The 71,273-nt window shown below is 42.4% G+C and overlaps 2 protein-coding genes across 2 annotated transcripts; both read left to right on the top strand.

Annotated features, from left to right (window-relative positions):
- Positions 1 to 26,867: 26,867 nt before the first annotated feature.
- On the top strand, positions 26,868 to 49,747 carry LOC149998008 (U3 small nucleolar RNA-associated protein 6 homolog). Its single transcript, XM_090292227.1, has 19 exons — positions 26,868 to 27,071; positions 28,295 to 28,379; positions 31,487 to 31,528; positions 31,766 to 31,858; positions 32,749 to 32,796; positions 33,240 to 33,303; positions 34,676 to 34,794; positions 37,895 to 37,972; positions 38,719 to 38,800; positions 39,273 to 39,354; positions 40,202 to 40,386; positions 40,932 to 41,007; positions 41,366 to 41,441; positions 43,920 to 44,099; positions 44,922 to 45,002; positions 45,208 to 45,317; positions 46,111 to 46,177; positions 48,173 to 48,245; positions 49,155 to 49,747. The coding sequence occupies exons 1-19, from the start codon at positions 26,980 to 26,982 to the stop codon at positions 49,310 to 49,312; spliced, it is 1,791 nt and encodes a 596-aa protein (XP_090148353.1). The 5' UTR covers positions 26,868 to 26,979; the 3' UTR covers positions 49,313 to 49,747.
- Positions 49,748 to 52,976: 3,229 nt separating this feature from the next.
- On the top strand, positions 52,977 to 58,883 carry LOC149998007 (coordinator of PRMT5 and differentiation stimulator-like). Its single transcript, XM_090291508.1, has 4 exons — positions 52,977 to 53,114; positions 55,133 to 55,203; positions 57,726 to 57,943; positions 58,464 to 58,883. Exons 1-4 carry the CDS (start codon positions 53,016 to 53,018, stop codon positions 58,631 to 58,633), a joined length of 558 nt encoding a protein of 185 aa, XP_090147634.1. The 5' UTR covers positions 52,977 to 53,015; the 3' UTR covers positions 58,634 to 58,883.
- Positions 58,884 to 71,273: the final 12,390 nt, after the last annotated feature.

Genomic DNA, 71,273 nt, shown 5'->3' with positions numbered 1-71,273 from the left:
GCGATACTGGGAGGGAGGCGTTTCCTGGCAGTCTCATCCAGAGCCTCTTGGCCACTTCCTGTTGACCTCCGGATGGTGGGCCTTAAGTGGGGGGTGGGGGGGTCTCTCCTTCCATTTCCCGGTGGAGATCTGGAATGTCCGCTCCACAAATCCGGGCCAGGCTCTGCAAGCCCTGGATCTCACACCAGAAGAGAACAGAGTGGCAAGCCTGAGGGAAGCCAGAACCTCTGGGACAGGCAGCTGATTCTTCCAAAAAGCTTTGCTCTGAGGCCCACTGAGAGGGCCCCAGGATGGGGGATGGCCCCAAGGGGTTGATGCTAGGTGTAGGATGTGGCTGCTTCTGGTCCTGAGGGGTTGGCTTGTCCGGTTGATAAGAAATGCAATATGAGGCTCTGACTGGTGTGGCTCAGTTGATTGGACACTGTCTCACAAAATGACGGGTTGCCCGTTCAGTTCTCTGCCAGAGCACATGCCTGGGTTGCGGGTTCGGTCCACATTCGGGGTGAATACAAGAGGCAACCGATTGATATTTCTCTCTCACATTGATGTTTCTCTCCCCCTCTTTCTCCCTACCTTCCCCTCTCTCTAAAAATAAAATCTTAAAAAAAAAAAAAAAAAATCTGAGGAGCCCAGGTGACCCCTACAATTAGAACAGAGGGGACTGGGACTTTGGTTCCGTCTCCCAAGCATTACTGCAGATGCTGGGGACAAAGGGAATGATATTCCTCCCTGACAAGGAGTTCACAATCCTATTGTGGAAACAGATACAATAATCCTGTGATTTGTGGTTTCTTGGGGAGTGTCAATTCACAGGCACCTAAACAGGAAATGTTTTTATTTTCTCATACTGCTTTCCATTTATGCTAGGTTGAACCCCCTTTTCCTGTCCCTTGACACAATTTGGGCAGATTCCATAGCTTCCTGGTCCCTTTCGGGGGTGGTAGTTTATGGCAGCTGGGCGGGCCTAGCTGCCTCTGCTGGGTGTGGAGGGACCAGGTTCTTAGACCCCTTTGTTCTGAACTTTGGGCCTTAGCTCAGTTCTGGAGTGTGCCCTGTGAAAAGGTGACATACAGGGACCCGCAGGAGCAAAGAGGAGGGAACCCAGCCTGGGCGGTGGGGTCAGGAAAGCCTCCCCCCGACGGCTGCATTCCCTCAGTGCACTGGACTCGGTTTTCGTGATCTTCTCCCCTTGACACGTTTCCTGACAGCTCTGAGTCTGTGTTTTGGAGTCGCTGTGAATTTGAGGACAGGCACGTCAATTGTGGGTAAATGAATGAGCTGATGCCCACTGAGGAATTTTGTTCTCTTGTGCCTTGGTGGATGAGGTGTCTTGGGAGCCTACAGGAGTTTGCATCCTTTGGAAGAAGTTCTAGAAGGTGATATAACTCAGCTGATCCCAGCGCCGGCGGGCTGTGATGTGGGGTCTGCTCGGCCATGCAGAAGGCTCGTCCCTGGCTAGTCCCCGGTGTCATCTTCCTCCTGCTTGGTTGGACCCACTCCTCTAGTGCCTGCTTCGTCTTCCACAGCAGCCCCTCAAGCTCTCCCTCTGCACTTCCCATAGATCCGCGCTCTCAGTCCATGCAGTGCCTTCCACTACCTCCAAGGTTATGCCTATGGGACTGCTCCTTTCCAATGACATTCTGACTGCTGGTCTATTTATAACAATGACTTCACCCACCACCTAACCTTCTGCAGGAAGAGTTTGGCTTAGGAGCCAACTCCCCGGAATGCAAAACCATTTGCGCTTGTAAATGATCGCCATTGCATCTCCCAGGGATTGTGCTCCTTGGTCTCCTCTTGACCCCGTGGCCAGATCACTTAGTGAGCCTTGCCCTGGTGCCACCGTCCCCTCTTGTTTGTCAAGAATCCTGCTGACCCCATGACCTGCACAGCCAGGCAAGTTCCTCTTCACCATTAACCTTGAGACCAGGACTTCCTGGCTCTGCAGATGGGAGGCCTCTGCTGGATGATTTCCCTTTGTTTTCATGTTGTGCGCTTGTGAATGAGCTCAAGTGGGGCCCTGGGCAGGGAGCGGATGATCTGGGAGGGAGCCCTGAGCCCCCCACCCTCAGCCTGAGGCTGCCTTCTCCAGCCTCTCTCTCAGGACCCCAGCCTTCACTGGTTCCCACAGGCCCCCTGTGCTCTGCTATTCGCAGTCTGCGCTGGCTTTCACGTACCTGCCTCTCCTGCTGGGTAGTCATCAGCTGCAGCCGGTCTCCCCCTCTTCTCCCAGAGCAGCCCCGGCAGCCTCTTGCTCTCTCTTCCAGCAGCTGTCTGTCTCAGGTGCTACCTCCTGTGGTGGAGGGACTCCAAGGACACCGGCATGAACAAGGAATCTGCAGTCAGGGCTGGGGAGAGATGACCCCCACCCCCAGTTTGCCAACAGATACCCTTGTTGCCTATTTCATAAAGAAAACAGAACAGAGGCCCTCAGCAGGGTCTCTTGGCTTCCTGCCCATGTGCCTCCCTGTAAGCTTTTCACATTCCCAGCACCCTGGCTTCCAGCCCCTTCTTAGTGGTAGAGGGTTGTTCTGTCTCACGGTCCCTGTTCTGGAATCCTCCCCTGCCCCCATCATGCTTCATTGATGATTGTCGCTCAGTCTGGAATTCAGTCTCTGCGGGCTCTGTCTCAGCCGCCTCGCCACATGCTCAAGCCTTTTTGTCCTAGATTCTGTCCCCTACCCCCACCCCCAGCATCACCTCTGCTAGCCCTTCTCTCCACTCACTGCCTACTCTTGTCACCCTGTTACCTCCTTGTGACCGTGGGCTGATTCTCCCCCACACCCTTCTCTCCTAGCTGATGTGTCCTGGGCATCCCCTTGAGTCCCCAGCTTTGCTGGTTTCTGTAGTTTTGACATCCTCAGGCTCCATCTTCCTGGTTTCATACCCCACCCTCTCTTGGCTCCCAGATGCCCCTAGTCTCTGGTCTCTCATCATCATCCCTTACTTCAGGCCTCCATCACGCCTCCCTTCTATCACTGCCACCACCCCCAGCTGGATGCCCGGCTTGCAGGCTTGCCCCCCTCAGTTCTCTGTCAACCAGGCGATGCCTCATGTGGTGCCACACTCCTCAGATCCCCACTTTGCACAGCATTCTGGGCCCCCGTGATCAGTCCTTGCCTGCCGTGGACTTACCTGCCACCCATCTTCATACCACCACATGAACCCTATTTTCCAGCCATCCTAAGCTAGTCAGCGCTCCCAGGTTTCCTTCCTCACATCTCTCTGCCTGGCACACGAAGGTCCTACGGCCCAGAAGTCTCTCACTGGCCTGTTCCTTTGGCTAAATCCTGATACTCATTCAGAGCTCTGCTGACTTATCCCCTCCAGCAGGCAGGTTTCTGGGACCACCCCTCCCCTCCCAGGTGGGTTAGTGTCCTTCCTGTGGGTCACGTGGCCATGGCTCATCCCCTGCACTGAGCCATCTGTCTGCGTGTCTGCCTTGGGCACCAGTCCCAACTTCCACTTTGACTACCAACCCGACACTTTAGTCTGGGTCCAAATTGCTTTATTTTATGTTCCCATGGAGCAATTTCCTTTCTTTTAGCTCACTTAATTTAGTTGGTAGTTATATATATATATATATATATATATATATATATATATATATATATATATATATATCAAGAAAAGGTATTATATTAATGTCTATGTCTTCCACCAGACTGGAAGCTATGCAACAACAGATCAAGGGTATTGTTTTTCTTAACATTTACTATTAAATACAGTAAGTCCTCACTTAATGTTGTTGATAGGTTCTGCGACTTCAAGCAAAATGATATATAATGAAACAGTTTTACCACGGGTTAATTGATATAAGCCAGAGTTAAGCTCCTGTGGTATCTCATCAAAGTTATAACAAAATGACCATCGGACAAAATGACGTTATTTGAAGACCTGCTGTATTTTAAGAGACTGATGAACACCTGTGTACCCAATACCTAGCTTTGTCATGTTTGCTTTAGAAACCTTTGGAAAGATAAGATTATGAATATGACTGAAGGCCTCTAAGTTTCAATGCATGTCTATAAAACCCTGCTTTTATTAAATGTGTACATATTTAGTAGGTATTAATATTTATAAAATATGTGTAAGGCCTAAGGATGAGTGAAACAGTGAACCCATGTGTACCCACCACCCAATTTAGGGAAAAGGAAATAAGTGGCCATTAAAGTCTCTCTGGTGACACCATAAAAGTCCTAGAGGAAAACATAGGCAGGAAAAATTCAGATATCCCATGTAACAATATCTTCACGGATACATCTCTTAAGGCAAGAGAAATAAAGGAAAAAATAAACAAATGGGACTACATCAAACTAAAGAGTTTCTGCTCAGCAAAAGAAAACATCAGCAAGATGAAAAGGAAACCAACCATATGGGAAAACATATTTGCCAATGACATCACAGACAGGGGACTGATCTCCAAAATATATAAAGAGCTGATACGACTCAACATCAAGAAAACAAACAGCCCAATTAAAAAATGGGCAAAGGACCTGAACAAACACTTCTCCGAAGAGGACATACAGAAGGTCCATAGACACATGAAAAAATGCTCAACATCATTGGCCATCAGAGAGATGGAAATAAAAACCACAATGAGATACCACCTCATACCTGTCAGAATGGCCATCATCAACAAATCAACAAACAACAAGCACTGGCGAGGATGTGGAGAAGCAGGAACCCTACTGCACTGTTGGTGGGAATGCAGACTGGTGCAGCCACTATGGAGAACAGTATGGAATTACCTCAAAAAACTAAAAATGGAACTTCCATTTGAACCAGTGATTCCACTGCTAGGATTATACCCGAAAAATCCTAAAACCCTAATTCAAAAAAACTTATGCACCCCTATGTTCATAGCTGTGCTGTCTACAATAGCCAAGTCCTGGAAACAGCCTAAGTGCCCGTCTGTGGATGAGTGGATCAAAAAATTGTGGAACATCTACACAATGGAATACTATGTAGCAGAAAGAAAGAAGGAACTCCTGCCATTTGCGACAACATGGATGGAATTAGAATTATGCTTAGTGAAATAAGCCAGGCAAAGAAAGCAAAATACCATATGATATCACCCAATACATGAAACTAAAGAGCAACACAAACAAACGAACTAAATAGGACAAAGAGTAGAATAGTAGTCAGTAGGGGGGAGCGGGGAGGGAGAGAAGGGGGATAAGTAAGGGAAGGGTCTAGTCAAGGAACGTGTGTAAATGACTCATGGACATGGACAACGGGGAGGGATATGATTGTGGGAGAGGGGGTGGGTTGGGTAGGGGGGAGCAATGGGGGAAAAATGGGACAACTGTAATTGAAAAACCAAAAAATAAAAGGAAAAAAAAAGAAAAGAAAAAAAAAGTCCCTCTGAAGCCCTCCTCCTCCCGTCCCCTGTCCTTCCTTCTCAGGGGTGATCAGTATCCTGAATTGTGTATATGATTTCCTTGCCTTTTTCAATACTTGTACCAAATATATTTGTATCGCTAAACAATAGTTTCATTTTCCTGTTTTTTAAAACTTTATATAAGTGGAAATATACAGTTTGTGTTCCTCTGTAACCTGTTTTTTTTTTTGTTTAATATTTTGTTCAGATATGTATACCATGAAATTCATTTACGCATTTTCTTTTTAAATCCTCACCCGAGGATATATTTGTATTGATTTGAGAGAGAGAGAGAGAGAGAGAAAGAGAGAGAGAGAGAGAGAGACTGAAAGAAAGAGAAACATCATTGTAAAAGAGAAACATCAATTGGTTGCCTCCCATATGCACCCCAACTGGGATCGAACCCACAACTGAGGCATGTGCCCTGACCAGGAATTGGACCGGTGACCCTACAGTGCTTGGAATGGCGCTCCAACCAACTGAGCCACAAGACCAGGGCTAGAATTCGTTTATTTTCACTGATGATTTTCATATGTTGCATGGATATACCATACTTTATCCATTCTCTCGTTGATAGATATGATAGACTTCTAGTTTGCCTTTCCTCCCTCCTCACCCACTTGCCTTTCTTTTTTTTTTTTTTCCCTCTTTTTCTTCTTACAAGCAGTACAGCAGCGAGGATCCATCCCCCTTGTCCACACACGAGAGTGGCAAATGCTGTCCAGTTGAAGACCACCAGAAGCACCCCGGGCATGGAGTGCGGGGCCGTAAGGTACGTACATCTTCACTTTTCCTAGACATTGTCAGTCTGTATTCCCACACCCCGTGCTCGGTGCTCCCACACTTCAAAAGCCTTGAGCGTCCAAAGGGGATGAAGTGCCATCTTATGATTTTCTGGACTGCTGGTGAAGTTGAGCATATTTTCATACGTTTTCTGTGACTTGCCTTTTCATGTCTCTTGCCTATTCTATTTGGTGAATTTTCTCCAGAATTGGTGTGTGGTAGTTCTTTATAGATTTTGCACATAAATCTCTTGGCAGGCAAATATTTTCTCCTAGGCCGTAGTGTGTCTTTTTTTCTTTTTATTTTTTTGCGGGGTGGGAGGATTTGGGAGTTCCTTTCTTAAGGCAGTGAGATACTAAATCTTAATTGCTGCAGTTTGATGGCTTTTGACAAATACATATAGGCACGTAACCCACTCCTCTCTCATGTTACAGAATGTTTCCATCATCCCAGTAAGATCCTTTGGGCTTCCTCCCAGGCAACCACTGTCATGACTTCTTTTACCATTTATTAACTTTGCCGAATTTAAAACTTCATATAAATGAAATCATACAATAAGTGTGTCTGGCTCCTTTTGCTCAGCATAATGTTTTAAGATTCATCTATGTGTTGCATAGATTTCTTTTTTTATTGCCTAGTAGATTTGCACTGTATAAAATATGATAATATGTTTATTGATTCTCCTGTTGATGGTCATTGAGGTGGTTTCAGTTTTGGGTTACTGTGAATAAAATGGCTATAAATATTCTTGTACTTGTGTTTTTGTGGGCATATGTTTTCATTTCTCTTGGGTAAATACCTCAGAGTGGAACTGCTGAAGTGTAGGGAATGGTGTATGTTTAACTTTACAAGAAGCAGTATTTCATCTTTTAACTCCGTTAAGGACTTCGTCTGTTGTCAGATTTAAGAATCTTTTTCTTTATGGTTTATGCTTGCTTTAAGAAATATTTTCCTGAGATCATACGGCTTTTCTTCCGTATTTCCTTCTGAGGGTTTTAAATTTTGCTTTTCACATTTGGGTCTTTAATTCACCTGAAATTGAGTTTTGTCTACTGTGTGAGTTAGGAATCTGTTTTTCCCTCACTTCCCATTTGGGTAACCGATATTCCCAACACTGCCATTGGCTAGAACATCGCCCCTTCCCCCAGCTTTAATGCTCTGTCATATATGAGGTTTCCACATGGACTTAGACTTGTTTGGAGGCCCCATTCAGTGCGTTGATTTATTCTCCTATCCCCATGTCAATTCCACGATGTGCTAATTACTATAATTCATAAAATGTCTGGCTGTCTGGTAGGGTAAGTTATACTAGTACATTGTTCTTCGAAAATCAGCTTGTCCTTATAGGGTCTTTGCTCTTCCACATAAACTTTAGGCTCAGTTTGTCAGGTTACATGCATGTAGGTGTGTGCATGCACACACACACATAGAGCTGAAATCTTGTTTGCATTTGTTCATATTTACTGATTTATCTGGACCCTAAGTCTTCCCATTTACCAACACAGTTTATTTCTCCATTTTTTTGTTTTCCTAAGGTCTTTTATAACGTTATATGCTTTTCTCTGTAAAGACGATTGCCTATTTTTTGTTGGATTTATTTTAAGTATCTTACAATGTGGGATTATTATAAATGTAATTTTCAAAAAATTACATTTTAGCCCTGGCCAGGTAGCACAGTTGTTTAAAGTGTTGTTCCGCTGAATGCATAAAGAGGTGAAACAGCATCAGTGTTTCTCCTTCTCTCCCTCTTTCTCTCCCTCTCTGCCTTCACCATTCCTCTTTCCCTCTAAAGTTAATAAATAAAAATATAATAAAACTTAAAATTAAAGATTACATTTTAAATCATTTGCTGATTGTAGGAGCACAGTTGAATTTTGCATACTGGTAGTTTATCCAGCATTTTTCTGAACACTTTTATTCTCACAGTTTGGTAGTAGCTCCTCTTGGGTTTTCTATGTGGACAATCCTATAGTCTGTAGAGAATGCAGTTTCACTTCTTTCTTTCAACTCTTTGCCTCTTTAATTTTGTCTCTTGCCCTTGTGCACTGGCTAGGGCCTCCAGAATAATGGTGAGTGGAAGAGGAGATAAAGGCCAGACTTGTCTTGCTCCTGCCATTGAAGGGGATGTGCCTAATAATTTCCCAGAAAGTATGATGTTCACGCTAAGGTTTTTGTAGAATATACTTGAAGCTATAAAATTCCCTTCAAATCTTGGTGTTCTAAGAATTTTTAAAATTTACATCATACATGGATGCTGAATTCTTTCAAAAGATTTTTCCATATATCAAATAATTATATAATTTCCCTCTGATCTGTTTCTGTGAATTACATTAATAGATTTCCTAAGGTTAAACCATCCTTTTATTCCCAAAATAAACCAAGTTGGCTTATGTTGGTGGTTATTATTATTGTACATAATACTGTACATAGTTTGTGAACATTTGAAGATTTTTGCTTTTATGTTGAAAAGTGAGATTGTGCTATAATTTTCCTTTCTTGTATTTGCCTTGTTTTCTTTTGGTATCAAGGTTATACTTGCCTCATAAAATATCTTGGGGAATTTTCCTTCTCCTTCCTGTCTGTGGAGTAGTTTGCATGAGGTTGGATTATCTATCTGTCCCGCAAATGTCTGGTAAAACTGACCTGCCAAGTCAACTGGGCCAGTGTTTGTGTATAGGGGGATAGATTTTTAAAACATGGATTCAATTTCTTTAATAATTGTGTGTTGAGATTTTCTTTCTTTCTTTCGTTTTCAATTAGTTTTGATGTTTTTTCTGGACCAATTTCTATTTCATGTAAGTTTTTCAACTTATTGGGATAATTTCATTCATGGCATTCTCTTGTTTTTAAATTCTCTTCTGTATCTAGTTATGTCCTTCTTTTGTCCCTAATATTGTTTTCATATTTTGATCATTCAGGTCAGATTTTTGTCTATTTTATTGGTATTTTAAAAGAACTTACCCTGATTATCTCTCCTATTACCTCTTTGTTTTCCATTTTGTTAATACCTGGTCCTTTTTAAAAAAAAAAATTATTTCCTCCTGTTTGCCTTGCATTTACTCTGTGTTTTATATAACATCTTGAATTTGGTGCTTAATCCACTGATTTTTAATTTTCTTCTTCTAATATATGTTTTTATGGATATATCACTAGGTCCTGTAGCCTTCCATACAGATTTTAGCATCAGCTAACGCAAACATGCTCATGTGGATAGCTCTGTCCTCACACCTCGTATCTTTGCTGCCAGCTTTCCAATGTTATTCTTTCAAAGTCCCTTCCATCCAGCCAGACTCTTAGCCTCTCTCTGTGAATCAATGTGATATCTATACCTCCGGCCCAACGTGGGAAAGGGGAGGCAGGACAGGCTGGGAGAGGTCACTGATGGTGGGACAGACTGAGAAACCACCACGTCTTGCCATGATGACTGTGAAGTAAGAGTTTGTGGAAAGGCTGTGAACCATTTCTGCACAACCTCAAAGTGGTAGCCTGTGAACAAATTTTGAAGCCATATTTAACCACCACAACCTTCTGGAAAAAAAAAAAAAGGCTATCATTTTACCTTATTTGTCTTCCACCTGCCAATCTTGTTCAAGTTTCGCTCATTGACAAACTCTAAGCTGAAGCTATGCTGAGAAAAGTAATTCTCTGACTTCAGAGGTGCGGTGGGTGATTCTAAGTTGACAACAGACCATGCAGTCTAATGGCATATATTTATGTTGTTTGCAGTCACTTCTATATATAGGGAAGGGATGTCTAGACATTCTGGTTTGGGAGTGGCTTCCAGAAATAATACTGCCCGCTGTGCCAGTTCATTGCAAGGGCCAGAGGTTGGACTATGGTAACAGGTCTGATGACATTCAGTGTTGGAAGTATATGGTTAGCGAAGGAGAGATGTACAATGCTAGAGGCTAGTCTGTTAGAAAGTAAGATAGAGGCGTATTTGAAAGTCATGATAAGAAGCCCATCATATCTATATTTAAAACGATCAATTTTTTGTTTATCCTTTGAATAGTCTCAAAATAATATTGCAACTTATAACAATATAATACTATTCAAAAATTATTGCAAAAAGCAGCAATAAGGTAAGTTATTAACAGAGCTACCTTCCAGGGCCCTGACTGGGTAGCTCAATTGGCTAGAGCATTATCCTGATACACCAGGGTGGCGGGTTTGATCTCCGGTCAGGGCACATACAAGAAGCAACCGATGAGTGCATCGATAAGTGCAACAACAAATCGATGTCTCTCTGTCACCCTCTCCCCCTAAAAAAATCAATTAAAAAATTAAAAAAGCTACTTTCCAGTGCACCTATCATCTCAACTGCATTTAATCTGCTGTCAAACTCATCCATTGGGTTTTAAATGTTCCTTTCTAAAACTCCTTTTCTTAGTGTGGTTGATCATTTAGGATGTGCTTATTTTGTAGTTCCTATGGTCGAAGTCTTGGGGGGGAGGAATCAAATCCTACTGCTTATTTTGTCTGATTCTTGCTCACCCCTCTTGTAATTTTGGACCACGAGCTCATTGGCAGCAGCATGCTGTCTGTGGGAATCACATGTAACCTTGCTTGGCAGCGTTGTTCCAGAGCAGTTTGATGTTTGCTGCTGTTAGGAATCCCAGGGTGTCTGTCCTGAGACTGATGCTACCGTGTACTTCACCAGTTCGGGCATTTCTGGATCACAGGATCAGGATTCCTCTACCCCACCATACCGCTACAGTGTTAACTCAAAAAGTTATTCCTTTTGGTCACCTCTCAATTTCCTGAGGATTGATTTCTTTCCTTACTTGAGAATTTAGCTCTGCTTTTATGAAAGATGTCCATTATATTTGATCCAGAATTTCTAAGTATTTATTAGTGGTAGGGTTTTCAGGTTAAGTGAATTATATTTCCAGGACTAAGCTTGACTATCTGTTTTTGTTCATCATTGTGACCCTTTTGCCTATCATAATGCCTGGGGAAAATTGTGTTACTTAAATGTTCTCTTCTTTTACTCTTTGTTATTCCTGGTAACTGAGATCCTTTAGCATCTCAGCCCTCCCTTAGTGCCCACCACAGAGTCTGGCGCATGGCAGGCTCTTAATAAATGTTTGTGGAATGAACTGAAAGAATAAATTTTACAGATGAGGACTCTGAGACCAGAGAGAGGAAGAGACTTAAGTCTCTGGAAGGTTAGTTTGGTAAAGGTGATTTCTGGCTGGCATATTCATTTCCATGTTGTGCTTGCCATGAATTAATCCATTCCTGCAGGCGTGAGAGGTCCTCCAGAGCTGCCCTCTGGATCGCACCTTATTGCAGAATGTGGTTCTGCCCTGTCATTCCCTTCTCTGGGGTTCAGGACCCAATATCTCAGCCTCAGAGGTGCAAGTCTGATAATCCCAGAGGGCTTCTTGGTGGTGGTGGCTGGGGCTGTGGGAGAGGAAGAGAGGACACTGGCCATAAAGGGCAGCAGGCATGGAAAATGACAATGTCAGCGTGCTTCCAAGTCGCCTCACCTGTGGCCTCTGGGCCATTGTTGATTTCCAGTTGCTCCTTATTTTATTTTATTTTCAGTTCAACTTGAACTCTTGGTAAGAGGCTAGTTGCTTTAGCTCCAAATGTTTGCTTGATGTCTTCTTCTTTGTGTCAGAGGATCAGAGCCCTTGCCCTACCTTGAGCCTGCCCTGGCTGTCTGGCGGCTGCCCTGCCCTGGGTAGCGTGGGCGTGGCCATGGAGAGAGCCCTTAGTTCCTGGTCCAGCGTTGCTCCTGTGTGACCTTGGGCCACTCACCTGTCCTCTCGGAACTGAGTTTTATGATCTGAAACTTGAGAGGTTGATCTTCAAAAGGATCTCCAGCTGTGACATGATGCGGTTACAAAATGAAACAAGGTCTGTGCTCTGCTCAGGCCTGATGCAAGGTCTAACTGATAGTATAAATGGGGGGTGGGGGGCTTGACATTATTCCAAGTTTAGAATCGAGGGCCCCATCCCTGCTATGTAGGTGACCTCTTGTGGAAACCAACAGAACTGAGGTTCTGTAGTGAGAAAGAACTGGAGGTGTGGGTTTACAGCAATGTCCCAAAGGAAAGAAACAGTAAACTAAAGTAGGTCTGTCCATCTCACTGATTATTATGTGCCCGTTACAAATGACATTTTCAAAGACTTTTTAATAACATACCAGACTGCTTCCATTATCATGATTGAGAAAAAGCAGGACACACATTTGTAGCTCTAGCATAGATGAAGCTAGGGGAAAACTGGGCATAGCAAGGAAGGCTAGAGGTGAAAGAGTAGGGGATTTCTCTCTCTCTGGGGAGGCAGTTTTACTCTGCTCACTGCATTTTTAATATTTCCTATAGCGAGACTGTGTCATTCTTATAATGGGAGATGAACTGTATTGAAATAGTACTTGAAAGAGTATTTCATTTTGTGCTGCAGGGGGAAGGGAGGCCTGGTTGACCCCATGTCCCCATCTGGGCCCACCAGGGCCACCGATGGGCTGGAAGGCGTCCGGGAAAGGGTCTCGGGGATAATGTGGGAGCTGCACAGCTGACTGCAAGGAGCGGCTGTCAAACCGAGGCCACACAGCTTAGAAAAATAAGGATGGGGTCAGGGTCATGGTCACGCCTTGAAACGGTCCCAGGGAGAGGGAATTAGACACCTTCTGCAGGGATCCAGAGGGCAGAAGCAGAACTACTGGGGGAAACCCCAAGCTTTCAGGGACCCAGCTTTTGGCTGAATAGAAGTAAGAATGGAGGTCCTTGTGAACTGTCCCAGCTTCGTGGTCAGCCCTTCGCCACTGGGCAGGATTGACAGGGCTGCTGACCACCGTCAGGGACACTGCAGTGAGCTTTCCCACAGTGCTGAGAGTGCAGGAGAGCAGCTCAACATTCCGTCCCATTTATTCAAGGAGAAGGAAAAGGTTGGAAGTTGAGAAATCATTGCTGTCGTGGTCAGGGGAGGGGGCCTCTCGAGTCGGAAAGCTGGGTTCACGTCCTGGACCCACTACTGCCTAGCTGGGCAGTCTTGGGTAAGTTACTGAACGTCTTTGTGCCTCAGTGTTCTCATCTGCACAATGGACACAAGAGCAGGGTAGCCGTGATTAACACGGGAGAGGGTGTACAAAGGGCTTGGTGCAGGGCGTCGTGAGCAGGAAGAGCTCCATGCATGAGCTGCCCGGCAGCGGGTTACTTTTCAGGGCACCAAGGGACCCAGGCCTCCTGCAACTTGCTCAGCTCCCAAGTCCCTCACTTCCTCACGTGCCACCCATGCCCTGACTGGACTCAGCATCTGCTGTTCCGAAGTCATAATCTGCATTTGGTTGAACTAATTTTATCCCAGATAACTTCTGTCCGAGTCAACATTCTTCCGTCTCCCGCCTCTGAATCCCCTTGAAGGTACACATTCTCCAGGCAGGCCGCTCTCCTCGCTTGGTTTCCTTTGCCTCCCTGCCCACGACGGTGCCCAGAATGTAATCCCGGAGCCCGTCTCGCAGCCAGGAGCTGGGTGCCCAGGAATCCCGGCCCCACTCGGCCAGGTCTGGTTGCCAGCGCATCTGTTTCTAATCAGCGGCGGTGAGGCGCATTCTTTCTGCCGAGCGTGCAGGCCCGGAGCCTGGGGACTGTGCTAATTGATTGCTAAATGGATCTTGTCATTTCCAAAAGAGGCTTCCAGACCTGCCCTTTGCTCTGCCTCTGCTCCCCACGGGCTGAAGAGCTTAAGAATTAACTCGTCCAGTGCCTTTGGGGAGAGGCGATGCCTGTCTTGAGCTGCAACCGTAGGCATTCACCAGAAGCCTTAGAAAAGCCCCTGCTCTTTGTGAAGAGATTTACAGCTTCAAAAGCACTCCCCGGACACCATCCCATTTCACTGTCCGGCAGCCTGGTGCAGTGGGCCACTGTGCGGGACAGAGGAGGAAATCAAGGTTCAGGGGTGTGAGTTGAGTGGCCCCAGGTCACAGAGAGTTGGTAGCACGGATGAGACTACATGCCAGATCGAGGTTCTTCCTCAAGGCTTGGCTCATGAGCAGTGTCTGGCCAGGGCTTGCCATTGAGGTTGCCAGGGAGGACGGAGAAAGCATAGGGTCTGCTGACCTGGGCTGTCTGGGTCCTCAGGACATCCACAGGTGTCTTGGGTGTTTGGCTGCCCTGTCATGATGCGACCAGGATGGGGAAGATGCTGCTCATGGTCAGGGGTGAACGGTGGCTATTCCAGCCCCAGAAAGAGAGAGAGAGCAGCCGTCCTTCCCCTGAAGTAAGTTCCCCCTCGCCCCAGCGTCCTTGTTCCAAGGGCCCCTGGCTTCCCCAGTACTTGAAGGAGAACAAGTCGCAGTCTGCGTCCTAGTCTGTCTCCCAGCCTGAAGGCGGGGATTGTTGTTTTTTTGTCTCTAAATCTCCGCCTGGAACAGGGTCTGCTCCTAGTAGGTGGGCAATACGTGAATGTAGAATGAATGACTCATCCTGGACTTCTCCCTCTGATCTCATTCTCCTTCGTCTCTTGGCAGAGTTGATCAGTGAGAACAAGATTAAAACCTGCTCTTGGCAGAGCAGTTTAGCACTCTGATTGATGCCTCAGCCCCGGACAAAATCCCCGAGCTTCAGTTTCCATATCTGCCACATGGGGAGGAGTCCGCATGTGTCCACCGGCCTGGATGGAGGGCCAACTGCCATGCTGGGAGTTTGAACGCTGTACTTTTATAAATGGGGTGTGTGTGTGGGTGTGTGGTTCTGATATTTAATGTATTCTGGGCTCCACTCTCTTCCAGAAGCTTCCTCACTGCCCACACTGCCAAAGGGCTTATTGTAGAGTCTGGGTGCAGAGAAGTTTCTTTAGTCTCTAAAACTATGGTAAGCCCTCAAAGTAAGTCTTGGTTCAGACTAAGAGGTTCATGTGGGCAGAACCCTGAAAGGCATGCCCTCAGCCTGGTGGCCTGAATCCCGGGTGCTCCCCCCCATCCCCATCACCTCTTCTCTGTTCTCACCCTCTTTTACGTGGATTAAGACTTTGGTTAAGAAATCAAAGAGAACTGCATTCAACCCCTGGATCGCCTTCCTAGCTGTGTGACTTTGGGGAAATTGTTTAACCTCTCTGATCTTTTCACGTATAAGATGAGGACAACAGCACATCTTACAGGACTGTTGAGAAAAATTACTGAAATAATACACAAAATTACATTTAACAGTGGGTGGCACACATTAACTGCTTCATAAGTGTTAGCTACTCCTGTGGTTGGGGGATGAGCACCCCATTCCGTCTCTCCTTGCTCAGCCACTCCGACCACTGCTTCTTGATTGCCCTGGACACTGCTCTTACAATGGTGGCCTGTGTTTCTTGATTGCAAAATCCAAAGGCCTCTTTGCGCTAACCCTCTAGGGCTTCCCTGCAGCATTTGGCACCATGGCCTACTCCTTCCTGAACACTCTCCTCCCTTCATTTCTGGGCTGCAGTAGCCCCTTGGTGGCCCTCCCACTTCACTGGCCATTTCTGCGCTCTTTTTATGCTACAGCCCTGAAGTCTGTTCACCAGTGGAGTCCTGTGCATGTGCTTCTTAATCTGCGGTCACCCAAGTTCACAGGCACAGAAGCCATGCTCCCTGCCCGCAGGAGCTTCTAGCCTGGCAGCACTCCACCTACCGCCACTGAGGGCTGGTAGGGGTGAAGCGCTGTGCTCAGTGTGCCTGAGTACCATCCTCTTTGATACTTGTAGTTAAAGTCAGATGGACCAGGGCTCCAAGCCCAGCCTCACCATGTCAGACGCTGGCATGGCGGCAGCGCCCTGCTGCCTTTCACCAGGACCAAGGCAGGCTCCCTGTGTCAGGATGAGCCTGCACATCAGGCCATAAAGCCCCAGAGAGAAAGGGCTGGGCATTCAGAGCTGCAAAACTATCATCTGATCTGCTTTGCCACTCATTTGCTGTGTGACCCTGGGGAAATCACTTCACCTCTCTGAGCCTGAGTGCTTAGTAAATAATAGGATGCTCAGCAAATTAGTGTAATTATTAAAGAACTTTCAGACTTATTATTCAGCTGGTCCTGACAGAGAAGTGACTTAGCTGAGGTTCCAGCTGAGTTGGAAATTCCACTGGATCTTCTGACTTCAGTAAGGCCACCTTTCATTCAGTTCCTTGAGGCTGGAGTTGTGCCTGCTCAAGCCAGGCTCCTCACACCTGCTCTTGTGTTTGCTTTTTGCAATAATCCTGGTGATGGTATGGTCATGTCCATTTTATGAATGAGAACTTTGAGGCCCTGAGGTGACATGCCCAGGACCCCCATGAGTAGTGGTGGGGACAAGGTTCTGTCCCAGAGTTGTGCTCCTTCCACCTCAGGGCACTGCTGCTTGGTCCCCACATTCACCAGCCACCCCCGGATCCATGGCTCAGCTTCCTGAATGGCCCCCCCCAGGAGCAGTATTAACTGTCTCGGGACGGGGAGTCATCTTACACAATCAAGAATGGAAACAAATTCCTGTTTCATGGCAACCTGTTTTCCAGAACTTGGTGATCCCTGAGAGAACTGGCGGGGGAAAGTAAGTGAAAGACATTTTGGAATCAGAGACTGGCTTGTGACATGTCCCTGGACCTTGTCAAAGCCCCCAACCCTTGCCTGTGAGACATGTCAGGCACCGTTAATGGAGCCCGTCACCCCCGGTGCTGACTGACTACGTGACTTGTCACATTTGATGCTGACGCCGGCCACATGTGGCAGATGCTGTCTTTACCTTCAAGTTAAAATAAACTGAGGCCTGAAAATACACAATTAGTAAGTGGTAGAGCCAGCATTTGAACCCAGGCAGTTGAGTTTCACAGGGGAGGAGGCTGAGAGGGTCTCAGAGGCACCTCACAACTCTGGTTGGCTGGGCCTTCTCTCTCTCTCTCTCTAACTTCAGCTGGCCTTCTTCCTTCATTCTGGAACCTTCCTTTCTTCCACTTGGCGATGCTGCGGGAGATGCTGGCAGAGCCCAGTTGGCCACATCCGTGCCTGGTCTGTGCCCCGGGTCTCCTTCAGTGCCCCAAGCTCCTCCTTGGCAATCCAGGCAGAGTTGGCTGGGAGTTTATGTTAACATTTCAAAGATGTGTTCTGCTCTCTGAAACGTCTCTTCCTTTGCCTTGCACCGTTTATTGAAGTAGTTCATAGGATAGTGTTAAAGACTAAAACAAAAGTCAACAGAAAAATATTTATGGGCGCTGGTGGGACTGCAGCCACGTCATGTTTGAAAATGGTTCCCGTAGGTTCACGTTGTGCTTCAGAATGCTGCGGTGGGGGCAGCAGGGACACGGTGCTGGGCTAAGGGCTGCAGGTCTATGCTCTGCTTCCAAAGGAGTCAATCTGATTAGTCTTCCCTCTCTGGGAGAGCTGTTAATTTTGTGAGGCCAATCCTCTCCCAGGAGAGGTGGCTTGGGGGCGGGTTCCTGAATTCCTTCTGTATCTGTCATGAAGTCCTGGTCATTTCTGGCATACGCATGATGCTTCTCAGCTTCAAGGTTTTCCTCTACTAGGTATTTCTGTCGTAAGCTGTGAAAAGGAATAAAAATGTGTCTCTAACAGCTGTCTTCCCAAAATGCAAAACTGCTGGCTTCTCAAAGCAACCGTACTTATCATTGTTCTTTTTCTCTAATATGTCCCAGAGAGGCTTATGGGGGCCAGGAGGGGTTGGGCCAGGACAGTGCACAGGTTGGCAGGTCAGGACCAGAACTCAGAGGTTCCAAGTGCTCAGGGGCCAGGGCTGAAGCTGGGGGTCTGAGTGTGGGGCCAGGACAGGAGGAGGCATCTGGGAATGCAGGTAAAAGAGGAGAAAGGAAGACAGCAGAGATGGAGCCAAAGGCCTGCAGGTGGTGTCATGAAGTCCAAACCGGTGAACCCAGATGGGGCACGAGGTCTGTCACAAGGCCTGGCAGAAGTGTGGAGCCCTGTGCCTGGGCTTCTGGCAGCCTTCCTGGTTGGGGAAGAGCTGTTTGCAATGCTGCTCCCCTGGCTTGGCACGCACGGCACGCACGGCACGCATGGCACAGCCAGGGCAGGTGATTTGCAGCCACAGGCCAGGCCAAGGACCTTGCTGAGTTTGCTGACTGGAAACCCAGGTGGAATGAAATATGCACTAATTGCAGAGGCAAAAACAACCCACTGCAGTCTCAGGCTGTGTTAATAGTAGAAGAGCTTCCAGGTCAAAGGAGGGGAGAGAACCGCTCTACTGTGATTTGTTACAATGTTGCATTCAGTTCTGAACAACACATTTTTAATAGTACATTTTAAATTTAATTTTAGAAGTAGGCATTAAATTCACAGGAGTCAAATACAAAAAGAAAGAAGATATCAAGCCATGTAATATGAAAAATTGAGACATTTACTGGAGAAGATACAAGACACAAGAAACATTGTATATAGGACAATGGTGCCTCAGTCCCCTTCAAAGTGGGCACCTTGGGGCCTTACACAGATCTCTCAACATCATCAGCTGCCCCGTCGTATTTTCCTGAATCTCATTGGTAGTCTGAAATCTCTTCCCTTTCAAAGGTGATTTTAGTTTTGAGAAAAGCCAGAAATTGCAGGGTGCCAAATGTGGGCTGTAGGGCAGCTGAGTCATCTGGGTGATTTGATGTTTCGCCAAAAATCTCTGCACGAGACGTGATGCATGAGCGGGCGTGTTGTTGGGATGAGGCTGCCAATAACCATATAACCCATAGCTGCAGCCTTCTGAATCATCCAAATAGTTTCCGTGGAGGAATATTCAAGCTTAATGCAAAATTTGATGCAGATTTGCTGCTCTACTCAGTCAGTCATTTTGAATGCTATGGCCACACAGTACACATGCTCACTTAACAGTGTCTATACCCCCACTAACTAGTACAGTGAAGTCCTCATTATTCATGCACGCACATTCCAGTCCATCCTCCTTGGCTGCCAGGTTACATTGATGTCACTCAAACTGTTCTCATTACATTAACAATGAGTGGACTTTTTCCAGACAGACCTCATATAAACAGATAAATAGTGACACCCACACCACCTCCACTGCCTGATCCCCACTCAGTGCCCTCTGTAAGTAGTGTTATTAGTTTCTTGAATAGTCTCTGGATTTATTTGAAGCTTATACAAGAAACTATAAATATGTTTTTTCTTTTAATAATTCATTTTTATTGTATTTTTCCCATTACTATTTATCCCCCTATACCCTCTTCCACCTCCATAAATACATGTTTTAAAAAATTTCCCCACTTATACATTAAAGGTGGAATACTATATGTGCTATTCTTTTTCTTTTTTTAAGATTTATTGTTTTTACTTTTAGAGAGTGGGGAAGGGAGGGAGAAACAGAGGAGGAGAAACATTGAGCTACATTGATCAGTTGGTTGCCCCTACAAGCCCCCAACTGGGGACCTGGCCTGCAACCCAGGCATGTGTCCTGACTGGGAACTGAACCAGTGACTTTTTGGTTCACAGGCTGGCACTCAACCCACTGAGCCACACCAGCCTGTATGTGCTATTCTGCAAACTGGCTTCTTTATTCCTTTTTTTCACTGAGCCATGCATCTAGCGTCATTCACAGCACCCGCTAATATTTTGCACCTGTGACAAAAACTGTGCTAAGGCCTTTCCTTGCAGTGTTTCAATCCCCATTGAATCCTCACAGCAATCTTACATGGTGTGGATACTATTTTTATCCCTAATTTGTAGCTGAGGAAACTAGAATGAGAAGATAAATGATTTGCCTTAAGTTCCAGAGCAGGCAAGTAGCAAAACCGGGATTTAAACCTGGGAAATTAGATTCCAAAGTACATGCCCTTAACTACAGCCCCAGAGCTCTGATACTTGTGCCTGGCCCTATCCTGGGGGATAGGTCTGCTCCTAAAGATTGTGGGGCCCAGAGAAAAAGTGCAAGTAGATGCTCATGTGCCTTATGTTGAAATAGTTACAAGTGATAAATGAACAGTTTGTTTATAAACTTAATGTATATCATATAAATAGGTAACTTAGCTATAAATCAAATTAATGAACTGTCATAAAACAGGATCCATCCTCCCATCATTCAAATATATCTTCATAACAATAAGTTCAAAATATAATGGACAAAATTGAAAATCAGTAGAAAGCAGACTATTTTTGATGGCTAAATACAAATTGCTTTGTTGATGGGCCAGTGATATTTGGATGAGTAGTAAAATAAAAACATGCATAATTCACTATTCATGTATTTTATATCATTTATTTTTGCCTTTTAAGAAAAACTTAGCTAATATTTTCATATAATTTGTGTTCTATTTATAGTAATCTTTTAAAAATAAAATGTAGTTGTACTCAAAATGTATGACATTTAAATATATTTTCATCAAATGCATAAATTAAGGTAAAAGTAAAAATTAAAAACAATTTATTTTGTTTAAAAACATTTTTTTAATCTACTAAACCAGGGCCATGGGCTAGATGTCTGTTTTTGTAAATAAAGTTTCACTGAAGTACCTGTTGATCTGCATATTGTCCAATGTCTGTTGAGTCGTCATAACAGAGACTGAGCAGCCTGCAAAGCCAAAAGTTTTTACCCTCTGGCCTTTTGAGAAAATGTTTGCTGGCCCACATTCCGAATCATTCAAAATTATCTATTTAAAATTGAAGGTGAAATGCAAATTATAATTAATGTCAAAATATTAAAATAATTTAAGTAAAGCTAGAACCATTTGTATTTTGGGGAATTGAATTAAATCTTATTAAATATGTGTATTAAAAACTTTTTGCAGTTTTGAAGTCCAGTGTCTATCTAGTTGCAATGTAAAGAATTGGTGTCACGCTTCATGTGTATCTAGACCTGGGTATATTCAAATTTAACATAAATAGGAATTGTTAAATATTGCAAAGTCCTTTCTCAGTCACTTTTGTGCAACTCTTGGGAACACCATAGCAATTTGTGAGTAATGCTAGAACCACTTACAGGAACCAGAGAAGGAAAACTCTGATTCCAAAAAACCTCCGCTGCCTTGCGGCATACCTCTTCAGGGGCAAGGCTAAGGGAGTAAACCCCGACAGAAAATCCGGAGCCGGAGTCCCTAAGGCGGTTTGACGTTGTAGTCAACACCGGCAACTCCTGCGGCGCACCTGAAGCCAAGCTGTATTGACTCCGTCTTTCCCTTGGACCCTTCAGCTGCGAAGAGAGGGGGGGTCTGCTGCATGGGCAACAGCAGACCCTCCATATCACCCTGCCCAGGCTCTGTAGCTTCAGCTCCACTGGAGAGGACACTCCAGCGTCATCGCAAGATGTCGATTCAACACAGGAGGAGACAGATACCGTGTCACTCCCGAGTCGGACTGCACAGCCATTCTCGGCGGTGCAGATAGACTCTTAAGAAGCTACACCATCGTCTCTCGAGACGGACGGCTGCCGACGACGACGACGACGACTTACAGGAACACAAAAGGAAGCGAGAAAACTACTTAGCATTCCTGGGAAATGACACACAGAATGCAAGGATGCATTCCTGCCGTGTGAGAGGAAATGTTTCACAAGTTATTGAATTTGTCTTTTCTCTCACCCAAGTGTGTCTGCTCCTTGTATCCTCTCTGCACAGTGTCCCGTCCACCCTTGGCGGTGGCGAAGCCCACAAACCTTCGTGGTATGTTTTCTGGGGCCTGAGCAGTCAGACACGAGAGCAGATGTTCAGGGTTGGGGCTGAGGGCCAGATCCCGAGTGACGGAAGCACTGGAGTATTTGTTAATAAATATATTTGTGTGCATTTGTCAAGCCCGTGATGGGGGCCCTTCTTATCTGGTGTCAGGTTGATTCTGGTAGGTTTGCAGCTTTCAGGACTTCAAAACTAGGAATGTTTACTCTGGGGAAGGAAATTTCCTTTTTCTCTGCCTTGTCTTTATCCCTTTCTCTCTCCTTCCCCTTCCTCTTTTTATTTTTATTTTTTTGCCCCTACCCTCCCTGAAAGGGTATCATGGAAACACTTAACCTCGTGCTGCTGCAGAAGCCTGGAACTGGACCAGGAGCTGGACATTACATGGAGAAGGCTTTTGGCTCAGCGACAGTCAGAAGGTTCTAGCAGTGAGGCCTGCCTGACATTAGATTAGGCAGCCGGCAGAGGAAGGGGGCGTCCTGCCCTGGAGGTGCCCAGTCAGAGGTTCATGGTGCTAGATAGAGAATTTGTGTTGGGTAGGGAGGTGGGCTAGAGAAAGATTCTTCCATTCTGTTGCCCCCAGGGAACCCTCACTAGTCTGTGGAATATCACCCATTCCAGTCTTAATCTGGGTTCTGAGTTAAGGGTGGAAGTGGGGATGATGGTGAGGGTGGGCTGAGACTTGAAGGTTAGCCAGCTGCAGACCAAAATGGTCAAGGATAACCCCGGCATGACTGACCTTGGGAGGATGGAGGTTTCCAGCAAGGTCCTGGGTAGGGTTGCCCCAGTCTCCCATCTCTGTATAATTTCCTGAGAAGCCACTTGCTTTCCCAATCAAACCTGCTCCTGTTGTTATTATTCTTAATCCTCACGCAAGGATGTATTTATTGATTTGAGAGAGAGAGAAAGAAAGAGAGAGAAACCTCAATGTGAGAGACATCAATCGGTTGCCTCTCACATGTACCTGGATTGTGGACAGAACCCACAACCCAGGTATGTGCCCTGCCTGGGAATCAAACATTTTGGTGAATGGGATAATGCTTCAATCAACTGGGCCACCTGGCCAGGGCAAACCTCTTCCTATAATTAATGCTCTGAAGCTCATCAATGGGAGGCAGAGATGGATGCAAGCCCCAGTTCTGCCACTTACTAGCTTTGTGAACTTGGGCAAGGCACTTAAATGCTTTGAAGCTCAGTTTCCTCATCTTCCAATGGAAATAGGAATACACTGTCTACCATATGTTTGTTGAGTGGAGCAAAAGGAGGAATGGGTCTACATGTGGTCCTGTCCATCAAGAAGTGTTTCCCCCACCCCCACTGGCTACCCAGGGGGAATCCCAAAGTCGATGGAAGCAAGCCCCCTCCCACTAAGAAAACCAGAGAGGGAAGGTGCGCTTCTCTACTCCCTGGCACACAGGGAGTGCCAATGACCTAGACTCAACTCTATGCTCTTGCCTGGGTCTTTGAACCCTGAGGAAGTAACACAAAGACACCTTGCCCTGCCATGGAGAGTTAGAGACTTCTAAGGTAGCGGTGGGAGAAGAGAGGTCTGGAGTTCAGGGTTGGTGCCATCAAGAATGGCTACTGTGAATGTTTAATTGCAGCAACACCGATGATGAATACAGTACATGGTCGGGTGCCTTCTCAGCATTCATTTTCTCCTTTTTACTTATTAAAAAAACTATGATTTTATTCAGATAGCCATTCCTTCCCATTCCTTCCCCATGTGGCCCATGTGCCTCAGGGAAAGCTGATCCCACCCCAGCTATTGGGGTGGACCTGAGCAGTCCAAACTTAAGAAATCTCATCTCTCTTGCCAGGGATTGGTTCAGTACTCCAGACATAAGCCAATCAGTTCAAGAGATTCCTCTAACCGTAGTTATTGGTCAGTGCTGGGCGCAGGGCTTAGGTTGTACCAATCAGACTAAATGAAAGGACTTCAATTTCATGATTAGGGAAGAGGCTCATTGGACTTGAACACCTAGAATATTGCCAGCACTCCACGAAGTTCCTGTGTGTACTTTTTCCATTGATAATGCTCTTCTTCCCCCATAGACATAATTACTGTCCTGATTCTTATGATAATATTTTTCATGCTTTTTGTTTGATTCCTTCCTAATCTTAAGGGTCTAGTGGAGATAAATGGAGACTTGACTGGAGTTGATGAACACACAATAGATGCATTATAGATTTGTACACCTGAATAGTGTATAATTTTATTAACCAATGTCACCCAATCAATTCAGTAAAAATAAAAATAAATTTGTTTTGCATATTTTAACATACACATACATTTTAGAAGAAATTGAATTTTACTAAATGTATCCTTTCGTATTCATTGTTTGCTCAACATTATATTTGTAAGCTTCATCTATGCTGTTTTTTACGATTTTGTTCATTTCCCTTGTTGCATAGTACTCCATTTATAAATATATCCAATCTACTATATGGAGATTTTAGCTGTGTCTAATATTCTGGTTTAACAACAAACTTGCTGTGGACATGTATTGCTTATGACTCTTGGTGCAGATATATACAAAAGTCTCTAGGTATGCTTATATTTAACTTTACCGAGAATGTCAAACTGTTCACCAAAGTGTTTGTAACAATTTATTGGTCATGTAAGCAATATATGAGAGTTCCTGCAGCTCCACATCCTCACAAAATACTTTATAGTGTCAGAATTTGATATTCTTTATGGTACATATGTAGTCCTATCACTCTGTGGTTTCAGTTAGCATCTGCCTGATTGTTAATGACATTGTGCATCTTTTCATATGTTTATGAGTCATTTGGATTTGCCCTTTTATGAAATGCCTAGGAAATTTTTTGCTCATTTTCTCTTGCGTTGTTTGTTATTTATATAATTTTGATATTACTTTTTGGGGTCTATTCTATGAGTTGTGAAACCTTCTCTCTGTGAACTGTCCTTTTGCTCTCTTAAGAACGGGAGTTCTTAATTTTAATGTAGTCAGGATTATTATTGTTTTCCTTTATGATTTGTGCTTTTTGTGAGTGTGTTTAAGAATGTCTTCTAAAAAATGTTAAATTCATGAAAGCTAAAACTGTTCCAGATTAAAGGAGACTAAAGACACATGATAACTCTAAAAAAAAAAAAAATTCTTCTCCTGACATCTTGAAGATGTTATCCTATATTATCTTCTAAAACTGTTGTCTCTGACATGCAGGTTTTTACTCCATCTGAAATTGATTTTTGCATATGGTGTGAGATTGGGGTTTACCACTCTTCCAACCCCTACATAAGAATGCTCAGCTGTCCCAGTGCCATCTATTGTCATTTCGGTGGGCATTATTCAAACATAGTTTCTTTTGCTGTGTTGGGCTTCCTCTAGTAGGTGCTTTTTACCTCTTCAAGAGCTCCTTCTTGGGTTGATATTTGAAAATATTTGTGATAGCAGGTTAGTTAATATATAAAGAACTAGAACAATGCCCATTGTAGCCAGGCATGCAGTAAATCCTAGATAAGTAATAGCTTATTATGAGGTGCAGAAGAGACAAAAGAAGACTTTACCATTATCATTATAATGATTCTTACAGCAAGATAAACATAGAAGCCAAATTTGAAAATCAAAGAGGAGAGTGTTTTTGGTTGTGTTGATTTAAAAATCAATTATCTATCAAATTTGCCTTTAAATGAAAGATTACAATCTTTCAGAGCTTCTTGACTCCCTTGTACCTAAAGGAATTTATGAAGTGCCTTTTCTTATTCTGTCATGCATTTATCATGTTTATTACATTCTAGGCATTGTTCTAGGCTCCCAGGTTATCTAGTGAACAAAATAAAAATTCCTTGCCCATATGGAACTTACTAGTGGCATCCCCACTCCTACTGTTAACGCAAGCCACAGAGATTTTCCTATCACAAGGAAATTTCATCTTTGTTTTACTTCCATTATTTCCTTCCACTTCCCTAATGTCTTAAAGCTGAGGGAATTAAGAAATGATGACGCTCAAGCCAACCTTTGCCTCAATTCTGACACCAGTAGGCTAAAATGTGAAAGGGGGGGGGGAGAAAGGTACAGAGGTGAAACATGGTTAACGCTAAGCCTATTCCCCTTTTATAAATCACACAGAGGATCAAGGTGCTGATGTGAATCTGGAAATAAACAGATCTAGCAAGAACTCCTGCTTTGGTTCTTTACCATCTTAAAAAAGAACTAAGCCATGTAATTTTGAGTTCAGCAATTACACCAACAATGTGGCTTCCAAGCTGGGTTGTCTGATGGTTTTCTTAGAAATGCTAAATTGTTTGGGCAATGGTTTATTGATTTATTTGGGTAACTCACAAACATTCCAATACCAGAATCTTTCCTAAAAATCAGTTTCTGATATCCACCCAGGGCTATGAGTTTTGAAACGTTTTGTCCTACACAGCAAGAATAATTATTTAAATAATAAAAATATCTCCCCATTTAAAAATTAATAGATCAATTATTGGTTCTAACTGGCATGTGAAAAACTAGTGTTGTACTGGTTTACTAAATCTAGCCGAAAGCAAAGACATAGTGTTTAGAATAGCCTAGTCAGTTTTAATGCTCCCTACGATTTTCATTACTGACTTTTTGAAATGTTTACTATAATTATACAGGGGTGGGCGGAAGTAGGTTTACAGTTGTCAGTTTGTGAAAGTTTATTCTTATATTGTTTATTAACTATTGTATTATTTTCCATACTAACTGTAAACTAACTTTTGCCCACCCTGTATTATAATACCCTCTATTCTTCTCCGTTGCTTCTTTTGGGGGGGGCTGGCAGTTATTGCTGTCGGAAAGCAAGGATGTGGGAGTGAGCGTAACAAAAGGAGACAATGCCTTTGACATCTTTCCCAGGTAACTCTTGCAGACCGCTTTTTTCCAACTCCGCCGACGTCTAGCCTCGGGTGGATTTACCCCGCCTCACCCTAGCCCCGCCCTAGCCCCGCCCTAGCCCCGCCCAGCTCCGCCCTAGCCCCGCCCGTCCACTCCAGTCCACTGGAGCCCTCCTGTGCGGGAGGGTCCCTCGCTGCAATGCCACAATCAGCCCCAGGGAGGAGACCGCGGCCGCGGGGGCCAGAGGGCCTTCTCCGGCGGCGGAAGCGGAAAAGGCGGGACCTAGAGCTCACGTTACGCCAGCACGTGCGAGCGTTAGGGCTGGGTCTCCGGAATAGAAGGTGGGCGCTACAAGTGTGTGTTGGCTATTGGCAACCTCTCTGAGGTTCTAGAGTTTGGCCCTCATGGCGGAGATAATTCAGGAACGGATAGAAGATCGACTTCCCGAATTGGAACAGCTGGAACGCGTTGGACTGTTCAGTCATGCAGAGATTAAGTGAGCTGAGGAAGAGGAATGGCTGGGGAGGGCAGAGAGGAGGTTGCGGCGAGTGTGTGTGGCGGGGGCAGGGATGGGGAACCGCTTGAATTTTGTTTATTTTTCTTCACGCGGCGGAAGCTTATTTCTGATATTTGATGATGCCTAGAGTTAATTTCTCTTTATTGCAAAGTTATCCGTCCCACCAAACTTACTGACAGCTCTTCATTGGAGCCAGGTCTGGGGGCTATAAAGGTGATAAAACCAGGAACCCTTCCCATCAGGAGCTAAAGCGCCTTGTGTATGGTGGGGGAGACAGATGAATTAAGCGTTTTGACTGCAGTGTGGTGTACTCGCAGTTGTTTATAGTAGAGTGTACTGCTCTAGAGATACGAAGAGAGGGCCGAGGGGAGCCCCGGAGTAGATCAGTCTAACAAGACTTGAAGACGGGGACCATTTACTTCAGTTTCGTATTCTACCCTAGGGCTCAGTCAGCAGTATCTGGCACAGAGTTGGCATTCAGTAATTTGTTAAAGTTAAGTTTAATAGTTTTAAATGATTTTCCACCACTATTTCTTAATTTTACAATGACTGAATGTAGTAATGTGACTGGGATCCTTAAACATTGTTAATGAAACGCAACATATCTATGTGAAGTCTTAATAAGGACTCAGTAAATGTTATTGTTTTAATTAACTAGAGACAATTATCGGTCTTGCATATCTTGTATTAAATTCCCCTTATATGCACGTGTTGTGTGTTCATTCCTTAGCTAAATACAGTGAATCTTCTCCCATAAGTCCTTTGTAGATATAATAAATTTTTTTAGGTAGAGACAATGTAAAGTTTTTAAAAAAATTTTCATGTTGGAAACTCCAAAGCAAGAGGAATTTAAGAACTTATTAAAGTTTAAGTGACCTGAATTTGGAGGAATCTTTATTGATACTATATGTAAAAAATGTAAAGTACTTAAGATTATTTGCTTTGCTGGTGGGACTGTTAATCGTCCTGGCAATTGATTAAGGTAATTTTCATGAAAATTTTAAAATATTCTGATGCCTTTAAGAACACTGAAGTGGTCCTGTAAGAGAATATTTGGTTATGAAGAATAATTATTTGGGAATTATATGCTTTGGTAAATATATTTTAAATACATAAAAAAATTTAGAAACTTAACAAAAACCCCAAAGTTATTTAAGTCTTGTTTTTTGTAAGTGTTGCACTTTAATTGGCTTTCTCCTCAGGGCTATCATTAAGAAAGCTTCGAATCTCGAATACAAAATACAGCGAAGAGCTCTTTGTAAGGAAGACTTTGTCAATTATGTTCAAGTAAGTGAATAATTTCACTATCTTTTAATCTCACACATTTTAAATTAATAATAGAATGACCAGCTTGATGTCAATTTTCAACAAACTTCTGGAACTGGTCATTAGAAAGGTAACTTATGGACAAAAACAGGTGGTCTGGGAATAGCATTGCTCCATTAAGGCTTTATAGTCCTTGGCAAACTGAACTTATTTTTTCTTTTCTTTTATGGGGTTAATGGATCAGAGACTGCCAAAGACATATGTCAGGATTTCAGCAAGAGATTTGACAGACCACCTTGTGTGGGGAACAATAAAGGAGAGTGAGTTTGATGATAGTAGCTGGTTGGAAAGTTAATACTTAGGTGTCTGTAAGTCTGTCAGCTTAGAAAGAAGTATGCTGCAAGATTCTTCAGTCCTGTAAGTGAATGGAAGACTTGAGTGAAGGTAAAATACATGTGCTAGACCTATTTTCAGGTGGGAGAGAATGGCTTGTATGTTGGATGACAAAAGCAGGATTCATAAAGAACCCAATAACAAGATGGAATGTTTTAAGACTAAAGGCTCTAAGCTTAGGTTAAAAACAACTAACGATATAGGAAACCTGGTTAAGAGTCTTGTATTTGGAAGAAGTCCTAGGGCTCATAGTAGATTGCTTATTCAATGAGCATATTATGTCAAAAAATATAATCTAACTGATTACATGAACAAGGTAGCTGAGCGGAGAACATTGCAAACAGTAAGCACTCAGAAGATGCTGGTTTGAAAAAGACTGTTCTGCGCTTATCAGACCATGCCTGGCGCAGTGTTTGAGACTCAAGGCTACATTTTAAGAAGGACTCTGAGAGGTTGGTTGGAAGGCAGCCAGGATAGAAACCTCGTTCTAGGAGGAATTGTTGAAGAAAATAGAGATGTTTAACCTTGAGACTTAAGAAGTGGCAAATCATTTCACTCTTCAAATATTTAAAAGTTTTGTGTGGGTTAGATTAAAACCACGATTAAACACTCATATATATTACCACCCACCTCCCCCCACACTTGCACAGAACCATGTAAATTTGCTATAAGGTATAAGTGGCATTTTAAATCAATGAGTTACTGGTTACCTACATTAAAAAAAATTAGGTCTCTTCCTCACATAGTACACAAAAATAAATTCCTGCTGAATTGGCAAGCTAAATGTGGGGGAGGGACTTTAAATCTGCAAAAACTATGAAAGAATGATTTTAGGTAGGGGAAGAGTTATTAAATGAAACTGAGAAAAATTACTTGCCTGTTAAAAGTAAAAATCGCTGTGCAGACAAGATACCATAAATAATGTGAAAAGACAAGCCACAATATGGGAGAAAATTTTGGAATATGTAATTAAGATCTAGATTATATAAAGGTATACAAATCAAGAAGAAAATGACAAAAAACTAGAAAGAAGACGGAAAGAGCTGGAAAAATGTGAACATCCAATTTTCAAAGGGGAGACATCATTTGTTGGGCAATTTATGAAAAGCTGTTAGCCTCATTAGTAATCAGGTAAATATAGATTAAAACCAGGGTGCAGTACTACTTTATATCCATCATATTAGCAAATGTTTTTAAAGACTGATATTGTAAGTATATGATAGGCACAACTACTTGGAGAGCAACTTGGTAATATTCCATAAAGTTGAAAATACATCTACTCTGACCCAGCAATTTCATTCTTTTAGCCATAGAGTAAATATTGAGTACCTACTCTCTACATGGCACTGATTCAATCCAGTAGAGCTACAATAATAAATTAAGCAGACAAAAGTCATTGACGTGAAGAGCTTATGTATTAGTGGTGGATGTCTTATTAGTGGTGGATGTCAGTGTACACCCTGGAAAAGTTCCTGGATATGTCCACAAGACGATATGTACAGGAATATCAGTTATAACTTTTCGTAATAGAAAAATTGGAAACAAATATACATCACCAGAAAGGACAGGTAAATTGCACATTCATACAATGAAATACTGTGTAGCAGTTAAAATGAATGGACCGCAATTTCATGTGTCAGTAGGGATATATCTAAATTTGATGCTGAGTAAAAATATGCAAGATGGGTACAATATGATACCATTTATGTAAAGTTTGAAAGCATTCAAGACAGCATTTTAATAAAGTCCAAAGTCATGCTTGGGAGTGATAAACAGTTACATCAAGATAGTCATTTCCTCTGTGGAGGGAGAAGAGTGGAATCAGATGTGGTACATAGTCTTATTTGAATATTTTCTTTTAAATAAGATTTGAAGCAAATATAGCAAATGTAGACTTTGATGTAGCTAGCTACATGAGTATTCCATGTGCTTGAAATATTTCATTAAAGCATGCAATCTTGTGAGTTTCTGAGCTTTCAGCCTGTAATAATCTTTAAGCCAAGGCATGGAGAGGAATTGTATAGTAGTGGGTTTTAGAGAGCCTTAGAGGTTCTAAGCGGTTCTTTAGTGGAGAGTAGAGAGCCAATTATGCATTCTTTTTCAGCTGGTACAAACCTATTTGTTTTATTTGGTTGTGCATCAGCTAAACTTTTTGAAAGGTTAATTGCTAGAAGTTTAAATACACTGTTATAGACCAGGAAGTTAGCTTGATGTTATAAACCTTATGTCTTTTGATTTTAGTAAAATGCTTTCTTTGTAGCTAAGATGTTTATATGCTTGCTAATGTATGTACTGTATTTTTGAATTCTGCAAATGTAAGGTGAATTTTCAGTGAATGCTAGACATTTACTGTAGATTATGCTTTAAAAAAAATTTACTCATTTTTAGAGAGAGGAGAAGGGGGGGAGAAAGAGAGGGAGAGAAACATAGATCGGTGTGCAATGGCTACATCTGTAAATCAGCTGCCTCTCGTACGCCCCCAGCTAGGGATCTGGCTTTCAACCCAGGCATGTGCCCTGGTGGGGAATTGAACTGGTGACCTTTTGGTTTGCAGGCCTGCACTCAGTCCACTGAGCCACACCAGCCAGGGCAGATTATCCTTCTTCACAGCAAATTATGTTCTGTTTTATAATCTTAATTTTATTTACTTTATGATTTTAACTAAATGTATTTTCTGTGCATGTGAAAGGATATGATTTTCCTTGTTTTTCTCTTTTTTTCTTTTTCTTCCATAGTATGAAATTAATCTCTTGAACTTGATCCAGAGAAGGAGAACTGTAAGTAGATGATTTTCTGGAAGTTGGAAAAGTATATAGAATGAAATAGGATGGCTCTATAGCTAGATCTTGGGTTTGGGAAGCAGTTGGCATTGATGAATTGCAATGCTGGTGTATGCATAATAGATATTTGTAATTATTCGCTTTTTCTGTCATTACTGTTTAATGATCAGGTAGGAATGCCACTTTGGATAAATGTAATTAAACTGAGGCTTTGTTTTTTATGTTTATTTTTAGCGCATTGGGTATTCATTTAAGAAGGATGAGATTGAGAGTTCTATTGTACACCGGGTGCAGGGTGTCTTCCGACGTGCTTCAGCAAAGTGGAAAGTAAGTGATCAGAGCTTCCTTAACTCTTAAGAGATGTGAAGATATGTATTACGCATTTATGACTTGGATAGTCAAATGTATGGTTGTCTGTTCTTGTCTTTTGTGTCTCAATACGTACTCTTTTTATTTTAAAGATTTTATTTATTTTTAGAGAGAGGGGAAGGGAGGGAGAAAGAGAGGGTGAGGAACATCAGTGTGTGGTTTCCTATCCCATGCCCCCAACTGGGGGACCTGGCCCTCAACCCAGGCATGTGCCCTGACTGGGAATCGAATAGTGACCCTTTGGTTCTCAACCTGGCACTCAATCCATTGAGCCACAACAGCTGGGACTCAATACTTATTCTGACGATGATGTCATTACTTGAAACCACTTATCAAACCATTAAGAAAATTGATCTAATTACCTTATATTTATTCTGTGAGGATGGTGCTGAAAACTGGGTTTGCTACATAAGTAATGATCAGAAAATTGTCTGGGATTTGTTTGTATGTATCTAAAGTATACCAAAGTCTTGGCTGTGGATGATAAATGGTTAGAATAGGGGCAGTACCTTAGTAACTTGATTTTCTTCACATTTGGCTCTGGAACTGGGACATATTATATGGGAAGTACATTAGATTACTAGGAATGACAAATTTTGGGTTGCTTCCCTTGATCGAGGCCATGTACAAGCTGCATTGAACAAATTGGATAGACAACAGATTTTGTCTTGGAGCATGGTAGGGGGGAGTAGGGAACAGACTGAGTTATTGTGGTTAAGAGACCTAAGGCCTAATAGGCTGAGGGCTGTTGTAACACAGTAGATATTCTGAAATCTGCTTCTGTTTAGGTGTATGTGTTATATATAAAGTTCAAACTCAGGGAGCTTACTGCATTTCTTTTCTTGCAGGATGATGTTCAACTTTGGCTATCCTATGTAGTCTTTTGTAAGAAATGGGTGAGTATTTGGGGAGCTGTGTCATACTCCCTTTCCTTCTTTTGTTTAGTTGGCCTTTTAAGTCCCATGCTTGATTACTAAATTCTGAGTTTTCTTCAAAGGCGTAGGGTTAACAAATGGAAAAAGAACCCAAGGAGGCTGACTGTCAGAGTAACAACATTTGCATATCTGAATGAGTCGGTGGCTTTTACTTCAGTAGAAAAGAAAATTATCTTGATGTGTATTTTGTTCATTAAAGTTGAGAACTTTTTTGATATTTAGAATGTTTATATAGTGAGCTTTAGGTAGAAGAAAGCTGTGTCTGTATGTGTTTCTATGTCCCTGGCAGTAGCAGATCTTGCCCCACTGGATTTTACAGTTGGTAATGGTACGGGACAGATCACTTAGAGAGTAGTAACAGTGATTTGCTGTGTAGGAAGTGCAATTTTTCTTTTTCTTTTCAGGCTTCCAAACCTCAACTTAGCAGGGTATTCTCTGCCATGTTGGCCATTCATTCAAACAAGCCAGGTATGGTGAAATCCTTGTCAGTTCTTTTCCTACCTTTTAGGTAGACTCAATACTGTTTTGGAATTTACTTTGCTTCATAAACCTAAAAGAATTTATTTTGTGAACCTGAGCTTAGGCACTTGGCCTCAGCAGATTTGGTTCCTGAATAGCTGGTGTGTGTTCATCCCTGTCTATCATATACTAGTTAATGTGCCAGATATTATATGTGTGGGCATGTAGGAATGTGCTTCTGCTTCAGTTAATGCTTAAAGAAACTCTTTGGTCCTTTGAGGGACATTCTATTTGAAGGCAGTCATATGTAAGGGATTTCAGAAACTTAACAGGGGAAAAGATAAATGTAGATTTTACAAGAGTGCCTGGCACAGAGTAGGTGCTCATGTGTTGTAAGAGAAAGACTTCTCTTTGTGTATATTGTGTGAATGGCACATGATTTTACAGTGGAGGTGCTCCAGTGTCTTTTCTCAAGTATTCGGCTCAACCAGACATTTTACAATACAGAAGACTTATAGGCTACATTTGGCACCAGTTTATTCAGAAGACTGCAGCAGGACAGCTTTAAGTGCATTTCTTCAGGAGGATACTCTTAGCATCTCGGAGGCTAGTAACAGTTCAGGTGTGAGGGAAAGAGTGAGTAGAGGAGCCCCTCTGCCTTAGAAGACCTGGATGAGCATAGCTTCCAGGGATCCTAGGGAGGACCGTGCTCAATTTCAGGAATCACTTGCTCAAGAAAGCCCAAAGCAGTGGCCCTCTACCATTTATAGTCCTCCTCCTAGTCCTGATGTAGTTGCCAGTTGTAGGTCATTTTTACCAAAAACAATCACAATCTTGCCTAGTAACATAGCTCACCTTTATTAAGTTTCTAGGGAAATGGTTAGAATGCTAACTCAAGGTTAATTTCCCATGTAGAAGGACAAAAGATTTTTTTTTTAAAGTTTTTATTTCCAGTAGGTATAATAAAATTTTGTTTTTCAAATTGTGAGCCATTAAAAAAATTTATACGTTACTCTATAGAGAAAAGAGCAAAATAATTTTAGTTGATTGATTCTAAGATGCACAATTTTTTCCAGCATTTTAACACTTAAAATTTGTATGTGACTTAAAATGATGTTGACCTTAGATCTGATGAAACAGTAATAGGCACATAATAAGTACTTTCAGATGTTAACATTTACCTATTTCCTTTATGATACTCATGTAATTTTAGATAAAGCAACAGTATTTTACAGATAACTATTACAAATTTCTTCTCCCCATTTCCTTCCTCTTGATGGGATTAAGAAATTCTTTTAAGCATTAAAATTGGAGCATTGGCCTTTTTTTTGCCTGAGTTGATTAATTTATTAAAATGCAGTATGATGTTTTTCATTTATAGCTTTGTGGATTATGGCGGCCAAATGGGAAATGGAAGATCGCTTGTCTTCAGAAAGTGCAAGACAGCTTTTTCTTCGAGCTCTGCGCTTTCATCCCCAGTGCCCAAAACTTTATCAAGATGTGAGTGTGTGTGTACATAACATGGCAGAATGATGTCTCAGTTTGATCCTCTGGAAACACATATTCTTTAAGTGAAAAAAGACTTTGAATTGCAAAGGCTAGGAATTAGCAGGGAGCTGCTGTAGAAACGGGGCCAGGAAGGTATTTTTTGGCCAGTGGTAGGTTTTGACCATGTGCATCTTCCAGGTTCTTAGTGAGAGATTAGAACGCCTACCTGCCCATTACGGTTGGGAGGGGTAGGGAACTGGGCCTTCCCTTTTTTAAATTGGAGGGCCAGGGTTCAGCCATCTTCATACCGTTGTTCTAATTTTTTTCTTACTCCTTTGTCCCTTTCTCTTTCCCTCCTTTCCTTCCTTACCTTCCAGCCCTCCCTATACCCCATTTGGCTTCTCCGCTTTCCCCCTACCCCCCCAATTTTCTTCTCATTCTCTTTGTCTCTCTTTCTTGAGATAAGTACTTCTTTCCCCTCTTGGTAGACTTATTCCCCCGTGGAGGGGGTACACTAGAACATTGATGACCATACTTTTGCTGAAAGAAAACCAAGCAAATGCTGGAAATGGTGTATTACTGGAAACTACACCCTTTTTTCAGAATAAGGGAGAAATTGCTGTTTAGTCTTCAAATGAAAAGTTAAGCCTGTGTGCTGAGGGGAAAAAGATACGGGTTTTCATGCTAATTGGTATTATAGGTGTCCCAACCATATATTTGGTCAGGTAGTAATTTAACAATGTTTTATATTATTGTCTTGCATCCCTTTGTTTTTTTCATATTCTGTTAGACATTTCTTTGTTGGCTTTATTATTCTTATTGAGGAACTATTGTAAGACTCAATCCTCCTGTTGTTAGAGGGTTATTCTATACTGCTCTTATTTTATATGTTTTTTTTGGAGGCTTTCATGAATGCTTATATTTGTATTTTCCAAAATGGTAGTAGATTTATTGCTTTTTCTTATCAAAAGTAATTAGAACTTAGTTATTTTTTAAAAGATTTTATTTTATTTATTTATTTTTAAAGATTTTATTTTTATTTATTTTTAGAGAGAGGGGAAGGGAAAGAGAAGGAGGGAGAGAAACATCAGTGTGTGGATGCCTCTTGCACTCCCCCAACTGGGGACCTGGCCTGCAACCCAGGCATGTGCTCTGACTGGGAATAGAACTGGCAACCCTTTGGTTCTCAGGCTGGTGCTCAATCCACTGAGCCACACCAGTCAGGGCTATAATTTGTTTATTAAAAATAGTTCAGAAAAAACAGTTCATGAAAAAGTAACAGAAAAAGTACTTATATCTTATCATCCATACATTATGCCTATCACAAATATTTAAAACAGGTTTTATTTCTGAAAAGTGGGATTCTACTATGTATTATTGTATTCTGTATTTTTACCTAATACAGCATGAATATAGTTCCATGTTTGTATGTATTGATCTATAATATAATGATGGTGTTCAAACTTGGTCTTCTTTCAATCTTAAATTACTGAGGAACTCAAAGTTCTTTTGTTTATATGGGTTATAGCTATAAGTTTTTATTTTATTGAAAATTAAAACCAAGAAATTAAAAATACTTATTTAAAAATAATAAACTCATGATTTGTTAATGTAGATTAGTTATTTTTAAATGAAAGTTGCTCTTCTAAAACAGTTTAAAAAGAATGGCATTATTACACATTTTTGTTAATCTCTTGAATATCTGACTTAATAGAGGACAGCTGGATTCTCAGATCTCCTTTTGTTAAAATTATTGTTTATTGATTTGAGAGGGTGAGAGGCATTGATTTGTTATTCCACATACTCATGTGTTCATTGGTTGCTTCTTGCATGTGCTCTGACCAGTGATTGAACATGCAACCTTAGTGTATCAGGACGGTGTTCTAATCAACTGAGCTGCTTGGCCAGGGCCTCAGATCTCCTTTTGCATTCAGTATGGGTGATAGGACCCATCATAGAGCCTCTGAAAAACTTTAAACTCTTAACAAGAGCAAAGACTCTTGTTAGTATTATTATGCAAGTAATTTTGACCTTGCCGACCCCCTGAAGGGGTGTCAAGAACCCCTGTGTAGCCCCAAGTCACATTTTGAGAAACTGATGAACATTATCTGTTCTAATAGTCACATTTAAAAAAAAAACCCTAAGTATTTTTACTTAACACTAGCAAAGTAAGGTGTTTGTAGAAAATCTTGGAGAAAAAAATCAGAAAAGCAAAAGCCCTGAGAGGGAATAAGTTTGATTGAGGACAAATGTTATTAATAATATGGTACATTTTTTTTCCTGTGCAAAATTTTTCACATAGTGATAATTGTGTGATATGAAAATTTGTAGCAAGCTTTTTAAAAAAAATTCCTCACCTGAGGACATTGATTATTGATTTTTAGAGATGGGGGGAAGAGAGGGAGAGACACATAGCTGAGAGAGAGGTAGACCGATCGGTTGCCTCTCGTATGTGCCCCAGCTGGGGACTGAACCTGCAGCCTACGTATGTGCCCCAACCAGGAATCAAACCTGTGAACCCTTCGGTTCATTGGGTGATGCTCCAACCAACTGAGCCACACCAGCCAGGGCTAAGTACTTTTTAAAACCATGTCATTTTAATATGTCTTATAACAGAGAATTCAGAGTATTAAAACTTATGGATAAGTCATCTTTACAGTACATGTTAATCATGCATTAGTTTTGCTTTATATACCTGATATTACATATTTACCATAGATTTTTACTTCAAAATAATTATGGATTCCCAGGAAGTTAGAAACATAATACAGTGAGGTCCTGTGTACCATTTACTCAGTTTTCCCTGATGGTTACATTTTATAAAATTACAGTATAATATCAAAGCCAGGAAATTAACATTGGTATAAAGTGCATATGGTTCTGTTTTTTTCCACATGTGTAGATTTGTGTAGCCACTGCAATAAAAATATAGAAATGTTCCATGATCACAGAGATCTCCCTTCTTGTCAGTGTCAGCTAGTTTCATAACAAATATACCACTCCCCCCCCAACTTCCAGATCCAGTAATTATGGGTAAAAAATGGCATCTTATGTGTTTCTGATTTAAAAAACTATCTCCCAAGCTTTTCAGTTCATCTTTTCCCTTCTGTAGTACTTTAGGATGGAGCTGATGCATGCTGAGAAATTGAGGAAGGAAAAGCAAGAGTTTGAAAAAGCCAAAATGAATATGGTAAGATCCTAATATATTGTCACTTATTAATGTATAGTGCTTTGAGTCTGCTTAGGAGTAAGAGAAACTCTTTACATAGTTTTCTTTCCAATTTAATGCTATATTTTGAGACTTTAAGATGAGTCTAGAGTTGACTTAATAAAATGGGCTTAGAAATAAAATGGAATTTGTGCTTTAGAAGTAGACATTTGGACTAATTGAAGTGGTTCTCAAAATTATTACTGATGGAATGGTCAAATGCTACTCTTTTATGCTTTTATGATTTCATGAAATGACTTATTAATGGGTTGAAGGAGTTGGAGATAGGTGGGGAATTCTAGTCTTATTTATATAATTTTTTATGTGACGGAATAGTTTAAAAAAAAGTTTTAGAATGTTAGAACTGAAAAAGCAACTTTGCTTTCATCTGTTACTGTGGTTTCCAGTTCTGAAATTTTTTATACAAATGAAGTTGTACACAGAAGGGTCAACAGGGCATGTGAAAGTTGACCTATTTTGGTCGAAATGGAGAGTGAGATCTTAAGCAGAGTGATCCTGCTACCACTCCAGGAGCCCGAGAGAACAGAGTTTGAAGATCAGTGGTCTTGTTCAAGTACGCACTTTGCAAGTGAGGGAACTGGCCCAGAGAGAGACGGGATTTGCCAGAGGTCGTATGGCAGCACCATAGGACTGTTCATATTTACCCTAGTGCTTTTTCTACTTACGGACACTACTTGCTAAGTTATGTGCAATGCGACACTCTTTAGGAAAATCTTGATTATCCTGAAGAACTCCTTACAGGCGAGTTGGCACGGATCATCTATAAAAATTCTGTAAGCATAATTAAAGGTAGGTATTTTTTGAAAACTTATTTATGATGGGAAAGTGAAACAATCTCTTTATAATGAAGAAGACCTTTAGCTAGTTATGAAAATATGTTAGAAATTCCATTAGAATGTGTATAAAACTTGGATTATAGAAATAATATCCTATTTCTTTCAGAAGGCTTTTTGCCCCTTAGGATATACTTGAACATTTCAATAAGTTTTTATTTAGTACTTAATTGCTGTGGGGAATTGAAAAGAAATAGATGAGTTAATACATTCCTTTATGCCTTTAAGAAGTTTAGACTAAAAGCTACAAGTACTTAGGAATACTCCAAAATATTTGTTTTGTTTGTGTAATGGGACTGTGGGTGATTTTTTTGTTCTTTGTTCTATTAATCAAAACAAATAAACTACAGTACATCAAGAAGGCGGTACTTTCAGAGTAAAGTGATACTTGAGAGTCTTACTCCCCTCTCCCACTTAAAAAATTTTAGGTGCAGAGTTTCATGTGTCACTGCTTTCAATTGCACAGCTATTTGACTTTGCCAAAGATCTGCAAAGAGAAATTTATGAAGAGTAAGTAAAATATTGGAAAGGTGAATGTGGCCGTTTCTTATTTTGTGGTAAGGGTTTGAGGTTGGGTATTTAGAAAGTGGGAAAGAAAATACCCCACTAAATCCTTGGAGGAAAGCTAAGTTTTAGGGCCATTGTATCATAGTAAATCCTATTTAAAATATATTCCTGGAAAAGTTGACTCACTTAATGGCTTTCCTTGGAAAATGGTTTGCCTTTATTCAACAAATAGTACATCTTACAGCTTTTATAAAAATCTGTATTTCTGCTTTGCTGGCATGTCTTTTGTCCATAAACTAAGAGTTGTACTCATGAATGTTTAAGTTGAGTGCTGCAGGTGATTTCATACTTTAATGTCTGATTCCATAGTTTGAAAATTAGTTGCAGCCTACCTGTGGGTACTTCACTCTTAGGTAGTACCCCTTACTTTCACAGGAGATAAAATAGGACTTGAATCCATTTTCTCTTTTGACATCTTCAGGGTTTTGGTAGAAGATTAGGTTGTTGCTTTTTCTCTGCCTTTATTATAGAAATGGAAGAGCCTGGATAGAATAAATTTCTCCAGGGCTCAAGGAGGATTGTCTCGTCACACCTCCCTGCTGATTTGATTTGAAAGTTAACATTTGTGAATGATTTCTGGAACATTCTGAAACCTAATAAATGTGTGACAACTCTGATCCATAGACAAAAAGTATACAGTGTGTGTGAGGATATCTGAAGAGCCTGTTCATGGTAATGGAGTTGTTCGAGGGTGTTCTGGGTACATTTTTAGAGCATAGGGAACTGCCTCTGTTTGATATTCTGATTTAGTCTTGTGCCGTACGTCTCACGCCTGCACTCTGCTTTTCAGCCTGCAGGCTATGCACACAGATGACCCTCTCACTTGGGATTACGTGGCGCGGCGGGAATTAGAGCTCCCCTCGCAGCCAGGGGCAGAGCCACCCGTGACAAAACAAGCCAGAGCGGAGGAGGTGGGCCGGCGGGAGGAGCGGGGCTGTGCTGTGTACGAAGAGGCGGTGAAGACTCTCCCTACAGGTAGACTGCACCTCACCGTGGTGTGGGATAGAAGCAATAGTGTTTGTGAACGTGAAGCTGAAGCTCCCGTTCCCGTGACTGAGATCGGCTTCAGGAACCCGTCTGGTAGTTTACAGTGCGCCTGGCTTCCCAGCGTGCTCTTTCTGGGTGGTGGAAGATGGGCCTTTTATGACCTTCCTGGATAGTAGTGGTATATATGTGTTCATTTATTTATGGGAAATGATACCTAGGAGGATTGTTTAATTATAATTCCTTAATTATCTTCTGATATAGATTTACTTTCTAATTTTGTAATATTGGAGTATTAAGGTAGAGGGGATATACAACATGGATGGGCTTTTCATTTTTATATTTATATCATTACTCAGTTGTTTTTCCCCCAGTATTTGATATGGTTTATTGGCTGTAATCAGAATAACTTTTTTTTTTAAAACCAGTTAGTTTAAACTCTTTTTTCAGAGGAGTTCTCCCTTAAAAGATGCATGATGATCATTCAACTAAGAGAATTGGTGATCTGATCTGTGTGATCTTTCTGGCTTTTTCAGAGGCCATGTGGAAGTGTTACATCAACTTCTGCTTGGAAAGGTTTGCTAAGAAGACAAATAGTCCCTCAGAAGAAAGGTAAGGGCATGGCTGTAGTGGCTGACTAGAAAATGACTGTCTTTTGAAAGAAGGACAGACTCTTTTGGGGCCTGGGGCAGCTTCCGAGAACTTCATGCTTAATTGCTTTCTCCTTGAGTCACCTGTCATTTTGAAGGTCTGAGTCTGCTGTGCCCTTACACTGGCCACTGGGCTGGGAGGTGCTCTCTCCCTGGGCTGTGCGTGGTGTGGCTGTGTAACTCCTTTAATCATAAGTGAAGCCACCTCAGCCCCTGCCCTCAGTTCTCAGAAATGTGCAAAGTGCTTTTGTTCCTGTCAGAGGCCAAAGACCCTTTTGGGGGTCTTTGTAATGACCTGAGGCGTTTTTCTGATTTCAGAGGCTGGAAAGAACCATGACTGCATTCAGGAAGGCACATGAACTCAGACTTCTACCAGAATTCCTATACAAGCAGTGGGTAAGGATATGAACACATTCACTGTCAATTAACGTACTTAATTCTAATTGGTTCATGTTGGTAGCATGTGTTTTTATACATGTAGTTATGTGACTAAGGCCATTTGGAAGTTTGGTGTGATAGCTATAGAGAGTATTTACATTTGGCTGTCAGTATTTGGCATATGTCAAAAGTGAAATCTGTACCAGTAAAGAGAAGAATGTTATGTATCAGAAAACACTCACAACAAGGAGTTACAATTTGGCTTTATTTTGTTTGTCCACGCTTCCATTTTTTACTGAACATCCCTTTCCTGAGTTTTCAATCTAAATGCCCGGCCCAGACTAACCATTGGTACAGTGAAAACAAGTTAGATGTATTCCTTGTGTTTCAGAAGCTGACATTTTAGTAAGAGGCATGTTGATCCATCCCTACCTCTGGGGTGGGTAAGGATTGTGATAAGAGACCAGAGTAGTGTCCTGTGGAAGATATAATATAGTTCTAGAACAGGTTTTGCCACTTAATAGCTTGGTGACTTGGGCAAATCACTTAACCTTTCTGAGTTTGTTTACTTAACTTTAAAATAGTGATAGTGAGCCTTGTTTTTGCCATGTCACAGAGTTGAGAGTATAACAGGATAACGGATGTGTTAGTGTATTTAAATACCTTTGTAGGGCTAACAGGGACAAAGATCTTTATGTTATCTAGTGCCTTTAACTTGTATAACTCCTGATTCATATCATTATACAATTTTTATGTAATTACAACTAATGTTTTGCCATTTTGTATTTTATTTTATATTAACATTTAAAAATAATTTTTAGCCCCGACCAGTGTGGCTCAATTGGTTGGGCATCGTCCTGCAAACCAAAAGGTTGCTGGTTCCATTCCTGGTCAGGGCACACACCTGGGTTGTGGGTTTGGTCCCTGGTCAGGATGCATTCGAGAGGCAACTGATTGGTGTTTCTCTCTCACATCAATGTTTCTTTCTCTCCCTTTATGTCTCCCTTCTCTTCTCTCTAAGATAAATAAAATCTTCTAAAAACATTAAAAAATACTTCTTACATATAGTCATGCATATCCTGTATACTAGTTGATTACATTATACCACTACTGAGGTCCCCTTCTCCCACTATGGCATCTGTCTATCCAAAATCCCAGACCTAGGTGAGTTCAGCTGCCCTCGTTTGAGTTACTGAATGCTGGCAAGACAGTCACATGCCGTATATCCAGATGTGCTTTGCTTTGAGTATTGTCTAGGCAGTCCTGCTCTCTGTCCATTATTGCTTATTTTGCCATTCACCACTCTGGCTATTTGAAACATCCTCTGCTCTCCAAATCTCTCATGTTGCCCTTCTGAACTCTACCACCTAATCACTCATTTGGTGACTTTAATGAGAGTTCCTCAACATGCTGCCGCTGAACTTAAGAAGCTTTGCTGATTCTTACATCCATTTTCTCCAGATTAATTGCCACAGAGTGATCTTTCAAAATTGATTATCAGATTATTCTGTGACTGGTCACTGTCCTTTGGATAAAGCTGCTCAGTCTCATTAATTTGGCCCCTGCCTGTGTTTCTAGCCTCATCTACCAGTTCTCCAGCTTATATTCTTCCCTGCCAGCCGTTCTGAACTTTGATTTCCTTTTGCATCCCAGCTATCACCTGCAGTCTCTTGTACATACTGGTTAGGATCTCTGATTTCACTTGACTGATGCCTGCTCTTTCTTAAGCCTAAATGGTGCTTCCTTTTTTGGAGTCCTTTCTCATCACTGCCACCTTGTTGGGTGCTCTTGCTTTGTACTCCGATGCCTTTTCTGTCATGGCAGATATTAAGATGGCTGGACTGGAGACTGGGTGGTAGATAGTATGTAATACAAATGCTTATTGAATGAATAGATTGTACACTGTCATTTATTTGCTGTTCCACAATTTCATAATTAGGTTTCTTTTTTTTTCCCTTCTGTTAAGATAGTGTGGATACAGGCATTTTGAACAGATGAGATTTTCTTCTGTTCATGTACTTGTTGGGTCATATTTGTTAAAAAACAATCCTCAAGTTTAAGTTATGACGCTTTTATGATTCTTGCTACATAATGCCAAATTATACTTCAGAGAAATTGTACAAGTTTATAGTGTGCCCACCTCTGAGTGAATAAACTTGTTTCCTTACCAACCCACAAATACTGATTTTATCTTTACTGATTTTTATATTCTGTTTAGTGGGTATGAGTTTTAGTATACTGTAGGAAACTATTTTATTAAAAACTAAATTTTCAGTCGAAATGATTTAGGCCCTCTACTTTTTACCTCTTTCCTATTTTTTGATACCCCTTGGAAGTAGGAGCAGGGAATGGAGGAGGAATTCCAAATTGTGCACTTTGTGCCTGTTTGATAGCCATGGTGAAAGGCCATTGAAATGATGGCCTCATTTGTCCCCCATTATACAGATAATATAGCTTTCAGTAGTTAATTTTCCAGTGATCCCTTGTCTTACCTAGATTGAGTTGCTGTTGCATCAAGACTTCCTCGAGGAAGCTCTGCAGGTGGCAGTAGCTGGGATTGAGCTGTTTAGAGACTCGGTGATGATGTGGCAGATGAAGCTGCAGGTGCTGATTGAAGCCAAGAGCCCGGATGTAGCCATGCTTTTTGAAGAAGCCTTTGTGCACCTGAAGCCCCAGGTCTGTGAGTTGGGTCTTGTGTATTTCACTGTTTGGGAAACCATTTAAGACTGTCAGCGAAAGCTTATTTGGAGCGTACTTGTCTGATGAGAGCTGGCCCTCGAGTGCGTTTGTGCTGATGGCTTAGGGGTTGGAGTAGAAGAACTTAGTTCCATTTAATGACCCATTTCTAATTCTTTTTTTGAAAATTGACTAATTATATAAAATTTTATATCCCATCTAGATATCTTACGAGTGAGAAATATTAATAGAATATTCTCACTTGCTTCCAAAGCTAAACTTAAGCCTGATTTTTAAACACACACGTATTTCTGAACCTTAAAGTTGAAAAGACTAAACCTTAAAGTTTTGCTGTGAATCTTCTATATTAGTATGAAAAAAGTATTCCAGAAGTTAAAGCAGGAAAAATAAGTCTTAATTATTTTACAGCTTGTGTGTGCCTCTGAGACACACATGAGTGAAGATCAGGGAGTTCAGCCTGAATAGTTAGTACTTGTGTTGTGGGTCCTAAACAGCAGGGACGTTAGCTGGGTAGTCCTGGGTCTGACTAGCTATGGGTTGTTAATTGCTTAATTAATTAGCAGGTAATTGATGATGTTAACTGTAGGCAGCATTCCCCAGCATAAGGGAACTAGCATTGACAGGACTTGGTCAGAAGGCTGTGTTCTTGCGTGTCATTTCTGTTGGGCACAGTGTGGACAGACTGGGAATGAATCCGTATTTTATGTATTGATTATCTTAGGATGAACCTGTCTTTATAGTGATTAGTTTTCAGACTGTAGTGCTAAGCTGCCATTTTCTAACTTATTCTTTTGTGAGCAGGTTTGTCTGCCATTGTGGATTTCTTGGGCAGAGTGGAGTGAAGGTGCCAACAGCCAAGAAGACACCGAAGCCATCTATAAGGTGTGGGCCCGGTGTTCTCTAAGTCTTGTAGGGTGTGGGGAAGGAGCAGGCAGCTTTACTAGTTGGCTAGCTTCAGGCTTATTTCTGTAGCAGCTATTCCTAAAAGCACTGTTAATTGAGCAGCCTGGGATGATTCTGGGAAAATTTGTTTTGATATTTATAAATCTCCTCACACAGCTTGTGTCTTTTTTCTTTTTAATTATAGAAAGCTATTCTAGCTGTCAAGGGTGCTGACTCAGTCACTCTGAAGGATAAGTACCTGGATTGGGCTTATCGAAGTGGTGGCTACAAAAAGACCAGAGCTGTGTTTAAAAGGTACTCACAGATGTTCATAACTGTTACTGTTCTCTCCACTCTGCTCAGCTCCTCATACCCAGGTTTTATGTATCACAGATAGGATCTGAGGAAGTAATCTAAGAGACTTTTTCAAGAAGTTTCATTTTTCTTTTTTGGAACAGTAAAAGCAGTTTATACCTATTTTGGAAAATTAAAAAAAGATAACTAATAATTCATTGTAATCCCATCATTGAGGAAAAACCATGTTGATACATTATATTAAAATTTGTCTTTCACATATGTGAGATTATCCTATAATCATATTTTGTTTATCACTTCTGTTGGTGAACATTAAGACTGGCCTTTTCTCTATTGGCAATAATTTTTCATTAACATCATTTATTAAAATAGCTGTATGATATGCCCCTCTGTAGATGTGTAGTAACTTATTTGGCACAGTAATACTGCTTTGATGAACATTTCTACACAAATATTTATCCACATTGGGAATTTTTTCCCTAGAATATATTCTTAGCAGTGGAATTATTTGTCTCCTTCAAAAGACCTTGAGATATAGTAGAAGAGGGAACTTAGACTCTGAAAGTGAGAAAGAACAGGAGGAAAACAGGATGGGAAAGGATTTGGGGTGGTGAAGAGTGTCATCGGCGTTTGAAAGCGTTGAAAGGACTGATGGCAGGCCCGGTCCTTGCACAGCCTGCAGGCGGGCTTTATTAAACCGCGCTTTGTGGAGGCGCCGGCGCGGGTATCATGTCCACGGCGTGTCAGAGGCTTTCTGTCACGGAGGAAGGTAACAGTTGCCCCCTCTTTCTAGTTTACAGGAAAGCCGTCCATTTTCAGTTGATTTTTTCAGGAAGATGATCCAATTTGAAAAGGAGCAAGTAAGTGTCCTATCTGTGCATTTCTTGTCTGGGAAAAAGTATTGGTTGTTACTAATTTATGGTGGCATTTTGATGTTTAGAAAGCTCTCATTTTAATACCAGATAAATTTCTGGTCCCTTTGTGTAATTCTTTTTTTCACGGAGATGGTTTAGGAATGGTAATCAAGCAAAGAAGAGGAAGTGCCAGTCTGGAAAATAGAAAAGTTAGATTTCACCTCTTATAGGAAGCCCTCCTTGCCAGGCTGGGTGAGAAACTCGCTCCTGCCTCCACAGCATCCTGCCTGTCTCTTGTGTTGGGCTGTGAGGTAGAGTAGGCACTCAGTAAATGTTTCTGGTATGGGTAACGACATGTGAACGAGGAAAATGCATGAAATCCATATGTATCTGTAATCCCATCATAGGAACACAACTAACCATGTTTCTTTTTCCTTTTATTTTCTTTAACTTTTTGTTTTCTTATATGCACACAGTTTTGTACTATTTTATTTCTGACTTCTGTGCTGTATATAGAAGTTCTCTTTTTAACTTTTTTTGTAAACAGATTTTCTGTGTTTTTACATGGTTATCATTTTTAATGGTTGTAGTGTTAAAACCATAATTTTCCTATTCCATTACATATAGGTTGTTTCCAGATTTTTGATAATGAAAACAAAGAGTGTTGCTAGCATTTTGTTTATATAGCTTTTTTTCTCTTTTGATTATCTTCTTGAGATAAATTTCTAGGACTGGAGAAACTAATTTTTTATGGTTGTTTATATATTGCCAGATAGTTCTCCAAAAGAATTATACTTATGCATAGTGATAATCACACCTTCTCAAAGTATTCAGTTTTGCTTTTTCTTCTTTATTTTGGCCTTTTGATTGGTGTTTATTATTTTTATTTGAATTTGGAAAAATTAGAGGTTGAACTCTTGTTTTCTTAGTTTTGATCATTGTGTGGGTCAATTATCTGTTCTTATCCTATAGTATAAGAGGTAGTATAGAATAATAATTAATAGCTAGGCTTTGGGTTGATAACATAATAGTTTTGTGCCTTGGGCTAGTCACTTAATTCCAGGCCTTGGCATCCTCATCCGGAAAGGAGGTCGTAATACTTTGCAGGGGCGCGAGGGTTGTAAGGCAAAGAGCTTATTGGACAGAGAGGAGTTTGCCCAGTGCCATGCACATTGTGAGCCCTTAGAAAAGTGTGGTTCTGATTTTCATGCATGCTTAAGATAGGAGGTTAAATTGACTTTCTATAAAATAATAGTGTCAGTGAAGAGAAATTTGAACGAGGAACTAGTTATTTGACTATACAAAAGGATTTATAAACTGAAGATGTTAATCTGCTTTGAAAATGAAAAAGGATGCATTTAAGTGGAAGTAGAGGTAAAGAATTAACATTTCTTGACTATGAAGTTAGTACCAGCTATTTGGCTAGGTGTATAATTAATCAGCATTTTAATTTAATCTTTGCAGTTACTCTGAAAAATCATTATCCTTATTTTATGGGTTATGAAGCTTTTAAGATCAGAGGGTTTAAAAAATTCGCTGAAGGTCATATAACTAGTATTTATATATACTTTGGCATGATATAAAAAGTTTTAAGGTGGATATAGCTACTATGTGCTAGAGTCCAGATATTTCAAAAGAAAGAAGTCCCTAGCTGTAGGGAGTAAAACTGTCTCCATTTATTTATTTCAATAGTACTCCTCCCTTTGGGCTTTCAGATACACTTTTCTGTGAAGCTGCCCATGTTCCTCCAACTGAGAATTGATTATGCTTTTTATATGCTACCATATAGCAAAGTGCTTTTTATCACTGTTTAGCATTTACTTGGCTCTGGATGTAAATGCATATAACTTTTCTCTGGGTAAGTTGAAAGCCAGGCTGTGCTCATCTTAAGCCACACCCTCCTCTCCTTCAAATACCTGCTTAACAGTGGTTGAAATGAATTTGTTACATTGTAAATTAAGGTTTTTGAGGCAAGATTGTCTGATTATTTATTTTTGATAGGAACCCTGCAAGATGCCAAACTTAAGAGAATATTATGAGAGGGCTTTGAGAGAGTTTGGATCTGTAGATTCTGGTAAGTAAACTTAAGTTATAGACACACAAGTCTGTATGTGTGGTCTGTAACCTATCAGTATGGTTAGAAGAGTGTTTCTTAACTCTTCTGGGTCATAGTTGTCTTTGAGAATAAAACTTGCATTTCCCCCCTGCTTCTTCCCTCATTTTGGGCACAAATACTTGCAGATATAATTTTATTTCAAATTTCAAATACACAAGCTCAAGAGTCCATGGGTCTTGCATTAACTCTGGCTTAGAGAAAGATTTGCTTGGTTTGGTTCTCTTTAAAAAATGTATTTTTAAGGGAAAGGTTAATAATGTAGGTCAGAACAAAAAGGAGTGGGAATCACAGTAAAGGGGTAGTGTCAGGCTAATCGACATCAGTTGTCATTGGCTGTTGCTACATTGTCCTCGTTTATAGGACTGGTGAAACGTACTTCTGGGTGTAGGTATGTCACGTGACACCTGACATGTGTAGTTGTTTAACTCACATTTAAAAAGATACATTAGTTCTTAAGAGGTTTCAACAGACCTTCTGATGGAGTGCATGAAAATAGCATTTTTACTAACCCAAACAAGTTTTGGTAATGAGGTTATAGTGAGCTCATTGAGGTCAGTATCACCCTGAAAGAGATTCAGCAAAATCCTGCCTTTAAAATATTTAGTATATTTGAGGTTGTCAGATATATAGACTATATCATCATTAAAGTGAAGTTTAATACTTTTAAAAAATAGTTTTTATATACCGTAGTGTAAAGATGATGAGAGGTATTGTTTCACATAGGGTTCTGTGGAAATAACAAGAAGTTAAGTTTATTAACTTTATTAACTTGTGTTGAATTTGTATTAAATAATTAAGTTTACCTAATAAAGCCTCATCAGTTATCTAATTGTATGTTTATGGTCATTTTTTTTGTTCCCTTGAAAGATCTTTGGATGGATTACATCAAAGAAGAATTGAACCACCCCCTTGGCAGACCTGAGAACTGCGGACAGATATATTGGCGAGCCATGAAAATGTTGCAGGGAGAGTCAGCAGATATGTTTGTAGCTAAACATGCTATGCATCAAGCGGGCCATTTGTGAAAGGAGTAAGACCATAGCTAGCTTTGTGAAATAGTGTTGTAAGCCCTCTGGGAAGGTTTGTGTTACGAGTTCATCTGCAATTTGCAGACGAGATTTTGAGACCTGTTTTAATTGTGTTACTATGTTAATCTTTAATTCCAGAAACAAGAACTGCTATTTTGTGGCCAGAGGCTATTTTGTGTTGAGGCTGGATCTACTGTAGGTCCTAAGTGTTTTCCAAAATATGTGGAAACTGTACAACTGAATTTCTTTTATTACCCCAGGTTAGGAGTGAATCACTCTAATCTAGACCTAGGGGCCAGATGAAATGGAGGAGAAAGTACAGTTCTGTTTGTTTATTCTCTCCTTATTAGAAACGTATATATGGTATGTATTTGTTGTAGAAAATATGGTGAGAATAGAGTAATGAAAATAAAATAAAAGCATTCTATAATATCATTTGTAATTAAACCCAGTAATTTGGTGTTTTTTTTTAAAATCAGAATTGGACTTATCCTATTAGATCATTTACTTATTCATGCATTGAATGCCCATCATAAGGCAGGAAAGAAGGGAAGTCTTTGGGATGGAGATAGGGGTGAGAGTAACGGAGCTGGGTGTCCTGAGAGCTGGCTGAAACAGCAGAGAAGGATGCTGGGTATTGGGGGAAAAGTTATCCTTTAAGGAGATTAAGACATTGTCAAAAGTGTCGTCTATCTCTGGGACTGAGCTACAGAGAAATATTTACAGTGGGAATGAAACTGGAAAAGTTTGTGCTGCCTGTCACTACCAGAACCAATAAGTAGAGACAAGGATTGAATCTTCATGGGTGCTTTATTTAGATGCTGGTGATCTGGGAAGATAACAGGTTATATGTCCGAAAAACCATCTTCACATCTCATCTCAACCTGACCTTTTTCTGAGGAGAAGAAAAGGGCAGGTAAGGAGTTTGGAAAAAGGTTAATCAGATAAGAGTTGCAGTCCAGCTAGATTTTCCTAGCATTTCTTCGTCTGCTGACCAGTAGTTCTTTATCTGCCTCACAGGTCACAGGCATTTGCTCCCAGGAACACAAGGGCTCAGATACCCCATTGCTTGCTGACCCCCGGGAGCACAAAGGTTGAATTGTTTGTCAACCTCCTGGAGTCACGTGGGTCATGTATTTCAGTTCCTGGAATAACAGCTTTGCACATGCATCAATCACTTAGGTCTATCAACTGTAACTGAAGCTAAAATCTTTACCTCTTCAGTTCCCCTATCAGGAAGATCCAGCAACCAAAGAAAGGTGGGCAGGGGTAGGGAGTAGTTTAGAGCTGCAGAGAAGGGCTTCAGAGGCATTGGTGGAGGGTGGATGGCTTGGAGCAGGGAAGGGCATTCTGGGAACAGGGCAGGCCATTATTTGAATTTTATATCCTTTAACTTAATGTTATGATGTCACTGGGAAAAGTATTCAGTACAGTTCACTTATTTCACTTAATGTTATTTTTTCACATCATTAAAATAGCCTTAAAAACATTTCATTCATAGCATTCTATTGTATAGATGAGCCATGACTTACTTTATTAATCCCCTATGGTTGGACCTTGTCATTTCTCATTTTTTTCTTATTATAAGTGTTGTTGATGAAGATTTTTATAAATCTTTATTTATATCCCTGGTTATTTTTTAAGGAGATTGACATCTGACAGAATTATTGGATTAAAGGATATAACTTATTAAATGAATGTTGATATATAGTGCCAATTTGCAATGTATGAAAATACTTTCAAGCAATGTACGATAATGTCAGCACCCTTAGGTACAGTGGATATTTTTAATTTTTATCATTTTAATAGGTAAAAATGGTATATCATTGTTTTGTGCATTTCTTTGACATTAATGAAATTAAAGTGTTTTTCCTGGTTCTCTATTTTTTTCATGTTTGACAGTTTTTAAAAACTTCTTACTAATTTATGAGTTTTTAATATATTAAGAATATTAATCTTTAGGTTGTCTCTCCTTTATTGCAAATTTACCCTAGTTGGTTTTTCTTTACTTTTTTTTCTTTCTCTTTTTTTCTTTTCCTGCATGATTTCTACTTTTGATAACCCTTTTTCGTGCCAAGTACAACTCAGATTTTTCCCTTCAACACCATTTGTGGCCATTTTTCTTTCTGCTGATTTGTAATAATACCTTCATATTAAATATCTATGAATATTAGAGTCTGTTTTAGGGCATTTTTATTTTGAGCTTTTGTACTCTAAATGTTTACTTGTCATTTGTTTTAAAATAAGAAAAATTTCCTTTTTCTCATTAAGTCCGCGGATGTTTATCATTCTAAATCTGTACATGGCATTTTTATTTAGTAAAGTGATACATGTTGCATGTGAGAGATGAGAGCAAAGAGGGTGGTGGCTGGCTTTGGGTCCCCGGGGTTATCACCACCCTGCATGTGGTTCTCACCCTCGCAGGTCATGAAAATGCATCTAGCTAGTTCACCTGGAGCTACTCCGTTAGATGTGGTAGTTTCTAGCTACATATAGCAATTTAAATTTATTACAATTCAGTGTCTCATTTACACTGGCAACATTTCAAGCGTTTAGTAGCCCTATGTTTACCATATTAGACCTCATAGATAATAGAACTTTTATTTCTACCACTGCAGAAGGTTCTACTGGACAGAGTTGATCTAGATAAATACAATTAGATTTGGGGAAACTGACTCATGGGTCAGAGCAGAGAACACATTAATCTGTCACATTCTCTTCCCTCTAGGAAAGTATACATAGTGGAAAAGAAAAGGGAGTATCATGTACCAACTGTTACACTAATTTTTTCAAATATCTTACATAGTTTACAAGCAACACATACTTTGAAGGAGATGATGGAATAGGTTCTATAACCTCCCGAAGGTTGTATGAAGGGGGTCTGGTAAGGCAGTTTACAGCTTTCTGCTACTTTAATGTTAACGTGATTATCACACCTTGAGCTGGTTTGTGAAGAGTTCAGGCCGTGTGGGTAGGGAAAGGCAGTGAAGCCTGACCTTGCCTATCTTCTGCCACCTTCAGGTTGCATAGGGCCACACCCGAGCAATTAAAAAAGGATCTTTTCCCGGGTCAGATTACGGGCTGCACAGAATCTTTAGGGTTACTATGACCAAGTGTCATAGCATACATGTTGTGTTCAGTACATTGTCGGTTTGTTTTTATCAACAGCCCTGGTTTCTCATGGACTGACTTTAAGAACTATCATTAAGTCAAGGTGGAGAATCGCTGGGCTGCTGTGTTGTGTCATCCATCTGTGCTAGTCCAGTTCCAGCACGTGGCCTGGAGAAATTTGTAAGGTCGAAAGTAAAATGTGGTTGGAGCTACAATTGTATTAAAAGTTGTTACAGCTTAGCTTTATACATTAAGTGGACCCGGGTAACAGGAATTGGGGGTTTTGAAGCTGCGTAGGGGTAACAGTTGGCATTCTAGGCTCAGTCGTGCAGCCCTCGGACCTGCACGGCCTGGCCGGAGCTACAAAAACGGTATTGAGGGCTGCTAGGTGGGCTCTGGCTGTGCGGGGTGCCCTGCCTCTCCCGCGCTGCCCCGCCCCCCGCTTCCTCGTGACCGCGTGTCCCGCCCCCTCCGCCGGGAGCACCCCTGGCTGATTGGCCCCTCCGCGGCGTATCCTCGGGCTGGCAGCAAGGCCGGTACGTCACGTGGCCGAGCGGCGTCCAGGGCGCGGAGCCGCGGGCCGCCGGGCATGGACCCGCAGAGCGCCCGGAGCGTGGCGCCAGGGGCTGCGAAGCCGCCTCGGGGTCCACAGCTGCGGAGCGCGCGGGAGGCGCCCCCCAGCCCGGAGGTGAGCGCCGCGCGGGGGCCAGGCACAGCCATCACCTGTGGCCGGAGGTGGGAAGTTGCGGGGGCCGCGGAGCCGGGGAAGCATCTGGGGCCGCTCTGGGAACGTTGAGCGCCGTTTGGACATGCGCTCGAGCTGGACGCAGCCAGGCCAAGGGACCATGGGGTGCGGGGCTTTGGGGCGGGGCACCCTGAAGGTGTGGGTGGGCGTGCAGTGCTGGGAAGGAAGGCTTGGGCCCCCTGTCGCCGCTGCGTACTTGCTAAATGGGAGGCGATATGGACCGCTGCGGGGGGCCTGGACAGGGGCCAGGTGAGGGTGCTGAGGAGAGACCTTTCCCGAAGGACCTGTGTCCACTGGTGAGGATGCCCAGCCAGCGCTGGGCTCCAGATGACGTCTCAGGCCGTCTCTTCTTTTCTATTCAATGAAACCTAAAGGCCCGGCTTGACGCAGGGTTTTCAGAAACTTGTTTTCATTGGTGCACCAGGCAGCTCCTGGTTTTCAAAGACCGTTATTACAATCATACATAGCCTGTCCTTCTTTGCAGTCAGTAATTTCTGGTAGGTGGTGAACTCCTTGAGGGTAGAAATAACTGTTTACTGCTGTTAACCTGGTGCCGAGCACAGTGCCTGGCACGGTAGACACGCTTATTAATTGGTTGGAGGAGTGGCGTGCTTGTTTAAGCATCAAAGATAGTACGTAACCAAAATAAGAAGAAGATTGTAGCATTAGACTTACAAAGCAAATTACTTTGGATTGCAGTTATGATGAGACTAATTTTGTCAGGGCACCGTAGGAAGGGACATGCGCTCCCTCTCCAAGGTGAGAGGGAGGTGGTGCCTGCAGAGGTGTGATGTGGGAAGTGTGGAAAGGCGGGAGCACGCAGCAAATGCCGGGACCTTGGGCTGCAGAGCTGGGCAAGTGCTATGCTCAACAGGTTGATGGAGTGTGAGGGGGAGGTGTCACTGCCTTGGGTATTTGCTCCTGCAGTAGAGCTGAAGATCAAAAAAAAAAAATGTTTATTTATAGAGAGAGAGGGAGGGAGGGAGAAAGGGAAAGAAACATCAGTGTGTGGTTGCCTCTCTTGTGCTCCCAACTGGGGACCTGGCCTGCAACCCAGGCATATGCCGTGATTGGGAATTGAACCAGTGACCCTTTGGTTCGCAGGCCTGCACTCAATCCACTGAACCTCACTAGCCAGGGCTGAGCTCAAGATTTTTAAGGAGAGTAGTAATTAACACTGCAGGGCTAGGCAGGATGGGTGAATGGGGAGGCAGTTAGGGGGTTATGGCAGTGGTGGAAGTGAGAGGCCCCACCAGCTGGTCTGCAGTAGTGACCCAAGTGTTGTCACTGACTATAGGAGGTGGAGGTGATGCTTTAAATCTAGGTATGACTACATCATGAGCTAATTGGGACAGGTGCCAAATGCAGTGTAGATGTAGGGGCAAAGCAGGCGGGCTTAAGAGTCAACAAACATTACATTCCTGTTCTATGCCAGGTGTTTTCATAAATGTTATGTTATCATAAGCCCCCTGTTAGGTCAGAACAGCCATCTTCAATTTCCGGAGAAGGAAACCCAGGCAGAGTGGTTGAATCACACGCTCAATGAATGGCAGAGCTGAGATTGAAGTCAGATCTTCTCATGGAGGCTGTGAACATTTCTTGTTCCATTTAGAAGGAGGTCTTAGAGGTGATAGGACTTTGGGAACTTTGGAGTGGTGAGAGCAGAGAGGCGTATGATTGACTGTGGGGAAAAAAGATTTCCCTCAGCATCGTAGAGAAATGAAAGCTCTCTTGCCCCTGTGTATCAGTCAGGAGACAGATAATTTGATAGGATAAGTTGTTAAGACCCTCCGTCCTTGCTGACTCTTGACAGGGCAAAGCAGAAGTGTGGGTTGCAAAGTCCCAGCCCCACACGCAAAGCGGGGGAGTATGGATGGGTGGGTTTGCGGCTGAGAAGAGAGCTTAATAGTGGGGATACCCCAGTTGTACAAGTCCTGGGTAATTGTTTCTTCTTCCAGCAGGCTGGCTTTGGCCCAGATGACCACTCCAGTCAGGAGAGAGAAACAGAGAAGGCCTCGGATTGCCTAGGCAAGTAGATGGCAGAGCCTGGGTGAATGCTGGGAGAGACCCAGGAAGCAGCAAGAGGGACGGACGGCCCCTATGTGTTCTTTATCATCTCTTTTTAGCAGGTCTTCTTAGCTGCCAGATTGCCTTTTTTTGCCTGGTGTTTCAATAGGGCTCTTGTTTGGAAGCTCCAGTGGAGCTTCCTTAAGGGAAGTCCTGAACTTGTGTCCAAACTTATCCCTTCTGCCGAGGAAGGCAGCTTAGGAAGGCAGGAAGATAATCGGCTTTGGAGGCAGGCGAAGCTGCCACTTTCAGCTCCGAGTCAGAGCCCTGGTCTGAGTTTTGTGGCCTTAGATAAGTCACTTTTCTTTATTTTTATCATTATTTTTAAAGATTTTATTTATTTTTTAGAGAGAGGGGAAAGGAAGGTGAAAGTGGAAGAGAGAAACATCAATCTGTGAGAGAAACATTAATCAGTTGCCTCTCGCATGCCCCCAGCCGGGGACCTGGCCCACAACCCAAGCATGTGCCCTGACCGGGTTTGAACCACTGACCTTTCAGTTCAGCGCTTAATCCACTGAACGATACCATCTAGGGCTATCTTTTCTTTATCTTTAAAATGAGGACAATAATACTTACCTCAGAGGGTTGTTCTGAGATTAGATGAGAAGATCTAGAACTGCCATTGATTCTGGTGCAGTTTAAATTTAGGCTAATTATAATACAATAAAATGAAACAGTTCCTTAGTTGCACTAACCACATTTCAAGTGCTCATAGTCACATGTGGCTAATGCTAGTCTGTTGGACATCACAGGAAGTGCCGTTGGATAGTGTGGTCTAGATGAAGCTCCGGACACGTAAGGGTAGTCATAACAACTCACACTTTGAGTTCTCGCTATGTATCAGGCGCAATTCTGTTTTTTCTTTTTCTGTTTTTAAAAACTCACAAGAATCATATCTCCATTTTACAGATGAGGAAACTGAGGCACAGAGTAAAAATTTTTTAAAATTATGATAAAAGACACATAACATAAAACTTACCATTTAACAATTTTAAAGCATACAGTTCAGTGGCATTTAGCACAGTTACAATCGTTATGTAACCACCACCACTACTTAGTTCCAGGATATTTTCATCACCCCAAAAGGAAACCTTATACCCAGTAGGTAGTCACACCCCATTGCCCCCTTCCTTGTGCCCCTGGCGACCACTACTCTGCTTTCCGTCTTTATGGATTTACCTGTGCTGGACTGGCAAATGTAAATTGCATGTAAATGGAATCACATATTATGTGGCCTTTTATGTCTGGCTTCTTTCAGCATAATATTTTCAAGATAAATACATGCAGCATGTATCAATACAGGCATACCTCAGAGATATGCGTTTGGTTCCAGACCACTGCAATAAAACTACTATTACAATAAAGCTGGTTGTAATCTTTTTGCTGGTAGAGGGTTTTGCCTTCAGTTTGTAAAAATCTGTGAAGTGCAGTAAAGCAAAATGCCATAAAACAAAGTATGCCTATACTTCATTCCTTTTTATGGCTGAATAATCCCACCGTATGTGTAAACCAAATTTTACTTACCCATTCATCGGTTGGTAGGTATCTGGGTTGTTTCCACCTTTTGGTGATTGTGAGTAGTCCTGCTATGAACATTTTTTACAAGTTTTATTTGAACACCTGTTTTTAATTCTTTTGGGTACACATTTAGGAGTGGGTTGTATGTTAATTCTGTGTTTAAGCTATTGTGGGAATCAGTTGAGTATATTTAAGCTCAGTAACCCTTTTAGTAATTAGCAAGCCTGGGATTTGGATCCAGGCAGTTTGGCTCCAAAACACATGCCCTGAAGTATTAGTTTATTCATTATAGCTGTCATTATTATATAGTGTTAATAGGCTGATTCATTTCCCAGCTCTGACCTGGTGTCTCCGTAGCACTGTATGCTTGTAGGTTCATTATCCTCCCTAAACTTTCTCCCATTATTTTGAAACCTCTTGAAAATGTTCCTCCCAGCCCTCCTCATGTTGGGGGGTGGGGATGTGGTGGCTTTCCTTTGTTACTAGATGGGTTCTGCTCCTCTTCTGTGTCCTTTGTCACTAGATGGGTTCTGCTCCTCTTCTGCCCACTTTTATCCTGATCCCCCTTATCCTGTGCTCACCTCTCACGTGCTCTTTGAGGATAAAAGGAGGAGGAATAGAAGAGCAAAAATTTGTTTCACACCTGCATTGTTTTGCTTTAATGACATGTAAGCTACCTAAAAATGTAAACTGTGCCCAACTCCCTATGTGAATTACAAGACCAGGCAATTAATGGCCTTGTTTAAGGCAAAACATCCTATTGAACATAATTGATCAACTCTACTTCTAAAAATGCCAACAGACTTTTTTTTTTTTTTTTTAAGTACTCAGGTGGCTAAAGAACTCTGCACACTTGTTTTACTGCTACCCTTTTAGTAAGTCTGCCAAAAATTTTCCAAGCACATGAGTAGGCCCTCTGGTTTTCCAGTTGTTTTAAGACCTCCTTCCTTTTGTTGATTTCTTAACGAGGGGAGCACAGAGCATCCCTAACGATAGTCCTGCGGGTGGTGAGGGCACCCATTCTGAAGAGGAAGGCTTTGCTGTGGGCGGTGAAGATTATGATGGGGAACTGAATTCCTGGGAGCTGCCAGAAAGGATGTCCAGCTGTCCGCCCAAGGAACAGCCTGCTGAACTTTTCAGTGAGGACTGGGACTCGGAGTTGAAAGCAGATCAAGGGAATCCATATGGTAGGTGTGGAGTTTCTGGGGTCCTAAGCAGGGTTTCAGACCCTCCTACCAGGTTACCCCTAAAGGCAGATAGGGTTAGAAGAGGGACCCACATCTGCAAGCTTAGCCTGATATCTGTTACAGATTTGCAATTTCTGTAACAGCTTCTTTTTGAAACAAAAAGTACGTGCAAATTTTTACATTTGACTTCATAATGTATCAGTTAGTTTGAACATTGGAACAATGTTACTCTCTCCTAATATCTTTTGTGTGAACTGAGCAGCTGCAGACAGAAGTGTCTTGTTATCCAGTTGCTTCCTCTGCACTGCCAAGAACCCTTGGCTGAGAAGCACAGCTGTGGGTTGCCTCAGAAACAATATGCTTGCAATTCTTTGGGAAAGGAGGAGTGAGTGTGTGAGTGTGTGTGTGTATGTGTGTGTTTGTGTGTATAATTCTTTGGGAAAAGAGGAGTGTGTGTGTGTGGCTATTTGTTTTCACCTTCACTCCTTCCTTTAATCTTGTCTTTTAAAATGGCCTGCAGATGCTGACGACATCCAGGGCTGCATTTCTCAAGAGGTCAAGCCTTGGGTGTGCTGTGCCCCACAAGGAGACATGCTCTATGACCCCAGCTGGCACCATCCACCTCCACTGATACCCCATTATTCCAAGATGGTCTTTGAAACTGGACAGTTTGATGATGCTGAAGACTGAGTGTGTAGCTTTTACCTGGCGGATAGGTGGACCCTCAAGATCAAGGTGTCTCTTCCTTTCTTTGAAGTGAGATATCATATGTGTGGAAATATTCCCAGTGATCCCTGAGTCAGGCACACAGACTGGTGTTAAAACAAGGTCCCACTGTCCCATAGTTCTTTTGTTGTTGTTTTTACGAACTCCTCCTTGGGTGTGTTTGTTTCTGTGTCAAGAGTAGTTGTGTTCTTTATAAATAAAATAGCAAAAACCATCTGTGTCTTTGTCTACTACCCTACCATCCCCTTTAATTAGATTCCTCCGAACAAAGCCTTAGTCCTTCATTGAAAGCCCCTGACTTACATTTTCAGGATTGGAGGACCTGGAGACTTCAAACTACTTTGTGAAAGAAAATACTTCTTTAGTTTTGCGTCTGTAGATCTGGCACCATTGGTCAGGGATTGGAATCCAAGAAACATTGGTGACTTTGTGGCTGATTTCTTTTCCTATTGATGGAAAATTGATCATTCACTTACTTAACAAGGACTTTCTGTGGGCTAGAACACTAAATGGCAAATCGATTATACCAGCAATTATATAACCCTCAATTGGAATGAAAGAATTTTAAAATTATTTTCCATTTAATGTTTTAAGACTTACAATTACTTATATGAAGTCACTGTTTTTTAAATTTTTGAAAAATTACCTCATTTGAGAGATGAGGAAAGTAAGACTGACAATGTTGACCTGTTCAAGATCACAAGTAGGAAATGGCAGAGCTGGGACCTAACCCCACGGGTGACGTGAAGCCTGTTCTGTTGGTTGGCCCTGTGTGTGTGAGGGCCCAGAGGTGAGATCGGGGCTCTGCCTTGGCAGGTCTGTGATGCATCAGACTGTCAGCTTCCTCTTTTTGGCAGGCTGAGGGATTGCTTCTTACCTCCCTGCCTTCTTATTGAAGCTGAATCAAGAAGTTTCAGATCTGAAGTCTGAGCCAACTCCGTGGCAATTCAATGAACATTTAACCTTTTAAACTACTTTTTCAGAGGTGCCACAAAGGTGAACAGGGCAGACCCTTAATGCGGAAAGGCAGTGGTTTTGACTTGAGGGGCCTCATGGCCAAGGTTGTCCTAGGAAGACAAAATGTTCCTTCCACTGTCCTTGCTGAAGGGACAGTCGTAGACCCTTTCGCCACACTGCTCTTTCCTCCTCTCAAAGCCATAGCTGAAAATGAGTATGTCTGGCATGATAAGGTGAACTTGAGAAACTGAACCATGACCTGTTGGGGGGCTTGAGGAGAATAGCAGAATTGCTGAATGGGAAGGCTGTGTTATTGATGGGTGACTTTGGCACCTGTGTGAGCTGAAACAGTAAAAGGAGGAGTCTTGAGGTGGGGAGAGTACGTACGTGTCCGAGGGAGGGAAGAAAAACAGTATGAGAAGCCCCCGCGCATAAGGGACAGCAGAGGATGCTCACAAGACTCTGCTGTGACCCACGGAGCAGCTGTGGATCTAGGACTCCTGCTTTTTAGACGTTAATCAGTTTCTCCTAGTTATTTTCAGCAAAGCGGGTGTGAGGGAAGTGGGGTCTACTGAAGCAAGGACCTAGAAAACTTAAGAGTTAAAAAGAAAAACAGCAGGGCTTTTATGGCTGAATGTTGGGTGTGTCAGGAGAACAAGAAGGGGGTTGCTCGTCAATTGTTCTGATTTACATATTGTTCTAGTGCCCCCCATAGGCGAATCAAGCCTAGAGAAAGATGTTGAACGATAACTTCCCCGGCTGTGAACACTGGTTATTTCAAGGGGGTGAGAGGGGAGTAAGGAAAAAAGGTAGTGAAATGGAAAACTAATGACATAAGTGGAAATAAGTGACTGAAAAACTAGTCGGATAATGTTGCGAATATAGACACATGGAAACAATTAGATTACATTGTGGAGGTGTAGGCAATTCGCTTTTCTAGTTTTGTTATTTTAATACAGGTTTTGCAATGAGGTATTTAAAATAAAGACATGGCAGAGTTGCCTCCTCTGCCTGGTCTTTCCTGCTCTCTGACAAACATCAGAGCACCTGCCTTCTCTCTCTGCTGCAGTGAGGGTTTGAGGGTCTGCCTCCGTCTTGAGGGCGGAACTCTTTGCATGTAGGACTATGTCTTAGTCCTCAGCACCCCTGTTTCATAGCATGCGTGGAGCCCAGCATGGAATTGTTCAGTAAATACTGGCACAAATTCAATTCAGTAATGGTGTACGATTTGCCTAGGCTGTATAGGGGTGCGGCAAAAGTAAGTTCACGGATGTGAGTACTCAAAACATAATGTATTCTTTTATTATTATTTATTAATTATTGGATTAGTTTCCATATGCACAACTGTAAACCTATTTTTGCCCACCTCTGTATTTACAATTGAACATCCCAAGCTGGTGATGAAGAATCTGGGCTGCTGATGAGTAAAATATTTGAAGAACTTTTAAAAAATCTGTGTTACATCAGATTAGGATTTATTTAGGTTTCCTTTTCTATCAACTTATTATTTTTTACAATGTATGGAAATAGAGCAGAGAGAAATGCCTAGAAGCAGTGACCTTTGCAACCATGCATTAATTGAAAGCCTTCAATCAATGACCAAGTAAATTGTGCTTTAAAAACTAGGGTGTGGCCCTGGCTGGTTTGGCTCAGTGGATTGAGTGCAGGCCTACAAATCAAAAGGTTGCCAGTTTGATTCCCAGTCAGGGCACATGCCTGGGCTGCAGGCCAGGTCCCCAGTTGGGGCGCACAAGAGGCAACCCCACACTGATGTTTCTCTCCCTCTCTTTCTCCTTCCCTTCCCCTCTAAAAGTAAATAAATAAAATCTTAAAAAAAAAAAATACTAGAGTGTGTGTATGACAAATGAATCTATAATACAAATTATTTGATAAACAACAAACCATGATTATAAAAAAAAATTGAAAAAAGAACTATCACAATTTCTAAACTGTTTTAAAATGAAGAATTGTAATTTTATGTACATAACAAGAAGAAACCCAAAATCCTTCTATATATCCAAATTTCTGAATGCTGAGCTGAGAAGTATCAGTCTCAGAAGAGGGAGAGAATGTGAATATTGCTTGGTTCAGCTTTGTGCTATATGCAGGAGTCCTCTCTGCCCACTTCCACTCGTGGGGGCTCACTACCTTAGAAGGAGTCTATCTGTTGCTGGCTAGTGCTGTTGGTTAGAACATTCTCCCCTGGACTGAGGTAAAATCTACCCATTTGGTCCGGGTCTGCTCTGTGACCCTAACACTTTCAAATACAGAGAATTAGCAATTTATCCTCTCTCTGGCCTTTTGTTTTCTAGGCTAAACAGTCAACAGGAATGTGTGTGGAATCAGAAAGGGAGATGAAGAGGGGGAGGAAGGAGGAGGGAGGGAGAGGAAATGTCTTGGGAATGTTTGAGGTTTGGGTAGGTGTTATGACACTGAGAGAGGCTGAGTTGTTCATGGAGGGTATGTAGAAAGAAAAGGGGGGTGAGGACAGGAATTAGGGCGCATTAGCAATCAAAGGATAGATGGAAGGATCAGCTTCCAAGGGCAGCCTGTGGCAGTGGAAGGGGAGGGAAACCAGGTGAACATCATTCAGGCCAAATCTAAGAAGAGAGTTCTAAGGAAGAAGGAATGACTGTCTTTTATGTAGAGGCCAGGTAAGATGAAGGCTAAAAAGGGTATTTTGGGGTGTGGGAATTAGAAAGTGTTCACATAATGTAATGACATGGGCCAGGTGCAGGGGTGGGTGCATGGACGTTGCAGGCTAAAATGTTTGGGGGTTGTGTGTGGCCACCTGAGCTGTTGCCTTTAGTACTATTGTTGCTCTCGACTGGGGGGCAGTGGTGACTTCTGGCCAGCTTCTCAGAATGTGTGAGCCAGGCTGGGAAGTGGCAGAGATAGGAGAGAAAAGTAGGGAATGGAGAGAGGTACAGAAGTAGACAGAGACTTCTGGCCAAGATGGAGACATAGGTAGACATGCTTTGCCTCCTTGCACAACTGAAAGAAGGATTACAACTAACTTCAAAACAAAAAACAACCAGAACTACCAGAAAATCGAACTGTATGAAAGTCTGACATCCAAGGATTTAAAGAAGAAATACTCACCCAGATGGGTAGGAGGGGTGGGGATGGGGAGCCAGGATGAAGAGGAGAATGCAGTGTGGCAGCGGCGACCAATATAATGGACAGGTCCACACTCACATGTAGTGAATAAAAACTAGGAGGGACACTTGGGGAGTGATCCCAGCCCCAGGTCAGACTGCGCAGCCCAGTGTTCAAGTGCTGGGAAAATAAAGCCTTGTAGCTTCTGCCCATGAAAACCAGTGGGGGTTGGAGCAGGGGAAGAAACTACCTGTCCCTTAGTTCTAGAGACATGGTTCCAGAATGTAGGCAAACTCACCCACTCTGGGAACCACAACCAGGGCAACAACTAGAGGGGTGCCGGTTGCATGTGGGAAGTGGGTGAAGTGACTGGGAAAGGAGTGAGTGCTGAGCAAATGGTATTGTTCCCCACGTACAGCACCCCAAAGCAGTGAAACAGGTTGCCCAGCACAGACTAATACCTAAGGCTCTGTCCCTTACAATGTATTAGGTGCACCAAAACAGGGAGTCAAAGCAGCTCTACCTAATACACAGAAGCAAACATAGGGAGGCTGCCAAATTGAGGAGACAAAGAAATATGGTCCAACTGAAAGGACAGATCAAAATTCCAGGAAAAGAGTTAAGTGAAACAAATATCCAACCTATCAGATACAGAGTTCAAAACACTGGTGATAATGATGCTCAGAGTAATGACTGAGTATGGCGAGCACATAAGGGAAGAAATGAAGGCTACGCTAAGTGAAATAAAAATCCACAGGGAACCAATGGTGAAGGGGAGGAAGATGAGGTCAAATCGATGAATGGGAACATAAGGAAGAAATAAAGTCAACCAGAACAGAATGAAGAAGCAAGAGCTCAAAAAAAATGAGGAGAGAATGAGAAGACTGGGACATCTCTAGAAGTGCCAATGTCTGATTCATAGGGATGCCAGAAGGAGAAGAGAAAGAACAAGAAATTGAAAACTTATTTGAAAAAATAATGAAAGAAAACTTCCCTAATTTGGTGAAGGAAATAGACATACAAGTCCTGGAAGCAGAGAATCCAAAAGAAGTTGGAACCAAAGAGGACCACATTGAGACACATCATAATTAAAATGCCAAAGGTTCAAGATAAATAGAGAATCTTAAAAGCAGCAAGAGAAAAGTAGAGAGTTACCTACAAAGGGGTTCCCATAAGACTATCAGCTGATTTCTCAAAAGAAACTTTGCAGGCAAGAAGGGACTGGCAAGAAATAGTCAAAGTGATGAAAAGCAAGGACTTAAAACCAAGACTACTCTATCCAGCAAAGCTATCATTTAGAATGGAAGGGCAGATAAAGTAAAGCTAGACAGACAAGGTAAAGCTAGAGGACTTCATTATCACCCAGCCCTTATTAATGAAATGTTAAAGGGTCACATTTAAGAAAAAGAAGATCAAAGTTATGAACATTAAAATGACAACAAACTCACAATTATCAACAACTGAATCTCAAAAACAAAAACTCAGCAAACAACTAGAACAGGAACAGAGTCATATGTTTGGAGATCATATGGAGGTTTATCAGTGGGGAGATGGAAGAGGGAGAAATGGGGAAAAGGTACAAAGATTAAGAAGCATAACTAGTAGGTACAGAATAGACAGGGGGATGTTAAGAATAGTAAAGGAACTGGAGACACCAAAGAACTTATATGCATGACCCATGGACATGAACTAAGTGGGGAATTGCTGGAGGGAAGGAGGGTAACAAGTGGAGGGGGGCAAAGGGAATAAATTTGTGACAACTGTAATAGCATAATCAATAAAGTATACTTAAAAAAGAAAGTGGACAGAGGCTGCTGGAGAAGTACAGCTACTAAGGGAAAAAAAAAGAGAGACTTATTCTGACATTTCTTTCAAACATATCATTTACCAAGGAAGAAATCACAACCGACCATAGTCAAAATCTTGGGTGACTGAAAAAGAGTGAAATTGTGTTTATCAAGTGTGGCTGGATGACATATGAGATCTGCTCTTGTTTCTCTCATGCAAGCCGGCAGTTGGCCCTCTGCTCGTTTCCTTAGTGGAGGCATGTGACAGGGTCGAAACAGCCAAGACATCTTTCTAGCTTTTGTTTTACAAAAAAAATTTTTTTTTGGTAAGGAAGCAATGGGTTTTAAGCCAACAGATTATGTGTCTTTAAAAATTTTTTTATTGTATTTTTTCCATTATCATTTATCCTCTTTATATCCCCTCCTCTTGCTATCACCACCCTATTGTCCATGTCCATGAGTCCTTTTTCTTTTTTGCTTGGATCTCTCCACCCAGTATGCCCCCCACCCCAACCTGGAGCTGTCAGCATGCTCTCTATCTATGAGTTTGTCTCTACTTTGCTTGCTCATTAGATTCTGCACATGAGTAAAATCGAATGACATTTGTCTTTCTCTGACTGGCTTATTTCACTTAGCATAATGTTCTCCAGGTCCATCCATGCTGTCACAAAGGGTAAAATGTTCTTTTTTATGGTTGAGTAGTATTCCATTGTGTAAATGTCCCATAGTCGTTTTATCCACTTAGATTATGTGTCCTGAAGAAATCTGGCGGGAAAGAATTTTCCCAAGGTCAGTGCCTCCCACAGCCCCAAACAGAAAACCCAGGGTGTGAGAAGAAAGATTCGAATAAGAGAGACATCTGAGGATGCTAAGAGCAGAACAATTGGGAGCCTGGCTTCCTGGTGTGTCCCTGGGGAGTTACGTACTCAGAGAGTGATAGATGTTGGTGCTTCTAGGCAGTCAGGACCGTCTTACAAAAAATGCCTATGCCCTTGAGGATGTCAAGTGCAGCAGAGGGAACACAGTCGATAATAATGATGTATGGTGTCAGATGGGTATGCGAATTATCGGGATGATCACTTAGTAAGTTATATAATGTCTACTCACTGGGGTGTACTCCTGAACTAATATAACATTGTATATCAACTGCAACTGAAAAATAAAAATAAGTGCCCATGCCTTGAGTCTACAGAGAATCTGGTGGATCCAGAGGGGCCGTGGGACAGGGAGGACCTCTGAAGATGGACATTGGATGACCTACTGTCCCACCCCCATTTGCTTTGGCACTGCATGGGCAAGTGAGGAGAGACCCAGAAGGCCCGGATGGAATCTTGGGGTCAGGAAGTAGGACGGTCAGAGAGAACCACACTTTTATTTCTTGAACCCCCAAGATAAAAGAGATGCAAAGTTCACAAGCCTGTATGAGAACAAGTATTTGGGGGCTGGGGGCAGATGGTCAGCTAGGTAGAGGTGGTATATATTCAGTATCATCATGGGTTGATTAATACCAGAGTGCTGATCACTTTTTCTGTTTATTTTCTATCTGGATGAAAAACTTGCAATTTTTGTGCATTAGCGGAACAAGCAGAATTGCCATTCACAATTGGTAAAGGTAATTTTGTATATTTTTTATGGCTCCAGTGTATTTCTGTCTGTCATGACTTTCTTCCCTTTGGAAAATTGTGAGGGAGCAAACTCTTTCACCCCACTCCTAAATTAGTTTGGTGCTGTGTTTTTGGTGAGGACCCCAGGAGGTTATAGTGGGCAGTGCTTCCTCAAGCTTTGCTCTCAGACACTTGCGTGGCTGGGTGTGTTGGCTGTAGAGGCTGCAGAGACCACTGTCTTTATGTCCAGAAGCAATTGGCTGGACACAGCAAAGCCCCACTGCCCCGAGGAAATCACAGCGTGTCTTCCAGGAAAGCAGAAACCCACTCGTTGGCTAAGGAAACGTCTTGGCACTGCAGCCCTGGTGTTCCCGAGTCTGCTTTTTTGGGCCCAACTTCTCACCGAGTGGTTAGAATATGGAGAAAAGAGGGGAAAAAACAAAAAACAAAAAAACAACCCCAAACTCTGGCTATAGCCCATCTGGATTCTGCCTCCCAGTTCTCCCAGAACAGATTCCCCACCCAAATAACTGAGGATGCTGGAGCTGGAGCGCGCATCCAGGGGGGTAGGGGGTGGGGGTGGGCGGGGGAGAGGGAGAGAACTTGCGTGTGAGTGTGGCAGGCCAGGGAGAAGACGTTGGAGGGTGTAACAGGAAGGCAAGCGGCGGGGCTGGCTCCCGCTTTGTTGACTTAGCGAGTCTGGCTGCAAAGCCAAGGCCTTTGGAAAGAATGGCCTCCCCGCTTCCGGCAGTTTCTACTGAGCTGTTCTGGTACTGAGCGAGATTCTGCAGGTGTTTATGGGCTGGAGTATAGTTCAGTTGGGTTCAGGGCACCAAGGTTTGGAGAATTCCACCAGGATTTGTACTTGATGGTGGCCTGGGACGTAAGACACAACCGTGGTTTCAGAAGGTGCTATTTCTCCCCACCTCACGGGGTTGTCTGGTCCTCGCCTTGGAGCTCATTTCCCCAGGAGGCCTGCTTCCACTTTATGACCATTACAAGGTGCAGTTGGTTTTCCTTTTTTTTTTTTTTTTTTTTTTCTGGTGAGGTGATTTGATTTCAAAAGCAATTTCCTCTGACAACTTCTCATTGGCTGTTGAACAAATGTGGCAGATATAAGTTAGAGCCATGTGTTTGGCAGCTCCAGGCAGGCGTCTGAATTTCGGGCCGCTGCCTGTGGGCTTATTCTGTTTTTCCACCAGGTGGCGGTAAAGACCCGTTGACTGGGCTCTCTCTTGCGAGCTGGAGAGGAGAGTGAGGGGCCCTGGAGGAAAAGCAGAGCTGGCTCAAGGACTTCCTGCTGGCTGGCAAACTCACCTGTGAATTTATGAGTAGGATTTACTTCCGATTTTATAGATGAATCTTCTCAGAAAAGGATACTGTGAAATCTAGGGTCAGGGTTGTCATTGTTACCACTCAATTCCTATCCCAGAGTCTGACACAGAGTAAGTGCTTAATAGGTGCTTGTTGACGTCAGCCAACGTGTGTGCACGTGTGCAAAGGAAAGAGAAATGCACTGTGTCCCACCTCCCTGCCAGATGGTGTGTTAGGTGGTTTTTCTGATGAAGTAAGGCTTATAATTCTCATTTTATAGAAAGAGAAATTGAGGCCGAGGGAGATAAGATAATTGGCCAAAGTTCATAAAGATGTGACCCACGATTTATATGCCTGCTCTACCGGGGCTGGTGATCACTAGATTTAGCAAAAGTCTAGGATGAATTTTATTTCAGAAAAAACAAGGGAATCCAGTGTAGATTTGATCTTTATTCATCGATTTATTTCTGGTATATACTATGTACTCAGGATGGAGAGGGGTAAGACCTGGTTCTTGCTTTTGGGGAGCTTTGAGTGTAGGGGGTAAGGGACGGCCCACAAATGAAGCACCACAAGAGAACTCCACAAGCCCAGGGTGCAGGGGAACCCTGAGGAAGGGTTAGGAGGTCAAGGAAATCCCCCAAAGGAGAGAGCCTCAAAGCTGAGTCCTGGAGGACTTGGACAGGCAAGGCGTAGTGAAGGATCATCCAGGCAGAGGGAGCTGGGGTGCAAAGCCCTCCCCACCCCATGAGAGAGAACCTGTGTATTTGGGGAACTGGTAAGGTTCAAGGTGAGGGATGAGGTCAGGTAAGCAAGGGGCTTCAAAAGCTATGAAGGGGCTTGAAGAGTTTTCAGCAGAAACGTGACATTTTTAAAAGTTCCTTATATAATTTAATTAACCAATGTCACCCCAATAAGTTCAATTAAAAATGAAAGATCCTTCTAGTTTCTGGTGGGGTGGTGGGCGGAGGCTGAGGCTAAGCCAGAGAGGCCACCCAGGACTGTCTCCTAGTAGGAGAGGATGGTCCAGGTCTAAACTAGGGTCATTGCTCTGGAGATGGAGGGAGACAGACAGACTGGAACGACCTGTAGAAGGTAGAGCTGATGGGAGTGGGGACAGATTGCCTGTGAAGGAAGGGTGAGGGGGAAGGAAGAGTCTGGGATGACTTTGAGGCCTGTCCTGGCTTGGGCAACCAGGTGGATGGAATGGTTTCCAAAGTGTGAATGATGTTGACAGTTCATAAGCACATTCACACCTTTTTCAAGAGGAAGCTGCTCCATGTTCCAGATGCTCAACTTTGTTTTCAGAGTTCGGAGGCTGCCCTTGGGCTTTGTGAACATGTGAAAGTCACACCTTTAGGGTACCCTTTGTCTTTCATTTGCTCTCTTCTCTCAGAGCAGATGCTCAGGATATGGTACTTTTTTGTTTTTGTTTTTTAAGATTTTATTTACTTATTTTTTAGAAAGAGGGGAAGGGAGGGAGAAAGAGAGGGAGAGAAACATCAGTGTGCAAGAGAAACAATCAGCTGCCTCTCACACGGCCCCAAAGGGGACCTGGCCCACAGCCCAGGCATATGCCCTGACCAGGAATCAAAGCAGCAACCCTTCAGTTTGCAGGCCTGCACTCAATCCACTGAGCTACACCAGCCAGGGCAGGCTATGGTATCCTTCTAGAACAGGTGTCTGCAGTGGACACTCTGGTAGCCTCTCCTACATGTGATCCGCTCCTCTAGATGACCAACCCTTCCTCATGCATCTCGTGGACCTTGGGGCAAGCTAACCCCACCCTGGACATAAGGGCAGAACATGAGGTTCAAGCCTAAACTGACCCGAATAATTGTGTTTCTTGTCCTCTGTATTAGTCTCCTGGCTGTGCCTAACAAATTACCACAAACTTGGTGGTCTAAAATAACACAATCATTTTCTCATAGTTCTGGAGCCCAGATGTTCAAAATCAAGTTATCAGCAGGGCTGTGCTCCCTCTAGAGGCTCTGGGAAGAGTCTGTTCCTTGACTCTTTCAGCTTCTGGGCACTACTGGCAGTCCTTGGCTTGTGGCTGCTCACCCTAATCACTGCCTTGTCTTCACAAGGCTCTCCTCTCCGTGTCTGTCTTCTGGCTCTTATAAGGATACTTGCCATTGGACTTAGGGCCCACCCGGGTAATTCAGGATGATCTCCTCTCAAGAGCCTTAACTTAATTGCATCTACAGAGACCCTTTGTCCAAATAAGCACATTCGCAGGTTTTAGGGTTTAGGAGAGAAAACTATCTTTTTTGAGGCTGTCATTCAACCCATACTGCTTCTGTGGCTGGCAAGACAGAATGAACTTGGGACTGTGATGACATCGCTGAACTCCTGTCTGCCATCCTGGAAGCCTGCCTGCTTCAGGACTTCAGTTATGTAATTCAATAAATCCTCCTTATTGGTTTAAGCCAATCTGACGTGCCCTTTCCTGTCGCCTTCTGCTGAGTGTACCCTCACACATGTGCCCATCTGGAGTCCTGCATGCAGGCAGTTCGTTGGGTGTGGGGCAGAGATCACAGCAATTGGAATTCTCCTCTGCTGGACTCCATTGTTGTCGCTCTGTGTGACCTTGGGCAAGCCACAGCCTTGCTGACCATCAGTCTGAATACGTAAATGGAGCCCTTGTCCCTGCAAAAAGCTCTTCAAATCGAAGCTGCTGTGGTTTGTGTTGTTATGGCCTTTGCATTCCAAGAAAGACGTAATAGAATTGGGAAAGAGCCAGACAATGGAGTGATGAAGGGCTTTTACCATGAGGGCAAGCTCCCCATTTAGGATTCTTCAGCCTGGAGAAATGGAGGCTGAGGAGGAACGTAATTGAAGTCCTTTATGTGAAAGGTGTATTGATAAGGTGGGACAGACTTGTTCATCAAATCCCAGAATCCTTAGAAGCCTAGGGTGCTGCTCCTGAAAGTTTGAGCAGTGGTTTGAGGGCAAACAATGGAGATACTCCTTTACCCAGTGCAGAGGCGAACTCAAGGCACTGGAGCCGCGTGGTGTTGCGCACCTGGGGTCAGGAAGACGTGGGTTCTGCTCCTGGTTCCAGCTGTGTGACTGTGAGCAATCCTCTTTCTCCCTGAATCTCAGATTGTTCGTTGGTAAATTGGGGACAATAAACCTGGTAATAAACCAGGAGTGAACTTCCACAGATTAACCACCCCCTCCCTGCCCATCAGCACTGGCCCAGGTGATTAGCGTCCTGCTTGTTACTATAAACGGACTAACTGCAGATCCCCCACCCAGGCATGCGATCTCATCTCTCCCTTACTCAAGACCCAATAAGCAATTCTCTCCTGCTTCTCCTGCATCTCTGTGTCCCCCTCTCTACCCTATCATTGTCATAGGCACAAAAGCCACTATCATTTCTCCCACCTGAAAACAGCCCTCTGTTGATTTCACTTCCCCCTCTAGCTCCTGTCCACATTCTCAGCTCCACTGTGCAGCCAAACTACTTGGAAGAATTGTCTATACTTGAGCTGAACAAATCTTTACAAAATGAACACACTCATGACACTACCATCCAGATTAAAAAAAAGAGGAATATTACTAGCACCCTAGAAACTCTGAGTTCCTCCCAGGCACTTACCCCTTTCTATCTCCAAGGAAATCACTGTCCTAACATCGATTAGTTTTCTATTTTTAATTTTATCATTGAACGTTACCATTTTAACCCTAACCATCACCTAGTTTCAGAATGTTCTCATCACTTCAAAAGGAAACCTCAAACCCATTAGCAGTCAGACCCCATTTCCCACTCTGCTCAGTTCCTGGCCACCATTAACCTGCTTTTTGTTTCTGTGGACTTGCCTATTCTGGGTATTT

The sequence above is a fragment of the Furipterus horrens genome, unplaced genomic scaffold, assembly GCF_987537825.1.
Source record: "Furipterus horrens unplaced genomic scaffold, mFurHor1.1.pri manual_scaffold_11, whole genome shotgun sequence".
Taxonomy (NCBI): Eukaryota; Metazoa; Chordata; class Mammalia; order Chiroptera; family Furipteridae; genus Furipterus; species Furipterus horrens.
The sequence above is the reverse complement of the archived record's forward strand: the minus strand, read 5'-3'. Positions and strand labels throughout refer to the sequence as shown.

Excerpts from the sequence above, each read along its gene's own strand:
- LOC149998008 (XM_090292227.1), top strand. The coding sequence starts at position 26,980 with ATGGCGGAGATAATTCAGGAACGGATAGAAGATCGACTTCCCGAATTG. Across the intron at positions 37,973-38,718 it reads AAAAAGCCAAAATGAATATG|GAAAATCTTGATTATCCTGA; the intron begins GTAAGATCCTAA and ends GACACTCTTTAG. Across the intron at positions 38,801-39,272 it reads TTCTGTAAGCATAATTAAAG|GTGCAGAGTTTCATGTGTCA; the intron begins GTAGGTATTTTT and ends AAAAAATTTTAG.
- LOC149998007 (XM_090291508.1), top strand. The coding sequence starts at position 53,016 with ATGGACCCGCAGAGCGCCCGGAGCGTGGCGCCAGGGGCTGCGAAGCCG. Across the intron at positions 55,204-57,725 it reads GCCTCGGATTGCCTAGGCAA|GGGAGCACAGAGCATCCCTA; the intron begins GTAGATGGCAGA and ends TTTCTTAACGAG. Across the intron at positions 57,944-58,463 it reads AGATCAAGGGAATCCATATG|ATGCTGACGACATCCAGGGC; the intron begins GTAGGTGTGGAG and ends AATGGCCTGCAG.